The following is a 72089-nucleotide window of genomic DNA, read 5'->3' on the forward strand; positions in this document are numbered from 1 at the left end:
ATCATTTATTCTTTATGACCTCCAATAAATGCTGCCTGTAAGTGCTTAGAAGCTTCTGTCACATCTGTACTGCAATCTTGGCCAATTCCTCACTTGAAAAAGCTTCCAGATCACTGATAATCATTGGTTTTCACGTTACCACTGCTTTCTTCAATTCCCGCAAATATTTTCAATGAGATTTAAATCTAAAGACTGTACAGGCCACTCAAGAACATTCTACGACAAAATTGCTTGATACTTCAAAGAATTCATGCTGTCATTCATACAGTCAAGATTTCCACTTGCTGCAACAGCAATGCATCCCTATAAGAAGACTGGACCACCCCCATGTTTTATGCCCCATAGAGATGTCGTTCTTCTGCTCATAAGCATTGCCTTTTTTGCACCAGACATACCGCTGATCTATGGGTCCAGAAAGTTCCAGTTTGGTTACATCACTCCATTAAACATTATTCCAGAACAGGTCTATCTATATGAAATTTAGCATATTTAATTCAGCCTTTTATGTTCTTCTTGGTCAAGAGTGGCATTCGGCAAAATGTCCCAACATGAAGGTCATGCTTGTCTAGTGTTCTTATACTCTACATTGAAATGTTTTTTCATTTCATTTCATTTCCTTTTATCAGGTCATCAAGTCATGAGGGTTTTTCTCAGTTGCTCTGATCAAACATTTTAATGATATTGTGCTTTTTCTTCAACACCCTCAAATGTTTTCTGGTACAATACATTTTAAGCCTACGAATAAGGCTGCCAGCTGTGTCTCTAGGAACTTTTTGTGTTTTGGAAGTTGTCTTGTAGCCATAGACTTTCTATTGTAATTAAACAATTTGTTCTCTTTAGCTTTTGTGAGAGCTCTTTTGACTTGGCCATATTTGCTACTCAACTTTAACACATGCATGGGTTAAATGTATTTGTGTAGCAGCAAAAGCTAATTCAGTCTTGTTATTGAGTTTCTAAAGGCTTAATTGTGTTTTAGCACAATTTTGCACCATACGATATAAGTAACTTAAAAACAGCAACCTTGAATAGGGGTTGAATAATTATGACATAGCTGTATTACTCAAAAGCATTACATTTATATATTGATTAGGGTTGGGTACCGAACTCTGTACTTTTAATGGCACCGACCGAATTACGTCGGTACTACCGAGTACCGATTCACATTAAATCAATCAGTGCCAAATTTCGGTACCTGAGAACGCATCTGCGCGCAAGAGTAAGACTTATTTAAATACGAATCCTACATGTTCTGCATGTCTCTGTGTGAATGAGTGGCGCAGACGCGCGGTACGAATTTTAGGTACCGGTACTGGTTCATATGTGAATGGTACCCAACCCTAATATTGACATTATCACTTTTAATTTGCCAATAAACTGTTATAGATAAAAAAAATAAAACTCTGTATCTTTAGAAAAGCCTACATTTGCTAATTATTACAGTCTCCGGGGGGTTGAATAATTTTGATTGCAACTGTATGAATTTCAATTCATTGCAATTCTTTATTTAGCTAAAATTCACATATTGAATTGGAATCTAAATGCCATTCTCGGTTTGGTTCTGGTGTACTGACGGTAAGCGAGTCTATCGCTGGATTAGCGGATGAAATATCTGACTGTAACTGCCCGAGCTCACATTGCACTCTGGCTCGTATCAGTACTTAGAGCAATAGAGGACCACGTCAGCCCGGAGAGAAACTTAATCAACAGTAATATATACAGTGCGCCCCGAATCCATTCTCTATATCCAACAAGGTGATTTTCTCTCTCTCTTCCTTTCTTTACGAGAAAGAGAAAATTGCACATCTAATGAAATCCAATTTTATATTTCATTCTGAGGAGCACAATAAACAGAGAACAAGCAGTAAATAAGCTTTTCAAAAAGCTGATTACCAAAGCAATTTATTGCCAAGTCCAAAACCATAGCAGAGCAGAGATGTGTTGGGGGGTGAACAGGGGGGGTTTCTTTTCTCTCTTTTACCTTTTTGCCTGCTGCGTTGTTATTGGCCAGGTGCGAGCGTGTACGCGTAGGTCTCTATGTGTGAGTATATTTATTTATCCGTATGCGCTCAACTTTTCTGGGATTTCTTTGTCTTCTGATGAAAATAAAAAGGGGTTTGTGATTGGGGTCAGCCCTGCATCCATTAGAGCAGCAAATGAAGTGGAATTCAAGGCTCCTCCATTACAGAGGCCTTCTCTCATTGTTCTCGACTGCTTTCCATAGAGCAGAGTCCCTCTCTAACCCAAGGCTGATTGCAATAATGATATTTTCCCACCACAACAGTCCCGACGTTTCCCTGATTGGAATACATAGGCAGCGTGCTCCAATAAATAGGCCTCACCTCTCCCCTGCCCCTTCTGAACAAAAGGTCCTAGCCTGTGCTTTGAGACAAATTGTCTCCCAGTTACAGCTGTATCATATTATTCTGTTGAGCTCATTTACTGGAATAGAAAAATGATAATTTCATTGTATTGTTTGTGTAGTGGGTCCACTGATATGGCCCTGCTATTCATGAGCTTTTCATTATTGGATTTGGATTCTAGACGTCTGGTTGAGCAGATCTTTGTCCTACAGGATTGAAAACGTATTGTCTCTGTACAGCCTCATCAAAGCGACTATGCACCGTCTATGACTTGACTTTAGATACGTGTTTTTTTTTTTTTTTTTTTGCCATGCATTTTGCACAAATGTGTCATCAGCATTCAAAATAGTGCCCATCTAGCTCAAATAGGATACGGACTGAGGATGTCTGAAAGGGGGAGGGTGGCTAATGTTTGAAGAAATAAATTGAGCCGGCATACAACGCAGGAAAAGTGCACCGTGCAGATTATTCACAGTTATATAATGTACTGGGCGAGAAACAGGCGCTTCTCATTTTGGTCACTTATCCCTCATTGTAGAGAGGCTGTATATTGCATTGCTGCTGCAGCAGCTTAGAGGATACATTTCAAAGCAGCAAATAAAAATTGGCTAAACTTCCAAAATTAGCACTTCAAAGTCAAACATGATTTGCAGCGAGGGAGAGGGGGGAGAGAGAGGAGGGAATGTGACTGAAATTTCTTCTGTGTGTATGTGTGTGTGCAGGGGCTAGAGTACAAAACACTCTGTGTAGACCCTAAAACCAATTTCTAGGCAAATTGGTTTAATTTAAGAATGAGATCATAGAATAAGCAAAATGCTGCGGGGGCAAGTGTATGTATTTCTGCATTTATTTTGGATCTCTTGCAGTCTGTCCATTTGGAAGTGTGTAACAGGAATAATTTCACCCAGGGGTGCACAAGCAGGTCAGCTTGCTATACGGCATATGTTATCAAGCTAACATATTATACAATGAAGTATGTAGTCTCAGTCTGACCACTTTTAATAACTTATGTCTTTGATGTAGAACGACTTCCTCTTTTTTGATCACTTTGCTTAAAACTTGACTTAACTGAGCATATCAGGAACTAATGTGTAGTTTGAGTACATACATCTTTATTTTATAGATATTATATGTTGATGAAGAGACAACAGTATGAATATCATATCCTCTGCAACGCCCTATTCAAAACAGAATCCGTTCTCTTTCTGGGGATTGTTTTTCATAATGGTAAAATAATGCTACTGTTAAAACCTGTTACTTGGTGAAGTTTCCTATTATTATTATATCATTTATGGTGAAAATCTATATTTTATTTTGCAAGACAATATGTGCACTTTTACAGTAAAACATTATTTTTATTCTTTGGAAAAAATATAATTTTTATTTATAATTTAGGGCGAAAAACTGTGAAAAGACATTCCCTTATATTGTATTTAAATAATTTTTCTTGATTTTGTTATCAGTTATGTACATTTTGCTTACGTTTTGTAGTTTAATTATAGTTCTCTTTTTGTGTTATCCGGAAAGGCCACTTTCTGCTCTGTTTTACAAGTTTTGTTATTATGGTGATTTGTATATTTATAGGTACAAAGCAGATTTTAGTAGTTGTATATAGTTATAGTGTATAGTAAGTTTATATTAGCCTAGAAATCTAGACGCACCCTAGCGGCAGCAAAATGTATTTTGCAGCCAGGTGGGTCTAGACACTCTCAATAGACCTTCTAGCTGCAAAAACCCAAATTGGGTCAGGCCAATCACAACGCGTATAGAGTAGGCGGGGCGGGCTTAACATAATGACGACAGAGATGTGACGGTTCCCTGGCTTGAAAACAAAGAATGGCTGCTGGCGAACAGTCTTTCGAATCGGCTTTGGCCGCGACTCTGGAGGACTTGGAGTTAAGTTTTTCTTTGAGAAAAGAGCAAAGAACGGCACTTAAGTCATTCTTTAAAAAGGAAGATGTGTTCGTAGTTTTGCCGGTGTTACACCAGATTCTGTGACCGTCATAATATGTGACCGTAGTGGGCGCGGTTGTCACTGCGTGCTCCGTGATCTACGCAAACAGCGTAACTTCTGACTATAAGCCAAAGGTGAAGTATTTACGATACGTTTGTTTAGAAATGCTTTTTTTTGCCTGTCAGATATGGCAAAAGTTGAATCTATCATCTAACGTTAGCTCAGCTGTTGGGAAAACGCTCTGGTTGGTTGTAGCGCTGTCCTATTGCGTGCAGAGGGAATTTGAAAGACAGCCGTTTATCCCGCCCCTCGGATTGAGCGTGTCTATGGTGAGTTTCCAGACCTAACATCTTGATGTAGGTCTGGCTTGCCAGGCTAAGTTTATATAATAGCATCAGTTAACAATACTGTAAAAAATAGAAGCACCGTATTTTTGTACAGTGAATTTCTAGAATCCACAGCTGCCCCTTTTTTTACCATATATTTTATACGATTTTTTTTTTTTACAGTATATGGTTATGTGCACCATGGCAGCTTCATGCCCGAATTCAATAAACACTGCATATAATTATATTTGCTTAAATGACCCGCTTATGCCGAGTTCACACTGCACGATTTTAGCCCTGATTTTCACTCGCCGACAGGTTTTGCGAAATCGCCAACAAATGCCCAAAATCTGAGACAAATCTGTGCTCGTTCACGAGAGTGACAATCACGCAGTGTGCGTTATCAAAGACGCGATCCGAGAGAATCACCCATGCGTTGCCGACACCCGTGAGATATTTGGTATGCCAAATATATCTGGACCTGTTTGCGAAAATCCTGCTGTGTGAAATGTGTTCTGACTGAAAATTACATCGGCGATGACCTACAGCCAATGAGAGAGCTAGATACAGGTTAGCGGAAATATCCAGAATATCATTGTTACACATAAGCTTTACAATTATATCAAAACAAAGCACAAACATTTGCTTGACCAGCCGCAACAGCAGCACATTGCAAAATTATTTATTTACCTCCAACTCTCTTTGAAGAACACACAATCCTTGCTCCCCGCCTCTCCCCAACCATTTCCTCCTCTGTAATCTTTTTTTTTTTCTCCTTTTTTCTGCAAATCAGTGCACAGACATTTTGGATCACAAGCTTCTTGCGGGGTATCATTTTTAATAACAATTCCGGTCTCTTAAGTTATTTCCTTATCACTTATCTTGCGTGTGCTCGGTTGTGAAACGTAGTTTGCGGACCAGACAGACAGAGAGTTGTCTGCGATTTCTTCCTATTGTAAAGTTGTGCAATGTGTAACCCTCTGTCAGCAGTAACTGAATATTACCCCAGATAACCGTGCAGTGTTAAAAGAACAGTGATCTGGCGACTTTGAAAATTGTGCAATGTGAAGACCATGCTGGGTTATACTAGTTAATGCTGGTTTGGACCACCATTCAAAATGCAACGTATTGCTGCAACACATTTTTTTCCTGCCCAGGGAAATGCACTGTAGCACAGACAAGGCACCTGTAGTTTTAATTACACACACCTCACCTTTAAATCACCAGTAAGTACATGTGCAGTCGTGTGTGTGTCTGTGTGTGTGAGGTAATGCTGCAGCTGGGGATGATACTTGTGTCTGTGTGTGTCTCTGTGGTTGTGTATGTGGTCTTTTCCCTCATTATTTTTCTAGAAAATGAGCAATCAGGCATCTTGCACAGAGCCTGATTGTCTCCCCCTGTAAATCAATCCAGGAGCTGCAATTAAAAGGTACTCTTATGTGGCGTAATTGCTGTCTCGCTAATCCTTTATTTGCACACCTGCCGGTGAGTCTGAATTTTTAATGAATTTCTAATTAATGCACATTGTACACTTGATTTATTTGTTAGCAAATGATGTGGCTGGTCTGCTTTCCCTACTGGAGCAGTGCTTCCATGAAAGCCTGCTGTCATCCACAGTATAGGTACTTTCTCCACATTTTGGGTGAAAATATGCACATGTATGTCTGGCCTGAAGTTCAAAACCCATATGTTGTCCATGTGTGGTTATAAACGTCTCGCCGATGCAGGTGGGGAGAAACATTAAAAGTTTATGGTGATTTTGCAATTGTTTGGCCGCCTTTATTCCTTGATTTGATGGCCTGTTATATTCACATGTGCTCAGTGTGTGTGAAGTTTGTGTGCAGTTTTATCACTGTTGCACTGATTACAGAAATTAGTCTCTTTTCGTTTAGTTTGGTGGCTGTGTGTGTTTGAATAATTGTGTGCTTTGTGCTAGTGTTGTGCGAAATATTTTCTTATGGGCTTTGTTTGGCCACACGATACACATATTATAAAAAACAAAGGTGTGTCGTTTGTAGGGGTGCAACGGTTCAAATTACTCGCGGTTCTGTTATTTCATCATGGTTAGGGGCACTGTTTAAGTATGGTTTGGCATGTGCTTTGTTCAGGGGAAAAAAGGACTACTGTCAAATAAAAATAAGGAACGGCACAAATGAATGCAATAGAGCAAAAATAACAAATAAAATACACAGTGCTTTTCAGGTTATTCAGGTATTTAACAGTAACAGTAGCAGGTACAGAAATTTTATAAAGTAATCAAAATGTAAAATAACATTGCATATAATCTGCACTGTATAAATTAAATAAAGATTAATCAGTGTTAAAGTTACAAAAGCTATTCGGTCAAGAGCAGGGAGTGATTTCCTTGTATTTTGTTGTTTGATTAACATTCATTAACATGAATCAAACAGCAGGAATACCAGGCTACTGTCACTTTAAGACAATGCACGGATCCAATACACTGATACGGAACTGCGTGCCGAACCACGGGTGGAGAACGGTTCGGTTTGTTGTTGTTTTTTTACCAAGAACTGTTACTACGCTAGCAGTTTGAGTGTGTATACGTTTGATAATAAGAAATAGTATAATAAAGTCTTATTATAAGTATTGTATTTATTTACTTATTGTAAGGTATTGTACTTGTGCCTATTTAAAAATGTTCCCCCTACGTTGGACAGCATTTATAATAAAAACATTTGAGTTTTGAGTTCATGTTTGTACTTTTAAGTCTGAAGTTTTCAAAGCACTCTGGGAAACGGGGAGAAGTTTTCCGTATGAATAGCATGAAAAGCTCTATTTAGCAAAATTATACCAGAGAGTCTGCTTTAAGTATTGGACATCTGTAAATGAAATTTCAATATGCTGTAAGACCCCAACTGATACCCTTCCCATTTCTTACCCACAATGAATGAAACTAATTGCTTTAAATGGCAGATCCTCTGTGAAGCAGCTCTCCTGTGGTTCAGAGCTCATAGAAACAAGAATTACCACCAACAGATGAAAATCAAAAGTAATGGGACAGAAGATTGTGTCACCTCAGTCGCAAACCTTTAATTGCACTTCTTTTGTTCATGAAAGCCATTCGGAAATGCAGCACTTTTGAGAGAGCAGTTTAACGCTCACAATGCTTTAAAAAGACTGAAAAACCCAAGGTGGCACGGAAAATTTAGCTGTATGTTTTGCGTACAAATACCATGCTGTTATTTTTCTCCAGACAACAGTTCATTATGAGTTGTTTCGTGTCAGACATGAACTCAAAAGGTATTTGATCAAGACTTGAATCACCAATACTAAGGATAAGTATTTATACAAGTAAACTGAAAAATTGTTAAAGACTCAAACTCAGAATCAGACACTCAGCATGACCAGACTTGACAGATGTGTTGTGGTACTAACAACAACAACAACTTGGGAGTTTTTTAATTAATTTCCTTTATTCGAAATAAGACCGTATTTAATTCATCTGAAAACAACTTGTCTTAGTCCATCAGCAATTAAAATATGCTGTTTTAATATGCCATTCTGTATATAAAATTGTCATCATTTATTATTTCTTTGTAGTTGTCTGATAAATGTTTTTGAAGCTTTAGCCATTTTAAGAGTGTTCAATAATTACATTTGTTGATACATGGGCCAGCCTCTTCAAACTTTGGCGTTAGGATCAGAAAACAAACTCAGCTATGAACATTTAAGAATCTTTTTAATTCACACTGGTAATAAAATTGCATTACAGTTTCATAAAATAAATGTTCCAGTTTATATATACAGAAAACCGACTGTACATACCCTCAGAGAAGCATTAGAAGAACAAGTGATAGAGAGAGAGAGAAATAGTTAGAGACCAAAACAGAAAAACATCACAAAAACCATACAGGCATTACAGTGCTCAACTAAGCAGGCACAACTGTACATCAAAACGTGTAACTGCTCAGTGTTGGGGACAGGAAGGGCCAAAAAGTAGTACATTTACAATAGAGTCCTCAGGGACCAATAGGGCTTTTACTGTAAAAAGTATTGCAGGCAAGCAGACAGATGCTCTTCTCTCTGAGTGCAGCAGAACATCCATCGCACAGAAGCTTGTGTTTGTGTGTGTGTTTGTGGACCGAGAGCTGCCGCTGCCATCGTTTGATTGGCTATTGAACTTGTGTCTCAAAGCTCCCGTTGAGCTGCCCCTCCTCATAGTCCATCTGACACAGAATCATGTTGTTTTTTAGGAAAAACTTGTCGCCCACACAAAACCTGCAGAAAAAACAAACAAACAGGTTAACATACAAATCTATTTGGCTTATTCACATCAAGTCCACAACAGAGGCAGCAACAGATTTTCAAATCAGCTTTAAGTCTGAAATATTGTACTATGTTGAACTTTTTGTTTTGTTTTTGTGCAGCTAGGTTGTTCTTGTTGTTTCATTTATAATAGGGATAACAAATGATCAGGACATAAGGCCGATTCAGCATCAGACTCAATAGTTGTGATTTTTTTTGGTCAGATTTGAACAGACTTTGACACTGAAACACTACGGTTTAGTTGGACAACATTCAGAATCAAAGAATTGTTTGAAATGGCAGGAATTTACTGTAATTCAATTATTGTATTGGAATTATTGTAGTTAATGGGTAATGGATTCTTGGAAATGAATCTAAGTGAACTTTTCATTTTGTTCTACATTTAAAATTTGAATGCAATTTTATAGACACTATCCATCAAAAGTTTGGGGTCGGTAAGATTCCTTAATGTTTTGAAAGAAGTCTCATGCTTACCAAGGATGCATTTATTTGATCAAACAATTTAAATGAACTGTTTTCTATTTTAATAGGCTATATGTAATATATGTGCATGGGCTATTCAGCATTGAATATATACAAATCAATTTACTTTTTTTAAATATAGGTAATAGTGCATCAGAGTAAATGAACATGCAGTGGACCGTCTTCGTCATCACTGGCATCAGGAATGCTACGGTTTCTGTGGCAGCCTCAAAGTCTCCTGTGATGTCGCAATAAGGTGTAGCTTTAACTAAATGTTTTCAAAACCAACAGCATTTTTCAAAGCAGGACAGGACTGGCATCCAATGAAAGCATGCCACCATTTCTTTTCATTGGCAAAAGAAACCCCCCAAAAAGCTGCACCAGTTTCCAAGGAAACCCCACCGCTGAGCTTCCCCCCCCCTTATTTTGGGGCTCCTTGCCAAAGTATAAATTGTTAGCCTCTAAAAACTTCCCATGAAATTTCATGCCAATTAAAGAGAAAAACATTCCATGTGTGCACTGCATTTTTACATTAACAAGTTTGCATATGAAAGCCATGAATATTGTATGTACAATAGAGCGGCCATGATGAAAGCCAATGATGTTTTCTCTTATCAATCAGTGCCACACCAATGTTCTGCGTTGCCAAAGGAATAGAGCGGGGGAATAGAACTGAGTTCCTCGTGTGCCATCCTTCAGCGGTGATGCTTCACTCACCAAACTTTACTACACACATGGTTCTTATCAAATATGCCACTTGACTTTTTATTCCTCTTTCCTATCATATGCTTTATTTTGTTTTATAGATGTATTCAACATCTAGATCCTTAAGAGGAGGTGTAGTCAGTTACAAAATAGCGACATCTGTTCTGAAATGAAGTTTGACCTTGTTTGTATTTACTGTAGTATTCAATGAGTGTAGCGTGCATGGAGCGGGTTTTGAGAATGACACAAAAGTCTTTTTTAGAAGTAGGTCACACACTAGAGCATTTAAGACACTGTCACACTCCTTTGCTCCCCAGGAATGTTTGGAAGGATGATCCTTAAAAAGTTCATTCGTCCGGCCGCTTAATTCCCTCGGCGAGACACATAGTGGTGACGTGCTCGGCTTGGCTGTGTATTGAGTAAGAGCTTTCTGGCTGACTGTGTTCAATAAGGCATTCACAGTTTGATCAGGCTTGGTATTTGGTCTGCTAACGGTATCTCCACTGAAGCGCTGGTTAATTTCACTCAACTCAAGCTTATAATCCTGCTTCTGGTCACAAATATAAGCCAGGACAAAAAAAAAAAAACTTAGGTTTGAGACTAAAATGCAGAGTAAAACGGGGTACGGGCCAATCGGAATGTGTAAAGTCACAATGCTAGAAGTCATTAAGTGATTTTTGTGTCAGCTAATAAGTTCTTCTGCATTTCTAGATAGAAAGAAAGAAAGACAATCTTGCAGGCTTGTTGTAATCTTTTTCTCCTTACCTCTGGTTACAAAGCTGACAGGCAAAACAGTCCAAATGGTAAACATTATCTCTGGCCCTCATAACCATTTCAAAGGCTGGGATCAGTTTACTGCAGGCTGCACAGTTCCCCGTTGTACCAAAGAGCCTGTGAGAGAAAACACAAAAAGCAGATTTACTCACTTATACCTTTCTTAGCCTTTACGAAATCATGCAACAAACCAAAAAAGGCAAGAAAACAACTAAAGAAGTTGGAGAAAAAAACTAAAAAACATTGGACATCTAATGCGATACGTGAATCCAGCTTGGCACACATTAGGTATTTTTTGTTAATGAGGGTACAAACCTAGATGTTAATTCTTAGCTAATGATCTAATTAAAATGATCACATGGTTCTAATCCCCTTCTTCAAAGAGATTTTGCCTAGCACACTGCAAAAGCAATGAAAACAGGTCTGAGACGAGCAATTGAACTGCTCTTTTAAATCCAGAGTAACTAATGAGACTTTGCTCAGACCAAAGCCAGCTGGATTTTACACAAGAGGCTAAATACTATAATATAGTCAAGTTCAAAAGATTCCCCTCACAAGGATACTGCCTCTATCCTCCTCTCATTCTCCCCATTTCTCTGTGACCAGCTAAAAACAGAGAGTGAGAGAGAGTCAGTATGGTGCGTAACCTTGGAGAGGTAAGTAGATGCTCGCTGTAGCACAGAAAGTGACACAAAACTCACATTTCTCCGCTGTTTGTTTAAGCTTATTAGATGGGATGCAAACCACCAAGGTCACAAACAGAACAAGGCATCGAGGCAGATCGCTTTCCTCCACTACATCCGCCGTAGGATTTACATTTTCATTTTCAAAGCCCTTGCTCCAATGTTTAATTTGGAGATTCAGAGTCAGAGATATAGATATACGTTCTGCAGAACAGGGATGCTATGCACACAAGAAGAGCAAATGGAGAAGAACAGGGAGAGGGAAAAAGGGAAAAATAAGGCAGGATCAGGATGAGGCAGTATGCTAAACACTCTTCTAAAGTTAAGGACTTGGTTGAAAAGATAAGGAAACAGAACAAAGTTGCTGCGAGTCCATATTAGTCTCTCTCGACTGCTTGCCCTGCGTTACCGCTAGCATCTATCCAGCAGACCCTGCTGTTAATTAGAGCAACAGACCCGAGCGGAGAGGATTCTTATGGTGGGAGAGGGCATGTTGTTATATCAGATAGGTGAGGTGTTAAAAAGAGCCATTGTTAGATCGGGTTACTGCTCCAGTAAAATGTGTTTATGTGGAACTCTGACACTCTGAGGAGGTTGTGCAACCCCAGCGAGGTGTTGCCTCACAAAAGAGTTTAGCTTATTAAAATAATGGTTCAACTGCAGCTCTGTTCCAAGGTCAGTGCAGAAACTAACTAATAATTGCATATACACATTTTATACTTCACATTTTACAGTTACACTTTACATTAGTGTCTGTTACACACTACACATAGAATTATATTTGTAATCACAGTAAGTGTATTTACTGTACAAGTTGCTAAAAAATAATTGCTTAGTTCCATGTTATCTGTATTTCTAATGTATCACTGTAAGAAAACTGATGTATTTCAAATTATTATTTTTTTTTGGTATGGCTGGGTATCGATACAAATGTCTCGGTTCGATTTTGATTCACAAACTCTTGATTTCATTTAGATTCTGATCCGTTTAGGAATATTTAAGTTCAAATATGCATTTTGCTGACATACAACAGAATGCCACTTGGCTAATGTAAATAATTCAAAGCTTTATTCAAATAAAACTAGTCAAATTGAAAACTTGTCTTTCTGAACTGTTCATTTAAAGAACCAGCTCAGAAGAGTCATTGTACTACTTATATACACTATAATACAATGATGAGCACACTATAATGGTCGTGCTCAGGGTTTGAAATTAACACCCGCCAACCCGTCAAATGCGGGTAAATATCAACTGTGGCGGGTAACGCTGTCAATTCACTAGCCAATTTGGCGGGTTACTTTGCTGGGGAAGTTCGTGTAAGCCAAATCTGCGCAGATTTAGCGCAAATACTCAACTCGTGAGTCATCATGTTATATTAAATACAGCGTATTGTGCAGAATCTGCTCATATCTGGCGCAAATTTTATTTAAAAAATACAAATAATATCACATTATAAGCTGCGACATAGTTAATCTGGTTTATTTATTTTTTATTTTTGGCTAGTAGAAATTCTGAATGTCTGGTAACTTAAAGGGATGATTCGGAGTAATTTCAACCTAGGGTCCTTTGCACCATGACCTCCAGCCAAACACCCCCCCAGAAGCCTTTTTTTCCTTGGTCGAACATTATTAAAGTTAGAGCTTATTTAGAGATATCAGCCGAATGGCTTAGTGCAGGCACTAATGGATCCAAGGATGTATCTCGTAAATTACCCCACTAATAATGCCCAGAATGGTACCAAACTTCTACAGTAGTACAAATAGGTTCTGTACTCATAAAACGAGGCATTGGAAAGTTTGTAAGTACATCAGGAGTTTATTTAAATAACACTTGCCTGATGGCTCATGCTACCGCTAACCCGGACGTCGAGGTCACTTCCGTGATTTGGGAAAAGCCTGTACCATTTGGGATTTGGGAAAAGCCCGGTACTCCGAACCATCCCTTTAATTTAGTAGCAAAATTGGCCGGTGAGTGAAAAAGTTAATTTCAAACCCTGGTCGTGCTGTATGTTTTTGATTCATTTAAAGAACTTGCTCATTAGAGTCATTTGTTCATGAATCAGGCTGCGAACTGGACGACACTGCATGTTGTACGTTTGTTTTTGTGTGCAGCTTATGAGGACATCTCAATAGACAGACTTTTCTTGCCATTATTGTGCTGTATTTATTGCATCACATTCAACTCAGGTGAAATATTTATTTTGCTGTGGTGCTGATGATTAATTATTAAAAATAAAGATTGTGATTAATTGGAAAATCTATATTTTTACACGTCTCTATGTATTGGTATTTCATGCTTTTGACAAAGATAGATCCGTCCAAGAATTGTCTTTTCATGAGGGCCTTTGGCAGCATATTAAAGAGACTATGCCAAATCATTTGCCACAAAATTTGACAGGACAACCCTTAACGGTAAGAATGCCAGTTGTAGTTGGCTGAGATCTACCAGTCATTCTTCGATCTTGGCAAGTTCTCAGATGGCGGGCCACATAATCCTAACGTTTGCAGACACACATACATGTTCAGAGGCAGAAAGAAGGATTAAGGTGTCTGTCTGAAGGGCCGTGTTCTCTAAAAGGGAATAGTACAGATTGTGGTCGAACACATTTCAAATGTCATGCCTTAATGCAGCAAGCAACTGGAGTTGAGAGTTCAATGTTGTGTTATCCTGGTTTGCTACTAAAAAGGTGGTCGGAGTCCCTGGGGAACCTAAACAATTTCTTATGGCTCACGTCCATCATGTTGCACAGTAGAGGGTGTTACAGATCACATCACAAGACCCATTTTCCCTTCTTTTCTAAATCAGGTCACAGAAAGCACAGGGATGGCAGTTTGAGAGGGTTGTTACTGACTTGTGAAAATTCAGGGACCTCTTGATGGTTTAAGAGCACAGCAGTCTTCTTAAAAGAGAAGGGACTCCTCATACTCACACACACACACACACACACACACACACACACACACACACACACATCCAGTGACAGATAACCAGGGTTCTGCAAAGAAATCTGCGGTGGTTTAATTGTAGGTTTTCACAGCACTATGATGGCCCGGCTCAAAATGGAGACTTTACTGGTGGTTAATTTAAGTGGATTAGGAGGTTACGGAAACTCATTTGGAAGGTCACCAGCAAACTTTGAAATACAATGGCTTGGATTTTCAGGCAATATAATTCAAGATAAAGTGAAACCATTTTATCAGCAAGGCCATTTAATGTGTTATTCCAAGCAAAATGTACTCAAGAACTTTCAGGCCTAAAACGTCCATTGTGCATAATGTTTGCTTAATGAATTGCCATTTACAACCAAACTTTTAAACTCTTTTCTTGAAAAGAAAGCAGTCTATTCAATAACAGATACTGGTGATAAGATTAATGAGCACTCAACTCAATGTAGTATTCCTTTAATGTAAGCATAGCCTTGGCAAACTAGAAATCTTAGAAAAAAACTATAAAGTCCCCAGCATGCCAAATCCACTGAATAAGGGGAAAAATTCTTAAGACAATAAAGGAAAGGAGAACAGAGCTTTTCCCTTCATAATCTTGTTTGTGTTTAACTAAACTTTAGTATTAAAGCTGAAAGCCTTTGCTCATTGTTCTCTATGATTCCCTGTGGCTCTGTGTAGACAGGTGTTTCTCTTCTGGTGTTTCTTCATAACTCCTCTGAAGCCGGCATCAGCTTCCTTCCCTTTAAAGTCTCTCTGTGATTAGACTTCAGCTGTTCTAGTGCTTTACTTGCGTTCAAAGAGATGGTGGTTCAATACTGTATGTGAATTTGCACAAGTTCTGAATACAGTGGGGTTCAAAAGTCAGAGATTTTCCCTTAATTTTTTTTTTTTTTTTTTTAATGCCTGGACCTAAACCAAATGTTTATTATATTCTAATTGTTCTGCCTATCCGTTTGTTCCACAGTATATGTTATTTTATATATATTTATATTTATATATATATATATATATTTATATATATATATATTTATATATATATATATATATATATATATATATATATATATATATATATATATATATATATATATATATATATATATATATATATATATATATATATATATAAATAAATAAGATATATACTGTAGAACATATAATACTGTAGAATATATAACATTTTAAATCGTACTAATACTAACAGTAACTGTTCTCTTAAATTGTAATGCTGATAATATCATTCGTGATTGAAACCGATGCATTTTCACTACTGATCTCAGACTATTGGACCCCACTCTAGTTTTTCTTTTACAGACAGGGGTGACTGTATTGTGTTTTTAGGCATAGTAGTTAATCTTCAAAGTAAGATACGGTTGACATTGGGATTGTGTTTCCACTCAAACAATATGACTGATGTCTCTTTTTTTTACCTCATTGGAAGAGCCGTGCTTGCTCAGTAGACTATTTTAACATCAAAATGCACTGAATGATTGCTGAGACTTATCTCTGCCCTTTAATCATACTCGCATGCTGCGCCATCATTAGGAGGGGGTGTAATCTACTTTATATTTCAATTAAAAGCTCCCTTCTTTGATTAGTAAATGACTGATGTGTCCCCCGTAATACAATGCGATGTTTCAGACATAAAAAATTATTTCAGGTCTTGGTGTGAGCACAGTCAAACACAGAGGCACTCTCACTCTCTGGTCATGAGGTCAAAAGATTGTTGACCCCAGCAAAACAGATTAATCTATTTCTGTGCACAGTAATGAAAGAGTATGGCCTGAAAGCTTATGAATCCGGCGTTTACTTGCTTCCTGCGTAAGGATGGTCAAAAGCAATTGCTTGAGCTAGTTTGTGCAGTGGTGGGGCTGTGTGTGTTTTCATGGGGTGGGGGTTCATTATGGCTCTACAGTACTCCTGAAGGACAAAACGCAGAAGGAGCGCTGCTCATAATTAATGTGCGTATGGCAGGGCTCCAAAAAACCCAGCCGAAAATAAAAGAAATGCGTTTGATCCACCCGCCTGTCTTTAATGAAGTACCTCCCTGTATGGGAGACAAATTCTGGGTGAGATTTCAGCTTCATTACTGAAGGCGAGCAGACTGATTCTCCAGCAGTGCGCTGGAGGTGAAGTTTAGGTGGGACGCCCTGCGTGGAGTCTCAATCACTCGCATTCAAAGCGAACGCACCAATGCTGCCTCACTCGGTCTGCAAGGAGAGGGATACTTCTTAATTTGTTCCTTAATAGAATTCATATCCAGCATCTCCAGGCATTAAGTAGCACACATTTGTCACAGGCTGAAGAGCAGACGAGTGGGCTAGATTTCATTAGGACATCAGAGCCAGTACAGCGGCAACAGGAAGCTTGTTTTTGTGCTGTTTCTCCCTTCTCCACCTTACTTTTATTCCACCAAACAAAAAAGTAATTGCCAAACATTTTTGTATTAATTTAGATTTTTTAAACTATTCATTTCATCATTACCTCACATGCTGCAGTTTACCTATTGGGAACTTTGTCAGGTTACTCTTATAGTATCGTAACAGTTGTGACTGAATGTGAAAAATGAGTAATGGCCAATGTTAATTTTTAAACAGTTTTTTGTTTTATTAATAGTTTTTGGACAAAATACATTGCTTTTGGTTTCACTTTTATTGCATTTAGTTTCCATCTTATTGTAGTGAAATATGAATCCAAATATTCAAAGATTGTATACAGTATATTAATTTAAGGATGTTTCAACATTTAACAAAATCATGTACAAATCTTGGTTTTTTTTTTATTGTCAGTGTTTTAGGTGTGTTTTTGACATTTTTCTGGTGCATTACAGAAAAGCATATTAACAATACGAGTTGCATGCTAGTCAGAATTTGTATGTAAAATAGTTATGTTCACTTGAGTATTCATGGCATTTTGTGCATTTTGTGTATATCTGATTAATCTCATATATACAGTACTGTGCAAAAGTCCTAGGCATGTTAATTAAAACAAAAGCCGTTTTAAACGCAAAGGGTCGTTACACCATATATTGATTTGAATATTAACATGACTAAGACTTTTGCACAGTACTGTATATTTTGTTTTTGGGTGAGTTAACCAACTCGGTAGCAAAGCGCTTCAGTGTACCAGCGTTTCTTCACTGTTGAGCCTGTGGCTCAGTCATTATTCTACATTATTATTTGTAAAAAAATGTAAAGAAAAATATTGTTAGCGATTTAAAAAAAAAAAAAAAAAATTTATACTTGACATTTTTTTTAACCCCGTTGACTTTCTTTGAAAAGCAAGAGACAAAATATCTTTTGTGTTCTACAGAAAAAAATTAAGTTGTACCGGTTTGGAACTACATGAGGGTGTGTAAATGATGACATCATTTTTATATTTGGGTGAACTCTCTCTTTAACACTGGTAATGACGACAATGCTGAACTGCATGTCTTACTAAGAAGAGCCTCACCAGTGGGGGCTCTTTGGGGAGAGCAGCTTGGGGATAAATGACTAGATCTGGTTGGGAGACCCCAGGGACTGGGATTTAACGCCCAGGAAATAATCATGTTTAATTTAGCAAGCAGATGGCTCAGAGATAGGAGGCAAAACAGATCCTTAGACCTGCGGTTCTGCCACTCAGATGCCTGGGGTGAGCAGAAAGTCCATACATGCACTGATACACAGCAGTATATCACTTAACTTAGAAAATGGGCGGCACGTCACATTCATGTAAACATGCGAAACCTCACCCAGCTGAACATAAACAGTCACTACAAGATGCCACTCCAAGCTATTTGCTCACTTGCACAACTGGGATTTAATTGGAACACACAGAGTCTGGGTCGGTACACTCCGATGAAGAATGAACAAGCACTTAATCTTCTGTAACAGCTTCAAAGAAAGCATCATTTACAAGCAAAAAATATTGTCTCTAACCCCACAAGTTAGCAGATAAACGTAACAGGAGAGAGAGAGACAGAGGACAGGGCCAGGAATGAGACGGGCAGGGTGGCAATCATCGTCTGTTAGATGAGGGTGTACTTTTCTGAATGTCATGCAGCCTGAGGTGTAACAAGCCCTTTCTGCTTTGGCAGAACTTTGACTGGAGCGTGTTCTTACCTCAGGTAGTCCCTGCGACAGAGGATGAGATTGGCTTTGGTGTAGAGGGTGGAGCCCACCTCCCCCAGGCGGCAGTCGCAGCAGGCACATTTCAGGCAGTCTTCGTGCCAGTATTTGTCCAGGGCCTTGAGCAGGTAGCGGTCTTTAATCTTGCGGTTGCAGCCGGCGCATCCCTTCTGTTTTCCTTTGGGCTGGACGGAGAGCATCGGCACACCTGTGGCGATAGGGAGACAAACACAGAGTGTTGTGATTTACTGCCTGCTAAACCAGTGACTTTTCATGTTCCGCACTCTTTGATAAGGGTGGCGACACTACCGCAGCTCGGGCCGATGTTTTATATGCATTAGCCAGGGACGCTCTTCCGCGTAGATAGGCGCGCGGGTCACTTTGGACTGCATTCATCCATCACTGTCCCAGCTCAAAAGAACAGATGTTATTTTTTGGCAAGTGACATACACCCGTTTAATTGGGGCTTGAATGCATCTCTATGTTGGGATGCCCCAGGACCATCTCTATTTAGATAGCTGACAGAGGTATTTATGTTGTTTGGAAGATTAGCCATGGCCCTATTTCATCAGTATGAGAACTGTTGGCCATGCTAAAAGCCTCCCATGGGCTTTGTTTGGTATAGATCAACATTAACCTTTTAGAGCACTGTTGACCGCAAGAAGGCTGCTCTCAGCTTCCAATGAGATACGGTATGGCCTAAGTGCCTTCCAAAGACGCGCGCACACACACGCGCCACAGCCCAATCTCCTTTTACACTCACAACCAGTGAAGAGTAACCAAACAGGCTAAATCGCCGTGCTGTCATGTAGCCTCCCCCTTTAAGCATGCCTTTTAGCCTCCTAAAGGACAAATAAAGTCCATTTAATAACTGCACTAAACACTAATAGTCTATCTGCGGTCTGACATTTGTGTGTGGACTAAAAGCCGCCCCCGGGCCAGAGCTGGTAACACTGGCACTCGGCACCCCTCTGCCAGCACTAACAGGTCTGCCACAGCTGAAAGCGCAGGACAACAGCTCTTAAGACACTCTCTCCCACACTGAGCTATTGATCCGTCTAATAGAACACGCAGCTAAACCGGCACTCTCCCTCTCTCTATACCTCTCTTTTGCTCTCTGCTTTCAAAACACATTTCTCTCAGAAATCCCAGTGTGATGCCCTCTTTGACACCCCCCTCCCTCCACCTCCCACCTCCCACCTCCATGCCTCCTCCACCACCATTCGGTGTATTGTGCCCTGGACGGTCAAACCATTAAAAGCTCCCAATCCTATATGGAGACAGACCAATCTGGACAGAGGGCTTTTGATTCAAGTATTAGCCATTTTACAGTTTTACAGTACAGAAAAAGTGTAAAAACATTCTCTGTAAATATTTAAAGAATTTGTGTTATTAAATTTTATGTGGGAGGAATTAAAGGAACAATCAAAATTATGTCATCTACTTGTTGTTGTTTCAAGTCAGTATGACTGTTTCTTCTATGGTGCACAAAAAAATGATTTTTTGGCCCTACCATAAAAAGTCAGTTGGGCACCAACTCAATGTTATTTTGGTCCCCTTTAACTTCCATTGCATAGACAACAACTTTTGCATTCTACAAAAGTAAGTACGTTTTGGAAAGGCATGAGCGTAAATGACAGAATTTATTGTGTTGTTGGTTGGACTACCCGTTTAAATTCATATTTTCCCTGTATCTCCATGTTTATATAAAGCTTGTGCTTAGCTGATTGTTAGTGCATTGTAGATGTCTGTTAAGAGTATCCTGATGGCAGAGGTCACAGGCAGCAGCTCTAGTTCAGCTTTAATGTCCAGTAATGGCTCTACTGTACATGATCAACAAATGTACGCCAGTGGGCATGAACTCCATTATCCGTTACCCTGCATGCAACTATCAGCATATTAATGTTTTTTTTTTTTTTTTTTAGGGGGGTTACATGGCAGGGTTCTTAAAAAGATACGCACACGAATATCGGCCAAAAAGCTCACAAGATTTATTTTCCAATGGAAAAAAGTGCAAGAGTTCAACCCTTCATCAGTGCAATGCATTACTTATTTTATTTTAAAATGTGTATTCTGTGTCGGAATGTCTTTTTTTGTTTTCGGTCTGTGTGATCTCGTCCACTGCCAATTTACCCAATATTATTTCGACCCCCTGGGTTGCCAGTTGGTGGAAAACACAGCGTATTACAGCCATCGAAGCCAGCAAACAAACTAGGTCAGAGATCGCAGATTCTACCCGACCTAAAAAGCCTCAGCAAGTCGGCATCCATCTAATTAAATCACGGATAAATCAACTCATCAACTTACAAGTGTGTATATCTCGCCTTCCATTGTCAATTGCGCTCGCTCCTGTTGCTTGTCCTCAATCTGGAAACCTGCATGAGCGTTGAGTCTGAGGAGGAGGGGCAGGGGAAACAACCCTCTCCAATATTTTGAATTTGAACTGCTGTACCCATTTCAAACCGCTAGCTGTCAATCTTACACACTGCACCTTTAACTTTTCTAGTAAAAAATTACACAATTCATTTGATTCTACTTCCTTATATTTAAATTTGAATTACAATTCTGCATCCTGTTTGCTACCTCCTCCACCAGGGACTAAATTAGAATTTAAACTGCATTCTCAATTCAATTCTGAATAGCCACAACTCTAGTACCAGCTCATTCTCACACTTTCCCTCTGTGATGCACTTGTTCATTTATTGGATTCAGATTTTTTCAATGATTCTGGACTGTCCACACATCAGTGGTGCTATGAATATAATATAATATAATTAGCATTTCCTCGGTTATAAAATGAGGTAAAAATGTAAGAGCACTCAGGAAAGACTGAAAGAGAGCTTGTTAGTTAAATTTATGACTTGGATGTGAATAAGAGCTCTGATGGTATTCAACCATCTTATTTCTTTATCAGAACTGGAAAAAGAGGCAAGCTAATTGGTCTAGCGCCACTGATGAGAGCCATCAAGTAGCGGTGTGATTTCCCCCTCCAGCTTCCTCCCCCATCCCTCCTCCGGCCCCAATACGGGCCCCTTGAAGCCGCCACATTAGGATCACAAAACTCGCTATAAATACCAATGTTCGGTATAAATGAAGGTAAAAAGCCTTTAAATTGAAGCCACACTAGCTGAGGGCGGTCGTTTTCTACCTGCATTTCATGGCTTGTTAGAGGTGCACTCTGCAGGTATGCCAACAGTGCTCTCCTGTCAGCCTTCTACGGAACTAGAAACAGTCTTAATGAGGAGAGGAAAAAGTGTGTCTGTGTTTGTACGTGAGTGTGCGAACGAGACGGAAACGAGCTTGGGAATCAGGCTCCTTCAGTTCCCCAAGGGATGGCACAAAAATCTTTAATTTGCCTTTTATGACAGCTAATTAGTTATTCTATTCAAAATCTTTGCTTTAAATAAGAGAACTAATTATACACAAAGGTCGTTTCCCCCACCTCTGGAGAACCACACATAATTGGTTTAGGCCACAACCCCCCCACCACCCCCCCCACACACACTTTCCAGTTTCCACCCACCTTTTAACAACACGCATGCAAGAAAAAGTTAACCATAAAGAACCCTTTCTGTAGTAAACCATATACGAGAAACCTTGGAGCATCCCCGTTCTGTAATTACCTGGATGAATTCAGGTAACTGAATGACATGTCACATAGTGACAAGTTTCCTAACCTAGATTTAAGGAGGCTAACGCTTCCTGTCTCACTAGGCTAAAGCATTCTCCAGGATGAGTTAGTTGATGTGAATAGCTCTGTATTTTGTCTGAGCTAATCATCTTGTTTCTGCCATCTCTGAGAAACCTCTTGTAGTTTTCCAAAAAAGAGCCAGCTGAGATATGCTTTTAGAAGCCCTATATAGCCTCAGCACATTTTAAACCTAAAACGCAGAGTAAATGACTGAATAAAAGTACATAATGTTGACTCTTACATCAGCAAACTGGTATTTTGGGGTTTATACAGAAGAGTGCACCTGTCATCATTCTTTGAACAGCTTGGAATCTTGGTAGTTGCCCCTTCCCCCATTTCTGTCCTGCAGAACAAAAAAGGGGAACATTATAAATGGAGACGCAAACTGAGGAGGCAGCTCCCACTTAATCCAATCCATTTAACCGATACAAGTGCTGCTGACCTTCCTATGTCATTCCATGTCACAAAAAGCATATCCTGCTATCTGCCACTTGATTCATATCCTAACAGTAGATGCGTTTTTTCCTTCAAGAGGCAGCGTTTGCCTTGTCAAACATTTCTCCCAAACAAATAAAAGGTAGGGAAGAAAATCATTCGCTATTAGTAATTGGTGTGCACCCTGTCATCTGCCTCTCTTCCGCCCATACACCCTTAAAGACCTTATCTCGTTCGAATATGTACGGATGCTTTTTTGCATTTGAAACTGTCAGACCATGTACTTTCCATTATAAAGATAGGATCCGGTTTCTATGTAGGCCTTCATTTCAAGTTCCATTTTTGTGGAGATCAAAAAAAAAAAAAAAATTCAAATCAATGTGGTACCCTTTTGATGTATTTAAAGCAAGCGGGAAAAAAAGTCAAGGAATCGTTTTAAAGCATTACATCACAATTATCATATCTATGGGGGAGGGGGAAGAATTTGTTTGTCTTTGTAGTCTAAGTCTTTTTCCTTTATTGTGGCTTCTAATGAGCACACAGTGGAAGCCAGTGATGATGCAAAGTTTACTGTATGCAGGGTCACTGTTAATAGATCTGATCAATTAGCTGGACACCTCAGTGTGAGGCCCCCATGGGGGCAGGTGAAGGGGACCACCAGGGTATTAGTCTTGAGATCAGTGACATCAGGAAGAGAGTGACTGATTGGGCCGTGCTTTTGCCATCTGTATTGCCACTCTAAAAAGCATGCTATAATATGCTCTTAAAGAGATATTTCATCCAAAAATAATTATGTAATTTACTCACTCTATAAACTTATATGAAGAAATTTCAAACATTGCTTTCCATGCAATTACACTGGATGGGGACTGAAATTTTCAAGCTTGAAAGTGGACAAAAAGAGCCACAAGTATCATGAAGGTGGTCCATATGACTTGCAGGTTTGGATGATTTGTTCAGAATCAGATTTCTGACTTCAGACTTTAGTTTTTAAACTAAAAACTTACTGCAAAGCTAGAGCTCAGACTACCTTTATGAAACATTCTATTTTGAAGTTTGAAAGTTTCCATCCTCATTCATCATAACTGCATGAAATAAGACCAGCCTAGTATTTGAATCTTTTTTTTTTTTTGTATTCCTTGGGAAAAGAAATTCATACAGGTTTGGAACGACATTTGTAAATAATTAATTTCTTAAATTTTTTGGGGGAGATGTCCATTGCCGCATCAAATTCAGACACACCAATAATATGCATGTATGTATTTTAGACTAAAGCCACTCTTACTAAAGTATGAACATGGCTTTGAGCTGTATGAGGGTCTGCATATGCATATGGATCCCACAATGCCCTTAAACGAACCTCAACGGCATAAACCATGCCCATGACCTCAAAACATTTGAGAAAGGGACCAATTTAGAGGGACAAAGTGCTGAACTACAGATGTATGAGGGATTACAGGCAGTCATCTGTTGCAAAGCTGTTGGCATGATTTTTCATGTATGACATGGAGTAATGCATGCATGGAGCAGAATGGTTCTCCAAAATATTTAACACTAGCAGTGAATGAAAAGTGTCTGAACTGTTTTCATTGACAGGAGAGTTTGCATACGGTACAAAGAGTTTTAGTGAAATGATACAACAAATTCTTTAAATACAGGTCTGATTCCAAAAGCGATGTAAGATTAGAGACTCTCTGAAAAGAGGCAGTAGAATGTGTTGGAGAGGAGTGTATGGTGGTTGAGACAGATTGGACCAGAAGGCCACAGTGTGACAAATGAAAGCTGATCAAGCCATGGGAGGTTGTAGTCTTTGATTGAGCTGAACCATTTGCCAGAAGGGAGTCTTGGTGGTGACAGGGAAGGGAGAGGTCTGTGATGATATTAACTGCATGTCTCCAAGGCATGTGATGAAGATGATCTCTGTGGACTTGATAAGCACTTGCAGCTTACCTGAGAGTGCGCAGATGCAGTCCTGAATTAGACATTACCTTATTGAATGGATGGTGTTGATATTTTGGGAATTAAAAGGCACCCAGTAGGGATGGGCAGACTACATTTTTAAAAAAAAAAAATCAACTAGTCGCTGGGAGATTTTGGCCTCACCTGATCAGACATGTTCCTTAACACACATTTACATACGACATGCTCTTGCATTAAAAAAAGAGACTGTGCTCAACATACAGCATTAGAAAATAATGCAAGAGGAAGGAAAATAAAAGCAATTCTGCCATCATTTACTCTCCTTCATGTTGTTCCAAACCAGAATGCATTGTTTCTCTTGTGGAACACAGAAGATATTAAGTCTTGTTTTTTTGTCAATACTATAAAAGTCAATGGGGTCCAATGTTGTTTTTGACCCCATTTCTTTTTTTGCAGAAGTCATACAGGTTTTAACTGGCATGGGCTAGTAAATAATGACAATTAAAACTGAGTCAACTAGCCTATCCCTTTAATGTTTTAAAAAGTTGGACTGATTTAAATATTATATTTGGACTATTTAGTTAAAGGTGTATGACTATTAAATAATGAATTATTAATTTCTGACTGGTTTACCAAAAGCTAAAGCACAGCATGCTAATTCTTTTAATAAATACATTGCCAGATCACAATGCCAAATACTCATGAAAGGTAGCTATTTAAAGTTAAGAGACTATATAAAAACTACTAGAACTTTATCGTAAACCAAAGCTTTGTGTTAGCTCCAGTTGTGCATAGGAGCTGGTTCTGTCCACATGTAAGCTTTATAAACGCTGCAGCCATGGCAATCTGGTCTAGAATTTGGATTTATATGATATTTGTATTTTTGTAATTGAATTTTTGCCATGAAAATAGCCTTAGATGCTGACATGGCATTAAATAAAACAATCTATCTACCTAGAATTTGCCAGACAGCCACCAAGGAGGTTAATGGGGAACTAAGGCAGATGTCCTGCCATTGTCTGCATGAATCAGTTCCTTTCATTCAGTCCATATCATTACTGTAATTGAGCCTGTAGACAGTCATTCTCCTTTACTGCCAAGACAAAACACATCTGGTAATAATGTCAGGTAGAATATGCCAGTTAAAACACAGACAAATAAATAAGAGATTGATGCTAGTTGATAAGCCCAGTGCAGAATGATCTGGTACATTGATTCATGTGTTTGGTGGACATGATGCAGCACATAATTGGAGAAAAGAATATACTCAGCTGTAGCTTGTGGGCAAATGGAGGTAAAGCAGTTGTGGATGCAATTACATCTTTTCAAGAGTGCTCGGAGCATGAAATCAGGCCTATATTTGCTATATTTGCTTGCTATGATTATGATATAATGAACACACCATAAAAGTGTAGACGGAGTAAATTTGACAAAGATGAAGGAAGAAAGAAGAAAAAAAGTGAGAGATCAGCACTGGCAAGACCAGTATGGTTGGAACGAGGGTACCGTTCATTAATATAATGCACTTTTGCAAACTTTAGCAGCCGGCTGCTGCTAATAAGCCCTAATGAAACGGAGCAGCGCTGCTCCCTCGCAGTGACCCTGGCACTGCCCGGGATAAGGGAGGGTTTTGTCTCTGGGAATAATTGCTCTTTTCACATGTTACAAGTGTCCTGACCCCTGCGGTCGTCAGGCACTTTCCCCGAGAATAATTACTTCTGATCCGGCCCAAATGAGGCAGCCGCATTAGGCCTGCAATAACACTGGCCCGGCTTTAAGCACAGCAGCGTGGGGAGTCTCCGGGATACCTCCAAGCCCTGGCGGTCATTTCCATCATGTCAGAGATGTATTTCTTACACTTGCAGTCACCTCTAGGATCCAAAGCCTTTTCTCTCTCTCTCTTTTCTCTAGGATGAGGAGATTGAGAGGCTTATTAAACACATTGTTTGCTCTTGGTGCCCTGCTAAAGCTTTGGCTAACAGATGCGATTCCAATTAACGGATAACTTCATTTACTCTCTCTAAGTGTGTGTTCGTTATTTATTTTTTGCTTTACACTTTTCTTTCTCCTATTAATTTTAATTTATTCACATGGGGTTAATTAAAAGAAATGTATCAGGGAGATATGCAACAGCTATCTAATTAAATTCATTACTGCTTATTTTGGAGACGTGCGAGAACTGGCAGTGTTTTTGCAAGAGGCAAGTTGTTCCAACACTTTGGTGCTCGCTCGCTAGCATGGTGAGAAAACAGCTCTGGAAGGTGAGCTGTCGACAGAATCAGAAAAGCTTGCGCAAAAGGAGTGGGAGAGCACACCCGACTCAGGGGTTAAAAGAGTTTCTGAGGAACATTCAGTCGCTCAATAGAGAAAGAATAGGGAGGTGTGTGACCTCACATTTAGACAATCAAACGTCACCCGTCTGGAAGTTGTTCTCTACAGTAGGCCTGGAGTGCGCGTTTGTTTTGGGTCTTCATTTAGACGGTTCTCGGAGACTGCAGCCTACCCATTTACTCCACCAGAAGGCATAAACTGTCAATATCCCCAGCTGATGAGTGAATTCACACACACACACACACACATACATATATAATGTATATATGTATATGTATATGTATATGAACTCAATTAATTTTTTCCCCTCTTTTCCCACATATTGCATTTGCATCTGAATAAAGGAATAAATCCATCTATTCTCCCTCTAGGTCTTTTCAGTCTTTGAGAAAAAAAAAAAAAGAGGACAATCTTATCTACTACTTCATGACTCCTGGCAAGAATGTAACCATTAGCACTGTCAGAGCCTCTTTCCGCCATCTGTCGCACAATGATGCCCCAACACTTTTTAGCCAACATTAAAAATGCATTTGGTTAGGCATAAATGCAGGCCTTCTAAAGTTTGTGTCACTCCTAAGGTTAGGGGAGTGATGTATGAAATTCCCCTCTCCCAGCAATTACTACACATTTAGCGTTTCAAAAGATATGCCAGGAGACAGGTGTGCCATTCAGAACCATGCTGCAAGGTTGAAAATAGAAGAAACTGCACGCAGCACAACTCCATTTGGGCCCCGTTTAGAGCTGAATAATGCAAATCCACCACAGGGGGTATTTGTTTGGTGTGTGGGGCCTCTGTGTCACTCGAACACTCTCTCAGATGCCCATCTCCTTATGGGGTAAATAATGAAGCGGGGTTTGGATTGCAACAGTTACATTTCATTTGCAGTCATCGGAGAATGTGAACTTCAGAGCTTCAGGTCTCAATCTTAAAGAACAAAATGTTCATATACTCGTTTTTTATTCTTATCAGTACACAATTACAGTATTTCCAGCCTGTGAGTTTGTGGTTTTACTTGGGTAAACTTTGTTAGGTATCATTCATAATGTTTATCGATGCAATAGTGATAGTTACTAGCAATATTTTAAATATTTTAAATTTATAGTATTCGTATTGCACAAAATTGGATATTTATAGTCACATATTGAATTTCCGCTTATTTTAAGATCTAGATTACATTTCCATATTCTAGCTCCATGTTCAAAATAGCAACCCTCTACACACACCTTGGCAATAGAATCACCATTGGCTAGTACATTTTTTAAGTTTACTCGCCAGACTGATATACTAATATATATATAATATAATAAATGTTATTATAATATATATAAATATTATATAAATAATAATAATAATAATAATAATAATAATGTATATATAAAAAAAACAATCAGTTTGTCTTTTACGTACACTTAACATCAGTCAATCAAGCATTATTATATGCTAATCAAGCACTATTTAATGATCGAACTTCAGTAATTAGAACTAAAACTTGGTAACCATGTATGCATATTTATCATTTTCACTGAACTTAGGACTGGTGGATGTGCTTAAGATATTGTTGGTCATTCAGTTACTGTAAAACAATAGATTATAATAATAGATAATATAAATGATTATTAAAAGATAATACTACTACAGTAGTAGTATTATCTTAATAATTTATGATCTTACTATAATCTATTTTTTTAGTAGTACTAATTATACTACTAATAGCAATATAAAAACACACTAATGATGAGATGCTGGGTTCATGAATATTAATCATGTCGTCTGCGTTCCCTCAAACTGATTTGGTGAAATCAAAACAGGAATTAACGCCAGCCAATGAGATTTGAAAGTTTCCGCCCACTACCGGAGAAACCGACATATCTTCTGCTTGTTCTTAAAAGCTGAATAATTCAAAATGAACTACAACATATAATATTGTTTACATGTAGCGCGTCGATTCTGCGTGGTACATAAGATTCTCTCTCTCTCTCTGTGTGTGTGTGTGTGTGTGTGTGTGTGTGTGTGTGTGTGTGTGACAGTAGAGTTTACAGTACGTCAAATACAGGTACATCCATTGAGCTGAATAGAAATATTACAGATCGCTTAATTGATGGAAAGCTCTCCAGCTCTGGAGAACTCTCAAGCGCTCAGTCAGTGTTCAGCGAGTGAAAATATAAACTTAAACTTATCTCTAACACACATACACTGGTGAGTAAAATCTAAGAATTTATTAGCCAATGGCTAATGAGAGACATTATTTAGTCGCCAGAGTGAAGATTTAGTTGCAATGTAGAGGGATGAATAGTGCCTTTTAAAGGGTTATTTCACCCAAAAATGAAAATTATAGTATAATAAAGGCCTTCTGAAGTGAAGCGATGTGATGCATTTTTGTAAGAAAAATACATATTTTTAACTTTATAAACTATAATCACTGGCTTCCGGTAACGGCCATACTTAAGTCAAGTTCCGGCCAAAGTATGATCTCTGACCTGATGTATGACGTAGGATGAAGGAATAGCGTAAGCTTAGGTGAGAGTAGACTCTTCTCGCGGTTCAAACAAATAGGGCTGGGCAACAAACTCAAGCTCCTCCGTAATTCCCCTTTAAAAATTCTCATTTTAGACTTCTAGTTCATGAACCGTGTTTTGTTTTGCTCTATCCTCTGTGCTTCCGAGTTCGTCAATACATCATGCGTTGGGTCAGAGGTCACTCTTATGCGGGAACTAGACTCACATACGGCCCCATACGGAAAAATCTCCATGTTTTCGGTGCTGACGCGTTCATGGTGGCGCTGCCAATAAAGCAGCTAAGCTGTCACAAGGAACCAGCAAAAGTAATGAATATGTAAAATATAGCAAGGAGACATTTTAATTGTTTATTAATAAACAAGTGTTTTCTGTGTCGGCTGCAAAGATGAAGTTGATCTTCGCAGTAGTGAACGCGCCAGAGAGAAATGCGCATTTCATACGGAGCAGTCTGTTTTCTTTCGTTTTGAATTGTTCTGTTTAAAAGTACACATTTAAAGCTGTCTAAAGATATATTTATCAGGTCTGTGAGGGAAGTAGGGTACCTTATACGCTGAGTTTCGGTTCATTTATGAGACACGCTTCAGTTCACACGCCGGCGCCTCCATGTCGTGATTATCTATTTTCTACTATATTTACTTCTCATTTATTAAATCCTGGCAATTGGTTGATGAAACATTGATTAAAATTAAGATACAATTAATACAAAACGAAATTCACTTTTAAAAAAAGGCTTTGTGCTTTCTGTTTGAGGTCTCTGTGAAAGTTTTAAAGCAGTCTTTTAGTGCCGCTTTCAGAGCGGTCACGTCTGTAACATTGTTTTTTGTAACACGAAAATTTTAATGTTCTGTGGAGAGCCAACCCTTCTTCATCCGGTGGGTATTACTTTTGGTTTGCGCAGTCTAATTCACAGAATTAGCCTACTAAAAAATATTTTGCTACCTAAAAGTTAAAGATTTTTTGTGTCCCGTAACGCATGTGTAGACTAGCCTATTTCCCTCATATTAAATATAAAACGTATATTTTTCAATACCCTATGTATTAAATGCATTTTCTGAGAATTTATATTTCAAGTTTTTACTGCAAATGTCCCGTTTATAACGCTGGAATTGCCCAATATTAAATAATTTATCCTCAATTAGTTTTGTGGTGTAGGTCTACGTATTGTATAATGTTAACTTCAAATAAAGGGGTGTGTCGCGATTCTGCCTTCTCACACCGCGACACAGGTTCGTAGATCTGAGTGTAGCGATTTCGGATTCATATTGCATATTGTTACAGCCCTAATTATTAGAATATGACATTAAGAGAATAAATTGTTATGCAAGTACTTTTACTTTTAATACTTAAAGTACATTTAAAATCAGGTACTTTTTACTTTTTACTTAAGTAGGGTTTTCATTGTGGTACTTCTACTTTTACTAAAGTAAATATGTCTCTGGTTATTTGTACTTTTACTTAAGTACTGAGATTCAGTACTTCCTCCACCACTGATTATAGGTTATAAAGTTATAAATATGGATACTTTTCTTACAAAAACACATCGCTTTGCTTCATAAGGCCTTTATTAACCCGCTGGAGCCGTACGGATTACTTTTATGATGGATGGATGCGTTTTTGTAGATTTTTTATTTTTATTTTTATTTTTTCACATTTAAAAAAAAATATAACTCCAATTATGTTTGGCTGAAAGAAGAAAGTTATATACACCTGAATGGCCTGAGGTTGAGTAAAGTATGGGATAATTTTCACTTTTGTGTGAATTCCATTTAAGAGTGCATGTCAGCTGTATGTAAATGGATTTTTATAAATTTAACATTTAATTTAATATTCAACAATAATATTGATATGCCTGCATTGACACTATTATACAATAACTGAATTGAGCTGGACGATGACATCACGGTTTACTCCAGAGCGGCTATATATAAATTAACTAAATTAATAACTTTAAAACAAAAATTAAACACTGAACTATTTTCTTCTGGAAACAAACTTTTTTGCATTATTTTCCTGTTATCTCTGTAAATTTGCTTTGAAACTATTTGTATTGTAAAAAGCTCTAGATAAATAAATGTGACTTGACTAGATAGGAATACGGTTTGGGTCTAATCATAATTAGCCAAATAATGTTATTGTTATTTATGTTTAATACGGTTATGTTCTCATTTAGAAGAAATGTTTAAATGATGAATAAATGGGTGTAATGTATTCTAACCTTCTCCATAGCAGCATTGAGAGCACAATGATTGAATGGCCACACCATACAAGGTTATTGACGTTGCTAGAGATTTCAAGAGTTAAATCGAATGGCCACTCCATTATAATCTCCAACCATGCACGAGAGACCGCCACGTTTAAGTGTCAAGAAAGGGTAAAATCAGCGGCCGGCAGAAAGGGGGCTGGACAGCATTATTCAGCCTGTGCTCAGTTTCCAATTTCAATTAAAGCCGAGCAGAGTGGCCAAGCGCTTTGGACCACAGCTGCCACTCTAATGGCTCAGAACCCTCACGCTGAGCATCGATTAAATCAACCTCACCAATACTGTGTCCTTCCCCTTTAAGGAACAATACAAACTAACCGGCAATCACTGCCTTTAATTAGGTATTCAAGATGTGATTTATCGAAGGTCGGCCAATGAGTTGTGGAAGTTAGGATCTCATTAAGTGGACTGTGTTTCCATTTGCCAGCCTCCCTCCAGTGCTTTCTCTAACAGCGTCCTCCCTTATATGTTGTGGCTTTTTTTATTAAAAAAGGAATAGATTTTAATATCCATGTAATATTTGGATGGAATGTGTTTACACAGCCAGACAGCCTATATTGGATTTCTCTCTCCCAACTATTTTCTTAAGTACTTTACATGAGGTTTGTTATTATCGGTTTGTGGCATATATATGGAAAGTTTATTGAGCTGCGGGGAGTTTTCATTATGTTGTCCCAATAGAAAAGAAAAACCCTCTAGCATACATGTTTCCTATATTTATAACAGTGACCCAGGCAGCATTACAAATACTGATGAAGTGAATCCCTAGATTTCAACAACACCAAAAAAGGTATAAAGGTATTATGATAACAAATGGTTTGGCTTCTCCTTTAACAGCAAAAAAACTTTGACAGTGCAATAATGATCAAGTGAAAAGCATTAAAATGATCAAAAATGACAATAAAGACTTTCATATATATATATATATATATATATACATATATATACACACACACACACACACACACACACACACACACACTTCAAATATGTTTTTTATAAAACTTTCTTAAAATAATCAAAAAAAAAAAAAAGTCCACAAAAATATTAAGGAGCACAACTATTTAAGACATTGATAATAAACTAAATATATTGGCCACCAAATTAGCATGCTAAAATGATTTCTGAAAGATCATTTGACACTGAGGACTGGAGTAAATAGTTCATAAAAAAAAAAAAAAAAAATTCATCTGTCGTCGCAAGATTTGGGATTAAATTTTACATAAAAAAAAAAATGAAAAAGTTATTTGAAATTGTAATATTATTTCACAAATTAATTATATATTCAGCAAATATACAATAATATATGTTTTATACAGTACATAAAGAGAGAGTGAGAACATATACATACAGTACAATAGTTTCCTTCAGATTCCAGTCCCAGAGAACCTATATCATATCTGCATGATAATGTGTGGTTGTGAGGTGAGTCAAGAGGCTACAATCTCCAAAAACATTACAGCAATAGTTTGACTATATTCCTCACTCCAGGAATGATAAATTGAATCATATATTGAACAGTGTATCATTACTCATTTCAGAATTCTACTCGCTGCACGCCGCTATTCGGTGATCTTCAATAGTGCCATTGCAAAACACAGATGCACATTAGCTATTAGGACTAGAACTTCAATGGCACACTGAGACATGCTTTGTGCGTGCATTCAAACATGTTGTAAACATACATGGTAAATACGTTCTGCACATACAAACCAATTGCACACACACATATACATGCACGCTAAAGCACACAGTAAACATGTACCCATACAGGTGTGCGCACATACCTACATACCCTGTACGTACAAAACACACCACCCTAAAAACACAACGTTATCAGTGTGTGCATGCAGTTCTCCGGTAAACACACTCTTGTGAATATGTATCTAGGGAACATTTCAGGAGGGATTAAAAAAGGCCTTCCAACTAATAGGCATAATGGAAGATCAATGTATAACAAGATGGAAACTCTCATGCATAAACAGACCCCGTTACAATTATGCCACAAGATTCTATTTCTACATTAATCATTCATAACTGCGTAGCACACCCTCATAAACATGCACAATGCTTTCCCTTTCTGTGACTAAATACCTTTCACAATTCATGTCTGGCATCTTCCCTTGTTTTATCATATGTGAGTTGGTTGATATTTACAGAATAAGGAGAGCAAGGCGAGGTGTTTTTTTTTTTTTTTTTTTTACACTCACATACATACATACACGTATACACACACACACACACACACACACACACACACACACATATACATATACACATATATATACACTAATGAACGGCTATGATACCTCAAGCTGCACTTTCTAACTTCATTAGAGCCAAATGTGGATATCAGTGTAGGTATCATTAGGAAAGCTTTTATCAAGTTACAGAATGTGATAAGGTTAATGAGGAGTTTATAAAAGTGTCTCTGGCGGATGGAAAGAGCTGGCAGGGAGGGTGAGACCTTAAGCAAAGTATGCTAGTCATTTATTTCATTAGCATGGCCACCTGTACTTTTTTTTTGAAAGGCTGAACCTTTTAAAACAAGAAGGTCATGCCAAAAAGTAACACTCAAAAGTGCAGCAGCAGAACTTGGTCGTGAAAATTGCATGCATGTGTTGATCTGTAGGTCACTGCGTCGCTCTTTACCTAGTGCTATAGGTCGCAGTCAGTGGTAAAGTAACATTCCTAGAGCTTCACAGGACAACCGGCGCAAAAGATGAGAGATGAAGGGAGGAGGGGGGGAAAATAAACAAATAAATAAATATAGGAATGGAAGAGGGACTGATGAAATGGAGCCAAGTGTGACGACCTGCTGCAAAAGAAGCGGAGTGTGTGTGTGAGGGGAAAGAGAAAGTGATCGCACACAAATGCAATAGACGAAGCAACTCACCCTTGCAGCGAGACGTGCTAGCGAGAGGTGCTGCGACAAGGTGACACGAGGGAATAACATGTGGTCTAAAGACCAAAGGAAAGTAAATTAAAAACCACCTACTGTAAAATCATCAATATGTAGCTGTATATCCCTTTTTCAGCAGAGCATATGTACTATTACTTGGAGCATGTCCACTGGGAGAAGCTACTATTGTTGAGAATTCCAGAGCAGAAACAAATTTGAAATGAAAAAAGGCAAACATTTGTACAGACATTGTAGCAAAAGTGTAACATTATAGTGTTGTTCTATTTTTAAGATGACGTTAAATTTGGACGGGCCCGATTTGAGTAAACATCATACTATATACACAACACTTAGATATTGTTTTCTGCACATCTCTTGCTCATGTTCCTTTTTTTTTTTTTCTGAACACTGCACCTGTCTGCATTCGTCTCAGGACTCAAGGTGAAAGATAAGGTTGCTCTGAGACATTTTAAAAGGTAGCCTAAAAATGACGATTCATCTCGCTGGCAGCATGTCTGAAGATGTTATAAAAGGTTTTTGGTGTTCCCAATCCTTCAGTGATGGACTGTACGTCCTTGGAGCTTTTCAAAAATCCCATGTTTATTGAAATTATTTAAAAACTTGCCAATAACTACATCTTTACACAGGAAAATACTGTAGAAGCAAGACTGGGAAGGATTCATAGAAGCACGCTGCCGTGACAGACTGTATGGATGCAATGTGAGCCTTAGCCGTCTCCCTTGATGTTTGACAGAGTGTTTAGAAATGTAAACGTGCTGGGGTGTAAATTTTAATAAAAGTGTTTGCACGTAGCACAGGAAGGGAAAGTGATTGAGCTTGTAATCGGCTCCGATGAACGCAACCATTTGCATCATAGACAGATGCATCGTAACTTTAACTCTCACTCTCTCTAGAACCTTCGTCTTTATTTAGGTCCCCTTTGAGTTGTGTTGAAATGATGGGAAATGATATACATCTGTAGTCACTGATGTGAGAAAGCACAAGTTTGATTGTGATCAAGTGCCTTGGGACAGAGACAGAAATGAGTTTGGTGAACTGCTCATTTAGTCGATCACATAAGATCTGGATTCGGTCTCTTTTGCTCAGTTTAATTCTCGTCAAAAGGATTGGAATGTTGTCCCAGGTGTTGCAATGAGGGGGGCCCGCCCATAAAATTTGGTCATGTGTCCCCAGGATTTAAGCAACGACCCTGCATGCAATTATGGTCAAATTGTACAACCAGCTATCCAGTTTTGTACCATTGAAAAGGATGCATCATCTTGTGATGTTTAACATTTCAACATCAAAATGTATCGGGGTGTATTCAAATGTATTTGAATGCATGATGTCGGGGACCATCATGCATTCAAAACCATCATCAAAAAAACAAAAAGAGCATGCCAATTCGAGACCACACAGCGATGAGGGATTTCTATATTGAGGACACATCAGTTGCAGATATATTGAACTGTAATTGCATCAGGAGGAAATGTTTATAAAGTAGGAATTTCTTCAGGCTTAAGCAATATGAGTGGTAGGAACACAAGCATTAGGCCCCGAATCCAGGCGCAATATTGCGAGAGACCCAGGGCGAGAGAAACATTGATGTAATTTCAATATTTGAAATTGGCAAGTTTAATTTAGAGTAAGAACAAGCCAATAAGCTGAGAAAATAGCAAATACAAGAGAGAAAATTACCTTGCAGGATGAAAAAAGTGAAAAGACTTAAGGAATGTATAAAAGTAATCTCCAAGTGGAAATTAGAAATCAACCCACAGAAAGGGGAATAACAGAAAATAAATATTACTGTCCACTCTCTAAATCAATATAAAATTGCTACGAGACAGAATTACCATGGTAACTCAAGTAAAGAATGAAGCAATTCTTTTTTTTCTTTTTTTTTTTAAATAAAAACTGGTGCCTGAAGCTCCAAGTTTTATTACAGCGGCAGACAGATCAGGGGTCTAGTATTCATTTGAAACATTGCATTTCAAATACATGCATTAGGAACGAACAGATTTCATTGGTCAGTCGGCACGCATGGCTCGTAAATTAAACGGTGAACGGTAACCAAGAATTTATCATCAGGATGAAGAATAGAACGGTGTTCTTTTCTCTTCACCAGGTTCTAGGGAGCCCAGCGATGCGAATGATCAATCCTGAACAAGTCCACAATGAGGACCCAATTATTCCTCCCAATCCAGATAGTTTTAAATACCTTGAAGGGAAAGAAAATGGCTGAATAGCGTATTTCTCCAGAGAGAATTAAAAGTCAACCGAGAGCTTCTTTTATTTAAAGGTAGTCATGAAAAGGAGTTGTGCTTGTTCTGTACCTTAACACATTTCCCCACTCCCTCCTCAAAGTCATGGTAAGAAAGTACAAGAGCAAGTACTGTATGGTATTGTGTTGTGGCCTGAAAGCAGTACAGCTTTTTTGCAAGGATCAAATACAGTGCAAGGACCACTGATGACAAAGCCTGCAATGCTGAAATGTGAAAGGGTTGATGATTTGGGAAGGCAGTGTAATAGTAGTACAATAGCGAGAGTGTGCAAAACCCCGTCACAAGCCCCACATCGCTCTACTTTCAATCTCCTGCGCTTAGTACATCATTGCATAGAAGTGAATGACCCAATATTTCACACAGAAAAACGTACACATTTTGAAACTTCCTAATAAAGCTTCCTAAGAGTGCAGGGTGAATTTTAGGTCAGAAAACTAAAGCAAGCTTAGAGTATTTTGTATCCTACTTTAATGAGGATGTCGGGGAGAAGGTAACAGGATAATTCTTCTATTGCTGAACTTAGTTATTTCACAGAGTCATATTGAGACCCTTTGGAAGTTCAGCTATGGAAACCAAATACAGAGCTGACACTGACATCTGTAATTTTCAGAATTGTTACAAAACCGCAATCATAAAACATTTTGTTTGAAGAACATTTCTAAATCTGAAATATCATAATGCACCAGCAAGTTCATAAGTACTGAGGATCTGTTGACTTATGTATGGGTGATGTTAACTAACATGAGGGTTGGGCATATGGTTGTATTTTTTTCACAAGGCTCAGTTCAATTCATCTTATTCACTAGCTTCCCTCACTTTGAATCCAGTACAAGATGTAGCGAACTATTAGGGTACTATACCTCAACTGATATATTTAGTTAAGTGTGTGAGAGAGAGAGAGAGAGAGAGAGAAAGAGAAAGAGAAAGAGAAAGAGAGAGAGAGAGAGAGAGAGAGAGAGAGAGAGAGAGAGAGAGAGAGAGAGAGAGAGAGAGAGAGAGAGAGAGAGAGAGAGAGAGAATCCAAGCTGCCTCCCCATCCCTGCCAAAATGCCAGCGCAGTTGTTCGGCTCCAGCAAGCAAAGGGTGAAGCTTTTAGGCAATGAGCAGCAGGTGATCTAAGCTTTTCTGTAAGTCCTAATGCTCCTAAAAGCCACTCTCCCTGCTTCTGTAATTGGGCATCAGTAGTTAATGTAGTATTGACTGCATTACATGCTCCTGTGCATCCTCTCCTACTAATGCCATTTGCATCACCTTGTACATTTACCATATTGCTTAGCCAATAGCTGTTAAAAGCAATCTCAATCATGAATCATATGGGGAACTTTTAGCAAGACAGACATCCAAAGGAGACAATTTACAGTTGAGTTAATCTGGGTACATTAGCGCAACATGGATTGAGCGAGACAGACCAATTTATGTTTCTACGGCAATCCCTTTATTGGTTTTTAGATGGGTTAGTGAAAGGATGGTTGGCTCAAAGAGATATGAAATATCCATTTTCAAACATAAATATGGGCCTGAAATGCAAGCCATTACTTTAGAGGGGAAAGGGCCCCTGGCTAAAACTAAATGTGTGCGTGATGACAATATTCCATGAAAGATGACAGGAAAGGCATTTTTAGGTCAGAGACGCTTTGTAGAGATTTTTTTCCTCTCTCAACACTGTTACAGAAACATATCAAAATACAAAAAAACGGTATTCAGCTTCACCAAAAACTGACAAAAACTTGTCAGCACCACAAGCTCTAAAAGAAAAGTTTATAAACGGTTTCCATAGGAACCAGAGAGCAGCATATACAGAGACGTGCATTGTTCATGTGCCTGTAAAAACACAAAAATGCCTACAAACTAAACACACTGATATAAATTCGGTGATAAAATAGTTCTCGCTTATACTTATCATTAGTAAGGGTTAACGTTAAGGTTCAAATGCTCTCACCTGTGAGCGAGGGCAGCCGCTGCGAATGAAACATCTCCGTAACTTCACAGATTTGCACGAGCGCTAACTGATACTGCGGTGAATAGCGACGTTGGTTCAGCTCTATCTACGTCTTTTAAACAGATAACATCATATTTCATACACGGGGACAGTAGAGAAGTGCACCGCATTCTGCATTCTCTCCCGACTCGAAGTCTTTTAGAGTAGCCTACCGTACGCGCTTCCTCCCTCATGTAAACCTGACGAACGATTGTGTCCGTTTGATGACAAACTAACTGGAGCATGAAAGTGCCGTTCGGAGAGAAAATGGACGCTAAATGCTGCATTTCCTTACTGTCCCGCATTCTTCATAGTCGTAGAGAGCAAATGACTGCACTAATAATCATCCGTGCACTTACCCTCTTCCTTGTCTAACACCATCGTCCTGAGGAGCGAGGAGTCCGGCTCCAGGCGATCCGTTCTCGGCTCCAGCACACTTCTGCGCGCGCCGCTCGCGTCTCTGAGAAGAAATTGCTTTGCAACAACAAAATAATAATCGTCCGTGTTGCTGCCACAAGCTTTAATTATACAGGCTCGTCTGTGTGGTTTTCCGCTGTTCAGAGACGGAAAGCCATGTAGAGTAGCATATGTGTGTCTGTTGTTCTATTCTTTAATGTATTTCGGAGATTATATGCAGCGATGTCCCCCCAGTTGTGTTCGCGTACGCAGCGCGTCAGTAATATCCACGCTTGCAATTAACGATGTCTAAAACTAAAGTGAGACGCCACGGTGCATTCCATGCGAAAATGAAACGACTACACTAACTGAAATCTAATTTAAACACCCGTTTAAATTGAGCTGCCGCGAAGAAGCTCTCGGAGTAGAAACGTGTTCCTCCCAGTTCTCATTTGCTCCGAAACTGTAACTATATTCAAGAAATCCAATTCTGAGGCTGACAACTCCTAACAGCATGCTCGCGCTGCCTTTCTCACCCAATTTATGCGCTCCGCGCGCTCCTGCTACTGAATAAATGCGCGCGCTTCCCAGAGAGCCACGGATTCCCCTGTTAATTAAATCAATTCATTATGCTCAGATCTGATTAGCAGCCCTTCCCCCCTCTTTGAATCAATTATTCAATACACAAACATAATTGCTTGTGCCAGAGGTGTCTAAGTATTAGCTTATTTAACTCCAAGGACACTAATTACCCCTAGGGCAAGGGAACTTTTCTCATTAATTCTGACAAAACACAAAAGCACAGCTAAGGGAAAGTGTGTGTGTGTGTGTTTTCTTGTGTGATTGTGATGTGTGTTCTAAATAGAGAAAAGAAGGTTTGAGCTTTTAAAAACATTTTGTACTATGCTTATGATCTAATTCGTTCATATTCTTCATTATTGTCATTATAATATTTCCACTGCATGTTTATGATCGGCTAGACGACTCACTTTCCATATACAGATAAACAGTCATTTTGAGAGCAACAACACAACAGATGGGCTGTGTTTTGATTAGCGGTGAGATAGGAGACCGCGTTTGGCTCTGGTAATATAATTGTTAGCTGTTACTTTGCTGATAAAAGTGTTACTGTTTCATGGTGGGCAATTTGTGGGGTTTTCACCTGCCCTGCGGAGACTCTTAACCAATCAAGGCAGAGATCCACCCGAGATTAACCATTAGGGGAGATGCAGAGGTTACAAGTGCTCTGTTTGCTAGCAAGTAATCTGGTAAGTACTAGGTTTCCTTTACTTTTATTTTACATCCCTGTCAAAGTAGAGATGAAAAAATGGTGCCTCTTTTAATGTCTTTGAGATCTGGATCTCCCTGAAGGTGATGAATAGACATAAATTATGAAATCGTAATTCAGATCTACTTTGCCCCCAGACATTAATTCGTAGTTTAATTCAAACTATAGGCTGTCGCAACCTTAGCAGATTGGGACATTACCCTGCCCCTAAAATCCATTGTTTGAGCCTTTGCTCTCTGCCTCTCTTGCTTGACATGTCTGACTTTTCATTTCTGCAGTGTGATAGATGGATGACTTTTGACCACAAATGTATGTCGGCTGACCTCTTGCAGAAGTAAATGACACCCAATTATTCCAATCACAAGAAACTGAGGGAACAAGGAAAGCGTGGCCCCTTGTTGTTGAATGCATGGGCTACAAAAGGCCTGCTGACAGTTAAATTGGAAAACAATAACATGGCCGGTCTCCTAAGTGCTGCTATAGTGTTTTAAAAAGCCATATGCTGTTAAGACACTTAAATATGAACACAAATTATGTTCTACATTTAAAGGGTCATTTTCGGACTGACAGTGAGATGTAAGCCTATAGAGTGGTTCATTATTAGAAAACATGAGGTTGTGATATTCTGGCTTCTTATGAAGCCCTCTAGGAATTACTTCGAGTGCAGTGACACGTATCATGCTTCCCTTCTGAGCTGATGGTCAGTGATGGAGCGATCCATTGTTTCTTTATTATTAGGAGGCCTAGAGTGTGTCCGTGTTCTACGGCACACTGCATACGGGGTCAGCTGTGACTGGAAACCATCCTGGAGTGTGGGCCTTGTGTTGCTAAGTTAATTAAAATTCATTTTTGATTGGGAATTAAGCAGGCCCATCTATTTACTGCTGGGGCTCACATACAGCCAGTTCAAAAACACAGCACAGTAATTAACCCTACCTAATCAGATAGCATAGAGCCGAGCTGGGTTCCCATTTATCCTGGGGCAAACAATCAGTGGATGGTGGAGTCAGGGAGAGGTTGAACACGAGCCTCTCCTATATTTCATAATGGTTAAGCTGATAATAAACCAATATCAGACATGGTACTTTTCTCTAACTGCGTTCAGTGGAAAGTCCTGCTTGGAGGAAAGACTCGGAGAGGCTTGTCGTGATGATATCTGGATAAATGAGATAAATGATGCACATAATAGATGGTGCTTGCTTACATTTTCTTAAATGAATTCAAATACCAGTTGAAAGTTGTCCTCATTTTCTTTCATTTGATGGACAGCACTCAAGATTTTTATTTCATGTGTGAGAATGATGCTTTATTGCAGATAATTATCTTATAATTGTAATTGGTTTCCCAGGATGTTTTTTCCTCCTGTCTTTCTGGGCACATCCTCTGCGTTCTGGCAGTGAGTTCAGTTTAATTTTGTGTTGTATAATGGATGCAGTAACTTTTTACTATTACAATGCAATATGTTTAATGTTCCACAGGACCACATCAGGTTGAAGCAGTGGACAATAGTTGTTTGTTTACTCTTCTGACAGTTTATGTAGCCCCTCCTAGTGGTTGCATAATGCATGTTCACTTTTAAGTGAACAAGCAAGAGCCTTTTTTCAGCTCTCCTTCCTGTTACAACAATGTATTACATATAAACTAAGAAACTGCCTGTGACCTTAGAGAGCCTTACCACTTGAATATGCTCCTCAATGTTTGATTGCACGAAACGGCAATTTGCAGTCCACCTACTCATTCCAAATGGGACTAGTCAAAAATAGCTTAGGTGTCATTTGGGGGCAAAGAATCCTCTTCCCAAACATTTAATCCAACTTTAATCCCAGTCATTAAGAATTAGACATGCAGAGCTGTCCGGCCGTGCCTCTAAATTACAATCAAACGGTTACCAATTACACAAATTATTGATGGTAGATTCTCTTTTCAACTGCAAATTAAGGCTATTAAGAAAGGCTCCTTTTTAATGCAAAAGTGACTAATTAACCAACGGATGGGAAATCTGCAGCCCAGATATCAAAAAAAGTGCTCGGCGCACATTGCAGAAACACAAGGGAACCAATTAGTTTAATTATCAAAACAGCTAATTAAAATTGCACAGTTCCTAATTAGTTCTTTGCTTTTGCCTCTAATTGACAGTATGGAGATAAATGGGCTGCCGATGAAAAAAGAGAGAGAGAGAGAGAGAGAGAGAGAGAGAGAGAGAGAAAAGGGGAGAGGAGAAAAACAGGAGAAACTTGTGCAGAATATTTATGCTGACTTTATCTCCGTCTGTGTGGCAGCCCTTGAAAGTGGAAAATTAATGACCTTAATTCCCAAACTGTTTTCCCTCTAACGGTGCTCCCCTCCATGCTCCCGGTACACTCGCCTTTGTATGGGGTTTGCCACCCTGCCAACTACTGGAATAGGGAAAAGGAGGACTTGGGGGTGGGAAAGAGCCACCAATTCTCCTCCTAATGTGACAGCTCCCACCTAACAATAGAGCGAGATGAAAGAGTGGAGCAGATGTAACCACTGGGAGCGTGGCATCATGGGACTGCAACTTTGTCGCACTTTTTTTAAAGGGCTTCTGCCATCTTTTCCGAGCGCTAATTTGTCCCATAAAAAGAGAAGTCTGCTGGGCTGCAGATAAAAGACATTTGATGGAGGAAAATCTGCTTTTATTGAATGTTCAAATGCCAGATGAATAATTGCTCTCCAAAATGTATTTATTTTCAGATTCATTTTCCCATTGAGTGACCAATGAGAGTGCTGTACTTACATTACTGTGTCTTACTGTGTTTTATAGGAAAGGCTTCCTGCTGTTGGTACCTTCTCTTCAAAGGTAGTTGAAGCTAAAAAGCAACGATGGATCCCGCTACACGAAATTGCTTCCCGGGCAATCTTGAATGACAGCCATTTGATTTTGAAGACCGTGTTTAGAGTGTGCCAGACACACCGGTCCTGTGCTCTGGTAAGGCCCAGACCTGGCTGGCTGTAATCCTGCCTATATATATATATATATATATATCCCCTCACATGTCACTGTCGCAACAACCCCCTTCACATTAAGAGATAAGCATCTACTAATCAGTTTACTCAGGGGCCTGTGTTAAAATGTAAATTACATTAATGCTCAAATTATGCATTATCGTAGTCAGTGATGCCTGGCCCATAGCCTGCATAATGTTCCCATCATTTGGATACAATCTTTTTAGGTTTGTTGTTAATGCACACTGATTTGCCCCGGTCTGGTCAGCATCAAGTGTGATACATCAGTCGGCTAGCATGTGGGACATCATAAGAGAGCCACCATTTCTGAATTAGAAAGAGAGGAGCTTTTTAGCAGAGCGGCTCTAAAAGGTTACGATAATAACATGTTGGTTTCTTTTGCCTAGCACTCGTCCATGGAGAAAGACATTTCTGCTCTTTGCATTAATATTTCGGTGCTGGCGGTTGGAAAATTGCATAGGTATTAATTTACTTGTAATCCCAGTGAGTTAAAGTGGATTGCCTGAAGAGCTTTTAGGAACAACATTCGAAATGTGATTTATCTGTCCTCTTCCTGGCCATTTTGAAATTGCACCCTGAAGAGACCCTCGTGTTGCAGAAGCTCTTTTTGCCCTGAGGAACCTTCTGCCCATGACTAACAAAGACACACGTTCTTGGCTAATTGATTGTCTTCTGTTTTATTTATGGAAAGGCAGTAATTAGTGGCCAGCATAATGTACGCCCTTCATTAGCACACGGGTACCACTATGGATTTCACTGCTTTGTTTTAGATGTGCACACCATTAGGAGCAAACAAAAGATGAGAATTTATTAGCTCGGGCTCTTGTAAATATCCCTGAAACGTCTGTGTGCCTTTAAGGGAGAGCGCAAGGCCTGTAAAACTTCTCTCAGCGCTTGCTCAGTGATTCCATTCGCAAAACAGAATATGTTAAGGAAAAAGCGGTATAAATTTAATTTTAATTGTTTTGTACACACGCCAGTGAAAAGGAACTGATTGGACACAGTTCACAGACAGTATATTAATATGTTATTTTCATATGTTAATTGGTTTGCATAATCTTTCCCCGTGCCTGGTTTCAGAGTACCTGGCACCGAGAAGGGGCCTAGAGAGAGAAAAAGGATGACTCCAATTTACATAAAATCAGACTCTCCGAACATTAAATAATAATGCGTCTGCAAACCGAAGGTGTGTTCAGTTAGCAGAAAGCACATTTCTATAATTTATACGCCAGCTGTTTCGATGCTTTCGAGTCCATTTGCCTCCCTGCCTGCATTTAATGAAATCTTGTTACTGGAGAATTGACTGGGTCTGAATTGAGATTTTAATCCCATTGACGTTGTGACATGGAAATGCACACTGGTGGGAACTTTTAATGGAGGATCTTGTAATCAGAAGACACTTGTATTCAGCTCCCTTACAATAATGAATCTCATCAAATGCTCCGGGCCGGGCCGTGTGCGAGGGGCTCAAATTTCAAGGTTTTTGACCATCCCCATTCGAGGCATTCCTCGGGGAGAGTGTGATTACTCAAGTTTAGCAGTTTATTGCCTCATCTTTCAATAGCCACTGAAGCACAAAATTCTCATCTAAGTTACTCGTTTTCTTCTTCCTTTACTTGAAGAGCAGGCCAAAATAGACTGCAGAACAGCTGGTGACATCTACCATGTGGATTGCTATTGTGATGAACGCTTTTGATGTTCAACTTATATTTGCATTATCATCATCAGGCGGTGTAGATATATTTTACATATTTATTATGCAGCTCTCCGAAATACTTGATTCTAATTAGTCAATTGTGGAATTTAGAGGTCAGATATTTATAATTACTGGCAACGCTGTATATCTCTTTTTTCTGTCTGATATACAGCGTTTTCATTGACGACAATGAATATTATATTTTAATATTATAAAGTATATCTGGCTGCTGAAGGCCACAATTCACCTTGTAAATAAACCTTCTAACTACATTGGATCCTTAAACTGTTGGTAAAACCTCATAACTCCACCCCGCCTATATAATGAATATATAATATTATGAATATATTCATTTAAATATTTATTTTATTCATAAAATAAACACCAGCAACAAAAAATATAACGTTAACACGTTTATTCCTCCGCCAAGCAATGTAGTTCCAAAGAGATTGCTAAGCAACACGTGCAGCAACAAAGAATCACAAATGGCAGTTGCGCAGTAATACTAATGTAATGCGGTCACAGGTGTATGTTTGTTGAGTAATTCGGCTAAATCGTCTCAACCAATCAGAATCAAGGACTGGAAATATCCGTTTTATAATTATAATTAAATGCACTGGGTGGCGCTGTGGAGCGTGTTAACAAGTTGATTGTATTTGATCACATAATGTCGTTGTCTGCCTCGCGAAGTTTGGAAAATTATGCAAATGATCTTACAAAATGGAATTACTTTTGATCAAATAAATGAATGAATCTGAGTTATAATATCATCACCACAATGAGAAATGAGAGACAGCTGTCCATCACTGCAGGTAAACACAGCTGTACCCCGAGTGATCCGAGAGGATAATTTATCTGATAGCAAAATTATTTTGAGACATATACTGTCTTTAAATGTAGTTGAGGGAGACAGGTTTAAAAACAGAAAACGCAAAGTACTGTTAGAAACTTCGCTTAGAACACCGTTATCTTTGTGTCTCTGTCAGCGCAGTGCGTTTTCTCACTCGAGCATGTGGATGTTATTGTTTTTCTCAACATAAACGTGAATAATATAAACACGATTTCTTATGCTGCTGACTCGAGTGTATGTGTACGTTCTGTACAATATCTGGCGCAGTCTACTTTATTAGGCGTTTTTGGTACTCGCCGATACCGATACCTGTATTTTTAATTTTCAATTCATTTTTAATTCACTGCATTTGTAATTTTTAAATGTATTGGTAGAGAAACCAAAACTATACCAATCATATTAGTTGTTTATTAAATTTAAACTTAATTTGTTCATCAAATATATATTTCATTGCACAGCACATATTTAGAGCTGCTCCAAAAGGGCTCAAGTGCTGAGGATTGGGTCAGTGGTACAAATGTTTAGACACCACTGAAATATCAATTCTTTATTCCAATTTTGATACAACTACCAGCCTAATTAATGTGAATTTAAAACATTATTAAAGACAAGTAAGCAGTCAGTAATAAAATAAGAACAAATAATCGAATTACAAATAGCACAAATAAATACAACAAAGAAAGGCTACTAATGAAATAAACACTGTTTTTTGAGTTTTTTGAATAAAATAATCAAATGTGAAAAACACTGCATATTCATTACTGTATAAATTAAATATAGATGGATCTTTTTGCAAAGTTGAAAAAGGTAGCATATTTAGTCAAGAGCAGTGAGTAATTTATTTGTCCTTTGTTTGATTTAGCCTACATTAAAACACAGCAGCAGATTTATTAAACTGCTGGCCCTTTAAGACCGAACGCATGGACCCCATTTTAATATACTGTCTACGTTCACTTGAGATCTAACAGACTTTGTTTGATACTCGCCAAGACAGGTGCTTTTACATAGTTTTGTGTGAATTTGTCCGTACAAGCGCAAGATGTGAAAGACTTCAATTCAGTATTCGCACGCTGTCTGAGACGCTGGTTTTCGGGGCGCGCGCTTTGGATATTTGAAGTTCATGGAACTTCTTGACGTGCAAATGTCCTTTAATAATGTAGGGAACCACTCGTTAAACATAAATCAGGTAACAGTTCATGTTTTACTTTAATCCAAATAACACGTGCTGAGTGAATGATCAGCAATCAACAGCATTCAACAGAAGTGCGCTCTCTCTTTCTCTTTCTCTTTCTCTCTCTCTCTCTCTCTCTCTCTCTCTCGTTCGTCAGTAAACGTTAATAATAAGCTACATGCCTCGTTTTACTTTCTTTGCCATTGACATCCGAGTGTCTGTACCACAGCACGCTCAATCCACTGTGCATTTTTCTCTTATCAGCTCGCACACCACAGCTATATTGGTGTTACTATATTCCATTTAATATTCCACTGATAAGATACATTTACTTCATAGACAGCCTTCTTTTTTATCCCCATTATAATTTCTGTTGTCAGTGTTTCTTTGTCTGGACACAAACACTGTACACACGCTGCCTGGTATCGGTTGTTGGTATTGGGGCATTTTTACGAATACGAGTACATGAGCTCAGTATCGGCCGGTATCGGTGCATCCCTACTTGTTGTGTATATTGCCTAATCGTAAGCTTGTCCAGAAATGGTGACAAAAACTTAAAAAAACGTAAAAATAACGTCTTTTCGTTAAACATCATTTAAATATTCGAATATTTTTGAAAAATGCCCATCCCTTACTGTGCGTTCACACTGCCACCGTCTAGAGCGGCAAAATTCACTCTTTTCTGCCGCCCTGCCAGCGACACCGTAGAAAGATTTGTGGATGCTCTAACGCTCTGACGTAGATCGAATGCTTGGTCTTTTTTAAAACTTTATTTAAAGGGGCCACAAAGCAAACAAGCATGTTGATCGTTATTTGTGCAGACTGACCAAGTAGGGTAAAAGTTAACCTCATGGAATCTTTTAAATGTGAAAGTAAGAAATTGATCGATGGAAAGAACTTAACAATTATAGTGACATATTTGCTAACGAAATAAACCAATTAAAAGCCATTTGTGTGGTGTGGCTTTTGTGTTCATGGTTAAGTGCTAATCTAATTTGCATTCCCGCTGAGAAGCAAGCATTCTAGCGCAAATAGTGTTGCGCGCCTTCTTATCAAATTCACATGATCAACCTCTCCTCTATTTTGCTTGGAAACTAATGTGCTCGGAACGAAAGTTTACAGGACTGCGTTCTCTGGAATCCTCTCAAGCGGAGGACTTCTACATTCCGATTGGTTGCCGCCGAACCGCGTCTTAGCTCATTACCATAAAGTTGACCTGACTTCAACTCTCCTCGATGCTCTCGCCGTCCAAGACTCACATTGAAAATGAATGACTTCCGGCCACTTTGACACTCTCGCCGGCGGCGGTGTGAACGCACAGGAACAGTAACTAAGGGGGGTGGGTCTTTGCGAAGGGTCAACTGAGCAATCAGATTTCGTAGAACGACGCTTGTGCCATCATGCATCTCATTTATCTATTTCTGACATGACCTCAGAAGACTTCAGTATTAATATTGTTGCAGTGTTTGTCTTGTTGCTAGGCCGATTGATGTAATATGCTGGTTAATGAAAAATCAGCCAGTCATTATTGCATTATATATTATATTCATATTCTGAGTGATACAGGACTGATTAATGACCAGAGGTTTGTCTCAAGTGATCACAAGCACCATGTCTTGCTCACCCAATATTGTATTGCATAGCTGTTCATTCCACCATGATTCCATTGTTGTCAAAGAAAGTTCTCGCAAGACTTTTTGAGGGCGGTCCATCAGCCTTGCGTTGCTGTGTGGAGATCATGCAGGGACACCGGGGTTGTAGTAGAGGACGGATTTGTCCATGTTCCTCCTGGAGGTCTACTGCAGATCAATCACTGCAGATCTGCTCCCACTGGGACTCTCAGTAACATCCACTGATTGCTTTCTGTGGTGGAGGCTGTTAAGTGGGAGCCGCATGATGGGCTCATGGACAACACTTAACGATCAATCAGCAAGGTCCAGACCTATTTCCAACTGCATACAGAGGCCGTCCTACACACCACACACATTCAGTTGGAGAACCATTCAGGTGGTCAGAAGTGTTTAAGAATCACCAGGAAGAGAGCCCCTATCAGCGGTGGAGTGGGGAGTGGGGAGTGAGGGAGGGTTGTAGTGGACAAGGACGCGCTATTCGTATTCAGTTTGGTGAATGTTTGGTCATTATTTATAATAGGGGAGATTTGAAAGTTGATATTTTGTTTTGAATGGTGTTTGAGAGCATGACCTTCAAAGAGTCAGTGTACGTTTCAGCTGGCACTTGATGAGAAGAGCTTGTCTTTGGGATTGGCAGGCATTCTGTTGTTTCCCTACCAATTTAAATACACCAGACAAACAAAGCTCTGCAAAAAAGCAAAATGCATTTACCCGAGTAGAAATACTTGATGCGTTGCTTGTGCGATAGACTTTACCACAAAACGTAATGAACCTTAACAACCATGTCTTCAAGAACGTTGTTGCATTGTGCAGTATTTCTGCAATTGTTGAAAACAGTCAAATGTGATACGGACAAATCTGTACTATAGGCCTTACTTTAAATGTATCGTAAGTGCCTCCATAGAGCAGATGAAGCTCTAATGGCAAGAGAGCTACTTGAAGTTTTCCCATTGATTAAGGATTCCATTGACTTAATGAACCTTGTGCCTTCTATCAGACAAGCAGCCAATAAGTTCTAATCTCCCAAACAGATGTCAGGCACAGACTAGCTATAAATGAATTGATCTGCTCATCTTCCACAAATGGGAAAATGGCAAAGTATTGATATGACTCCCAGCATGGTGATGGATCAGGGGTGGTGTTAAAACATGATCCATTGACCAGGAAGTGATTGCACAAATCAAGCAGCAGTGCTAATTTTCTAGAAGCCTTCAAAGGGATGTGAGATGAAGCGATGGGAAGATTTTATTTTCTCTCACTGCAAATATAGGTTTATTGAGTAGGGATTGTTATTCTGGATGGGAAAGCGATGCAGATTATGACATGTTTTGTATTCCCCTGATTCTAATTTTTTTCCGAAAAGAATGTCTGTTAGATGATGAAACCTAATAAGCAGTATCAGCAAAAAGATGTGTGAATATTTTTAACATGACTGTTTCTATGTTGCTGAGAGAAAATATATGAGTCTGTCCTTTCTGTGCATTTCTGTGCCCTGAAACCAGACGCGTTTTTGAGTTATTAAGATTATAGTTATTAGACTAGGCTTGCTTGGATTCCTATGAAATCTTGGGAAGATTTATACAACCTCCTGCTGTATTTTCTCTCAGTCACGGCAAGAAGATCAAGTTTTGAATTAGAACAACTGCTTATTTAATAGAAACTGAAACAATCTCTTCCCCGCTAATCTTTCTCGATTTGGTTGTCAGAAATGTTAATCTTTCCTGTGGCCTGCAATAATGAGCCTGCTTTATTGGTCAAAGGCCATAATCATTTGAGCTCTTTCTTTATAAACTCATTTCTGGAGACTGACATTGTGATAGAGGCACGAATAATAAATCATAAACGGGTCCTCCTAGAAGATTGTATTGTAAATGTCAAACCACACAGGAAATTGTAATTAAAGAAAGGAAATTGCCTCAAAGAACCACCTGATTTTGAAACGAGCTAAGCATGGAATTTTGTAAGCATTTAATTATGGTTCAATTTGCCAAGACTGTTATTTTTTTTCTCTCTTTGTTCATCTTTCTCTTTTGGACTTATTATTCTTTCCTCTTCTTCACAGTCACTCAGCGTGAGTTGCTGAAAAGAGGATCAGGAAGAGAGCTTAATTCTCTATGCTTTCATTCACAACCAGAGTGATTATTTCATAAAATATTTTGTTCTGTCATTATCCAGTGCTTGAGAACCAAAGGGAGCACATTTAGCTGCACACTTTCAATATTTAGATGACTTCTTTTTTTTTGTTGCTCTTATCACATAAAGTTATGACATTTTTATTCACAAATTATCAATATTTTTGATTGAAAGCACAGAATGAGAAACAGCAATAAAACTTTTTTTTTTTTATAAAGAACCAGTCTTTATTCATCCGTTATGTGTTGATAAACTATTTCTTTGTTCAGCATTAGCATACTTGATTCTGATTGGTCAGTCACGCCATCTAGTAATCAGTTATTTTAATCAGTCTCCATGGCAGCACTGTATATCAGACCACTCTTCTGTGTAACTGAAAGTGCCGCTACATTTATATCTCTAGTATCACACCGCAAACTCGCTCTTGTTTCATACAAACACAACTGTCACCACTGTCACTCAATTAACAACTGTAGTAAAATATGGCTCCTGGGATTTCAGTATTAATATTACTGTAATATTGTTATTTGTCTTATTGCTATGCTCAATGTTTTATACATTGTGACGGACTGGAAAAATGATAAAATGATAGGCTAGCTATATAATATAAAATTTAATTTGTAATACCTCTTTTATATTTAATGTCCATATATTAATTTATATGGTGATCAGCCATGTAATAAGTAGGATACAGTAATGTACTGTCAGTCCAGTTGGCACTATGAAAACATTGCTTGATTTGTGCAGCATTAATGTCATGACTTTTGGGGCAGGACTATCTGTTGGTCAAAAGTTATTTGCCATTACTTTTGCAATTCCGTTTAGTGCCTCTAGTGGCACAGACATTGCACACTTCACCAACTATAGACTTCAGTCATCTGACATATCAGAAGACCTCATTCGCACATGTTGTGGTGGAGGGAGTGGTGTGACAGATAGCAGTGAGTGTGTCTGAGAGAGAAAGATCTGGTCTTGAAGTGGCTATCTACCCACACTCCTTAGCCCTGTGCAGCGATGTCAACCAGCCCCTCTGCTAGTCAGCCTGAGTGAGAGGAACAACAGAAATTTCAACTGAGAAGATCAATTATAGATAGAAGGAAATGAATGGGAAAAGTAATTTAATAAATTATTGAGTTGATGTCTTATATCATCCACAAAAGCAAATGAAAAATTAGATTGTGTATTTGGATGAAACTGGATTTTTAAAAGGGCTCAGAAAACATATTTAATTAGAAAAAAGAAAAAAAAGATGGTGATTGGTATGGTTACACAAGGAGGAAAATGAATAGGTGGAAGAGAGATAGTGAGACATGTGCCCAAGAGAGAAAGGGAGAGAGAGCGAGAAAGACATGTCATGGACAGGAACACCAGAAAGTGAGACTGCAGTTTAGACAAGTGTGGAGTGAATTTATTTCTTTTTCAACTCCTGAGGCAGGACATTGCAAATGAGTTAGCATTTGCCAGAAATTCTTAGATCACCATGTATTCTGTTTCATATCTCATAGATACAGAAATACAGTGGCTACAAACTTATAAACACCAGCCGTAGCAGAAAAATAGCCTCAGTTAATGTCAACGTGACTTTATGTTTTGTTTTCTACGTACTGTCCCCAGCCCAAACACATGTATCTAAACATAAAAGAGGACACTCTGATTTACCCATCAGCCCCAGGAAAAAGTAAACAGCAAAAGTAATTAAAAGGGAGTAACTTGAAAGTTGAAAGTGGATTTCTCCTCTGTTTGAACCAGCGCATGAGTTATAGTGCAGATGAGGGAGGAGAGGGGAAGTAAGGAAGACTAATTATGCGTTCTTCTGAGTGGCTTCTTTGGGACAAGGCGGTGTAGTACGAGGAATGCAAATTGCGACTGTTTCTAGGTGAGGTGCGCCACAGTCACAATTCGTGTTGGGACCCACAGTGTTCTCAACAAGGCCTTTGTGTTCCCATTCCCAAGAGACCAGCTCAACGAACGGTATTATCAGCATTGCCATGTTGTTTAAGCAGAAAAAAAATGTCACTATTTATAAGATGAAAGGCTATCTTCAGGGAATGAAAGAAAAAAAAAATTCCCAGTTAATTGGTGTTCTGAGATACTTTTCTTGTCGCCAGCTCCCTTTCGGTTTTGATATTAGTGTATTTACTGGATTGCAGTTAGTTTCTGGAGCATTATGTCTCAAGGTGATGTATTTGTCAGTGTTTTGACTCATTCAATGAATGCAAAGTTCAAGTGTCCTATTCAGGCAGAGTTTCAACAATGGAGCATATGCTGATTTCGCATTGACGTCAACTATAAGTTCCTGTTGTTACCGTACTTGCTATAGTGAAAATGACTGATGCTGCAGAACATTTTTTTCTTAAGCTATTTCAACCATTTGATCCAGGCAATCAGGATATTTTCTCTAGAATTGAACTGCATTAGTTCCTAGAACACAGTAATCAGAGGCTCAGTACAAATGCAAGACCAGACCGCTTCTTGGACATGAGAACAATCTTGTAATTGTGAAATGCTACTCAAGTATCAATCAATGATTAAAGAAAAAAAAAAAAAAAAAACATGATGAATAAAAGCAACTCAGAGACCTTAATCAAACAAAGAAGTCGAGTTGAATTCCAAACAGCTCTTCAAAGTGAAGCAGCATTTAGATATAGATTTGCACAAGAACAATCTATAGCGCCGCTTTGTTGTTTTTCTATCACGAGACTCAAAAGGGGAAGAAAATCTATTAACTTCTGATTAAAATGTGCTCAGTCGAGTCAGAAATACTTGTGATTCAAGTGTGAATAGATTGTCGCTGCCATTATATGAGTTTATGCAGGTGTTGGCCACAGTCAGTGCTTGTGTGGGTGTCTTCAGGCGGGCCTGGAGTTGAAATGGTGATAATATAAAAATGCGTGAATCCGCTAATGAGACCCTCTTAATATTCTGCAAATCTAAGCATCATATTATCATAAACGTGCTCACAATTTAGTCAACTCCATTGAGCTGCTGTGCTAAGAAATAAATTGTCCCATTCTTTACGGCTAAATATTTGAAAGCACATGGATCCCTGCCACTGCCGTCAACCTTTTAAAAGCTTGGTGATTGGCACATGAATAGAAAGTGCCTCTTTTGAGCAAACGTACGAGTTCCTGCCAGTGTTGTGAATGGAGCTCTATATTTTACCGTATACCAACAAGATCTCTAATTGCATTCCCGATCAGGCTAATTGAGTTGGATTCCAGTGCAAAGTCACAGTCATAAAGGCTTTCTAAAAAAAAAAGATGCCTATACGGATGTACTTCAGATGGGCGAGTGAGGGGATTGATGCCAACGTCCTTTGTTCTGACATCTGTTAGTGACATCTGATGATTGGTTGGAATGCGGCGTTACTGGATATATTTTTAGCCAGAGCTAAAATTGAGCTGTGTTTCAGGGTCAGCACCACCATTGTGTCCGTCCATTAGAGGTCACATCTTTTGTCATCTGATTGTGTGTGTGAGTGAATAAGGATCATTACATTAGATCATAAGTTGCTGAAATACAGCCGCCTTAACCTTAGAGTAGCTCTCGCTCCTTCACCGCTGTAATTGAATAACTTACCCACACACAAAAAACTCTGCTCATCCTTTTCGCCTTCCATGCAGCAACACAGAAAGGAAAAAAAGTCTGCTCTGTAACTACCTGGGAAAGCAACCCATCAACAGCTGTTAGAGCTGACTTGAAGGTTAAATATTAGGAAGGAATCCAATTTCTCTTGTCTATTCAGCTCAGCGGTGTGTTAGATTGCAGCTGGAGTGTGCTTAGCGAGTATGGGGATATGAAGTGGGCTAATCAATCCCCTCTGCCTCATTCTCAAATTCCTCTCATATCAGGTCCCTGCCCCCCAGGCAGGCCTTCTGCTTTCCGAAAGCCAATTCCACACGAAATAAGAACTGTGACCTGCAGCTAGAGGGTGAAGTTGAGTTTTCCCTTCATGATTAATCTCTTCTTGGGTGGCTTTCAGAAAAAAGAAAAAAAAACAGGGGGAGCGAGAGGGTGGACGTTGGGGGGATATAGTGTAAGAATAAGACAACATGCAAGTTGGTGTTTCTTTTTTTCCTTCTTAAGAACTTTGTATGGCCGAGCAGGCTTATGTAGTCTGGAGCTGCTTGTTTTGACAGGGCCTCATATTGACATTGAGAAAATTAAGTAACAGATGCCACGATTAGACCTGCCCCTACTATTATTGTCGCCTGAACGGGGTAACACTAATGTGCTTTTTAACAGCTCCTATTTTTTTCCCAAGGACTTTACATGGCTTGGTGTGATGAAGTGATATATGTGTTATCAACTAACAGGTCTGTGGCAATCGTGTACAGATGTACAAGGCAAGCCGTGTTACTTAGCAACTCTTTATTTTATTCTCATGGATTTGAACGTAGCCTATATGTCAGTTAATTCATTTTCAAACTATGTTTTTCACATTGATTTTTATTAAAAAATCTCTTTAGATTCTTTAGAATTAGTGTATGGATTATGATAGCTCACAATTAGATAAAAGCAGTTATAAAATCACAAAAAGACATCAAGACAAGCAGAGTGCAGAGTCTTCAGCGTAAGGCAGTATAACCTTAAAGTGCCAATGTAGCATTTTATAGCATATAATGACATCTTTCACTGAAATTGGACCTGTCAAGCACTCATCCATCCAGTTGGATTCTACCTAATGGCCGTTGGTTAGAGTTCAGAAAAAATGGTTAAAGTACCACATACCAGCCTCGAGTGTCTAGAAAGTCTTCAGAAATTATGGCTTTTGTTTAGAGATGGAACTCTGAAGGATGTGTGGTGGTAAGTAGTTGGCACTAGCCAAAAAAGGGGTTACAATTTTGAACCAGGGTCAGGGATTATATTCTGGAAACATACTGTTGTGCATATTTTTTTTTAAGCATCTCTAAACCTTCAGCTTTGCACTTCTCTGAAAGTTCCGACCCGTGATCTCATCCTCTCATTCTGACTGATCTCACATCCCCCAGGGCCCTCAGATAGACCCCAAAAATGTGCTCACCGGGACGCTAAATGGCCTCTGGAACCATGTGCATTTTTAATGTCTTAATGATGATCCCATGCTCAGTGTACAAGTGTTACACATACATCTAGTAAATTTTTTAGCATCTAAAACGCTCACTTTGAAAAACAGCCCATTTGCTCACTACCCCCCACCAAACAAATTGGTGGAGAACAACAAAGTTCAATCTATGTTTGAATATTTCTGTGTTCCTCATCTGCGGCGGGCACTTACAGGAGTGCGTTTTTACATCCTGGATATGGTAGAGGTCCACGAGGGACGAGAGGAAAGTGGATTTCAACCAGATGGGGGAATCGGCTGCATCCAGCTTTGAGCACCTCTGAGTCAGGCTAAACAGTGGGCACAGTCATCCACACACCGGGCCAAATGGAAGAGTGAAGTAGCAAACACCATGGAGCTACTTAGAGGAGGAGGACTGCAGTGCTGTAAACATGTTCCTCTCATTGGTGTGTGGTCTTAGACACTCATTAAAAATGGAGTGGGTGGACTTGTTGGGGAGCCATTTGTACATTTGCTCTCATGTAAAATATTTGTTTATAATATGCAGCATTATGGAATTATCATGTTAGGCGGCCTGGGCCGACTTGATGTCATTTGTGGTCTCTGGAATTTATAGAGTTATTTCCGTAATAAGTGCAAAATGTACAAAGCCTTGAAGGGCAAAGTGCCTTCCTAAGTCTAAGTCTAAGTACCATAAAAATAAAGTGTTAGCAGATATTAAGCAAACAGTCTACTAATACTCTAATAAGAGTTAGTTGACATTTACAGTAGTTGCTCATAGTTGCTATAATGTATAAAGTGGACCATCGAAATAAAGTGCTACCATTTTTTATGTGCTATTCTCAACTTTTCTGCATATTCTTTTTTTTTTTTTCAGTTTCAAATTACTTTCATATAGTAGAGGTGCCCTGGAAAGCCAACAGTTTAGCATTCTAAACATGCATGCTAAATGTAATAACAATTAGCATGCAGTTTCAAATAGCCCAATTATTATTTCCTAATGTCTTAAAATCAATTTTCTAAATGCATGTTATTAATCTTTTTGTGTACGATTCATCCATGCATGTGTATATATATATATACAGTATATTAAGGGTGTAACGGTACACAAAGTCACGGTTCGGTACGGGTTCGGTACAGCAGGGGGGAGAAAACTAAACACAAATTATTTTTTTTATTTTTTTTACTTTTGTACTATTATTATTTACAAATGTGTATATGTGTTTAAATTATTTTTTTATGATACATTTTTTTGAAAGGATTAAAAATCTATCTTATCTAATTCTGTAAACTAAATGGGGAAGCCTTAATTACACATTACTATAATATTAAAGGTTACAGTAAACAACAGAGCCCAAATTATTAAAATCAGTTGCTATATATGTTTAGATATAATAATCACCAAAAAAAAAAAAAAAAACATGTACTAAATTGCACATAAGGCAGGTTTTGCATTAACTTCTAAATCTAATCAATAAAGTTAATTTTCTACTCCAATTCATTTTTGAAATATAATCATTTACACAGTGGTTGCCATAAGTTGTTTTCATGACAAATTTATTTAAACATACATTAAATAATCAAGACATTACTAACAGGTAAAATAAATATATTGAATAGGCTGATAAAGTGCATATACGAAATGCTTCTTTAAAGTTCATTTCTCTAGCGAACTAACCTGCTCTCGACACTTAATGCCTGAGGTAAATGTAATGCTACGTGAGATATTATTCTCAAGCTGTTTTATTGATATCTTTCCGCAGCTGAAACACTGGTTGAGAGATGTAAACATATCGATTGATCGTCTCTTCTTATTCTTCTGCAGTTTTTACTGGTAGCAAACAGAGTTGCATTACCACGCGCCCCCTTCTAGATTGGAGTGTGGATCGCCTGCGAATTAATGTATTCATCGTGTGACTGCATGCACCCAAGGGGGTAATCCAGCACCCGGAAAGCATACCTTCTATGGGGGCATCCATTAGTTAGCAAGCCATCACCTGCTGTTAGCATTCCATTGACTCCCATTCATTTTGGCATCACTTTGACAGCGAATAACTTTACATCTGAGGCGTTTAAAGACTATTTATCCATTGTTTATTTCTAAAGAAACATGACAATGTATAAAATGTTCCATTGCCTTGTATCTTACGTTATGGCCCCGTAGAAGCAGTTTTTGTAAAAATAGGCTAACGATTGCGTCATAACCACGCGACTCTCTGTCGCACAGTAGATAAATTACCGTAGAGACAGGAGGAGGAGCTTGCAGGCAATCGGGGTGACTTGGAGGCATAAAGTCCGATAAAGTCAAGGGAGAAGCCCATAGAGAGTCATAAAGTTGCTCCTGCTCCTAGCTCATGGACAGCTCCTACTCACGCTCTCCGTCTCTGCAAGATTTGGAAGGGAATGATTCAGATTTCTCTTGGCACAGCTACTAGAAGACTTACAACTGTCAGACAGATTGCTCACGTCACATCTACGTCGTCAAGCTCAGTTTGAGGCTGCACAGTACGCTCAGCCATCAGGAAGTGAGAGCTTCTAACTTACTTCACTTTTCTCCGTTGAAGTATATGGTGTCCATTTCTTATACTGTCTATGCATGCACCGAACCATGACGTCCGTACCGTACATAGACGTACCATTACACCCCTAATATATTGACAGTATATATAAATATATACAGTATAGCCTATATAATATATGTATAATTCCTAAAAAAATGCAGTAGACCACTGCAGTAGAACATGTTGTAACATTGTTTTGTTTTTTGTTTTTTTTGGAGCAGTGGCATAGTGATGTTCTGACTCATTGAGATTTTCTGATCACGTTCCCTCCTCTCCTCCCCATCATTCGTGGTTCTCTTTCTGTGTCCTATCAATGAAAGTATAGCAAAAGGCCCATACAAATTTTTTTATTTAGATTTGAAGCGTGATGTCGTAAGACTGACAGGGTCATTGGACCTCTAGAGACCTCCACAGACCTCCACAGACGTCCATGTATGTGCAAACATACAGGATGTGCCTAGTCTAGTCTACAACACACTGCAGCACTCACACAGACCTTATCTCTGACAGCTAGGCCCCTGGAGCTCCACCATATTGATGAATAAAATAGTACCTTTTCCCAATTAGATTTCCCAGTGTTGGCACGAAAATGTACTGGCTGGAGAGGGGGAGTTAAAAGTGGCCTGGATGTTTGACGGTCTGCAAAGACAGCATAAAAGTTCTTCTGGCTCTTAATGACGGGGCTGGGGATGATGATGATGTTGAAGACTGACACTTTGTCAGAGGCTTTTATGGGCGCAGGGTGAAAGTGCACAGAGACGGTTCCGCCATCACTTCTCACCTCATTGTCCTCCGTGAGTAATGTACGGAGGAAGAGGAGGAGGAGTGCGATGAAGATGAAGGCGGAGAGTGGGGAGAGCAGATGCTTCTGTACACAGTGGTGGACGTCTCAGTGCGAGAGCTGAACTGCACTTAGGCCCCATTTGCTTTTAAGGATGTCTGACAGGACGGCAGCCACGTTTCGCTGGGTGAAGGCCTTAATGCACTGTCACCGGCATTCTCCACTCAGCTGTCTTGATTTACCTCCCCCATCTGTCCTAGTCAGGCAAGACAGGACAGAGAGCAGGACTAATGCTCTGGACCGGTTCAGTATGGGTCATTCTTTAGTTTAGTACACAGCCAGCACATTAGCATTCCAAATTCACATTAATCAGACTTTTTACATTGCTGCCATTTTAATTACAGTGATTATTATTTACTCACCCTCATGTTGTTTCCAAAACTGTTTTTAGATTTTTGAGTGACTTTACCGTTCAAAAATTTGGGGTCAGTACGATTTGTTTTTAAAGAAATTAATTAAAAGAAATAAATTAAATTAAACAATTAAATTGATCAAAAGTTACAAAAGATTTCTATTTCAAATAAATGCTGTTCTTTTGAACCTTGTATTCATCAAAGAAAAAGTATCCTAGTTTCCACAAAAATATTAAGCAGCACAATGGTTTACAACATAATAAGAAACGTTTCTTGAGCACCAAATCAGCATATTGTTACACTCAAGACTGGAGAAATAGCTGCTGAAAATTCAGCTTTACTATCACAGGAATAAATTACATTTTAAAATATTAAATTAATATTATATTATAATTATAATGATATTAAAACAGAAAACCGTTATTTTAAAATGTAATCATATTTCACAATATTACAGTTTTATTTATTTATTCATTTATTTAGCCACATTAAGGAAGACTTGGTGAGCAAAAGAGGCTTTTCAAAAATCAGTAGTGATTTCACAGTAGTGTATCCCTTCAAATGTGAAACTGAAAGGGTTAACAAGGCATTTTATAGGTTTATTCGTTATTGAGGTTTAAAGCTGTTTCACTGTCAAAGAAAATGTTTTAGTTTCTTAAATAATCATGACATGTGGCCAAATAATGTACATGCTTTTACATTTTGACTCACATTGAAAGCCTCCTTGTGCTTATTACCATTTAAAACGCATCCTTTCAAAGCAGCAGGCTCGTGACACAACCTTGGTATTTAATAATGATTTTATGAATCAGAAGCTACTCTCACATGAGATAGACAGGAAATGGAGTGGAGGGGGGTGGGGGGGGGGGGGGTTGTTGAGAGGTTTGGTAGAAGTGGAATCATGGGTAATCTGGAGGCTTGAAGGCTGTCTCTCAGCCATTATCTTAGGAAAGTGCGCATGTCCGCTTTGCCACGTTATTCCAAGGTCTCAATTACGCTGTGTTCTCTATGATTTAAGCAGCACTGTTTTCATACCGGCTACATGGTGCACAACAAGCCTCTTAAAGTCCCTAATAAATGTGAAATTGCATGTGATGTGTTTTCCCCCTCTCTCTTCACTCTGTGTGCTTTGATCATGCGGTCCCATGACAGATCCATCAGTCCTCTCTTCATCTCCTGTAGGAATAGGCTGAGCTTAATTGGTGCTACCAGGAATATATCAAAGCAGGAAACCGGATGCTCTCCGAACAGCATCCACCAAGCAACCTCTAAATCTGTATCGCCCCAATGGCCACTTAGCAGCATTCTGCTTTTCAACGCACACAAACATTTTCAAAATGTTATAATGACAGGTGCACAAGAAGACTATGACTTTACTACATCATGACCGAAATCCCCCTCTTTCTAGTATTGGGGGTTGCTCCGACAGCCTGTTGTTCTAATCTTATTTAACAGTCTATGCTTAGCACTCAATGCTGGGCCTCTCAGATTGGAGAGTTTCCAGACAATGCTGGGCTCACCCAAGCTTGGAATTGGTTTTCCGTGGAACGTCTCCCTCCTCCCTTTGGGCACTTTACCAATTTGACCAAATTTGTTCCATCACTGGCTCTAAGTAGCAGGAGTGTTTTTCGGCTTCGTACTGCAGACTGGCACTTGCAATTTGCACATTCTTTGCAGAACATGAACAGCTTTGTTAAGGGCTGAAACCGACCTGGTACAGAGTGGCTTGCTCAGAACTAGGACTAGGTTTATTTCTCTGGCAGTTCCTCATGCTAAACTTAAATTAAGCTTAAAAGTTCCTCAAGATAAGCTCAAAATCCCTCTTGACTTAATCTGCGGATTCGGTTTTGAAGGAGCTGAATCATTCAAGGTTATGCATATGATTTTTTTCCCCCTGTATATATTTATATATTCATATACTCTCAACCTAATCATGTTTAAACTGAAGAAACCTTCAGCATTATTACGAATAATGGAATGACTTTGTCTTGCCTGCCTGTGACTTACTGTATTACAACAGACATGCTCTATTGCCCCTTATGCCACTCTATTAAAATCGCAATGTGCCTTCCTCATTATCACCCACGGGTAGGACATTACATCTTTGTGAAATTTTGTTGTTGTTGTTTTTTTTTTTTACTGTCTAATGCAAGACAAATACTCCATAGCCAAGGCACCTGTCTACTTGATGTATTACAGGCGTACAATAGGCTACTAAAAGTTGATATACTGTAATTGTGCATGATAATTAGAGTTATAAACCCACCTGTAAATGCCCCATTGGGATCTGGGATATTAGCTTGTTCACTGAAACGCACGCCCACTGCTTTTTTAATTTTAGGGATGAGTGTTAGTGGAAATATCATTTAAGGGCCATGATTGCATTGGAGGTGTACATATAGATAAAGACCAGAATGCTTCATAAACCATTACTTTACAATTGGAAGATAAGTGCATGAATTAGGCTAACGCTAATGGAAGAGTGTGTAAACTCAGCAGTAAGTTTAACAGCAGCGAGACTCGAGCTGCAGCCGAGAACAGCTTCAGGCAGCAAAAGCAATTAAGAAAACTTAAAATAATTTGAACTAATTCTTTTCTCGTTATCTGTGGAAAATAATGCATTATGTGTTGATTATGAGCGGGGAGGAAGTCCTTTATCAGGAGTGGGAATACCTTATGCTGAGACTGCTTCTTTCAGGAGGCTGCTTAAGGGGATTGCAGCGCTGGATTTCTATTTGGTCTGACTCTCTTTCTTTCACTCTCTTGCTTTCATTTGCAGGCTTTGCTCTTTTTCTTCTCTAGTTTGTTCGCTCTCATTTCCCCCCACCACCTCACATTCAGAGTTCAAATTCATTAAACACGGTGTCATCACGCGTTAGTCTTCACCTATCCGCGGCAGCCATTTCCTCCCTCACGTTGCTTTTAGAAACAATTTGCTTGTGAATAGCAAGGGCATAACAAAGTGGAATGAATCGGAGTGAAAGCATAGTTTCCTGGAGATGCGTGTTGGCAAATGGAGTTCCGTGCCTCCATGTGACATCTAAACTCTCTGTATCCCTCAAGCGGATGGTGCGCTTGTGTGTGGGGTGTCTGGTTGCAGGGATTGCCAGTAATCTTCAGTGGCTTGCTTATACACACACCACCCCATCTGCTTGTGAAGTTGTGAATGCTGGTGTCGATCCAGAAAATCCAGTTGCCTTTGGATGCTTGAACCACATCAAGACCTTTTGATGAGGGGCAGAAATCCTTTTCAAATGTCATACTTTGGTGATGTTTACCTTTAATAACCCAGATCTAAATATTTCTTTTTAATTTTGAGCGAATCATTTGTTCGTGCTTCGAGCCGTTTTGTTGATATTTCATTCAGGCGGGCGTACACAATGAAACGGGCCTCTTTGGTAGCAGTTTATTTATTTGATTCTCTGTGGAAGCTGCTGCCATCAGCTAGGCCTCGTCTGAACCCGGCGCGGTAATCTCGCCTCAGTCACGTCACTGCGAGGGCTCTGCTCAATTTCAGAGACACTAGTGAGCAGTCATGAGAGGATCCAAACCCCATTTAATGTCCTCTGATGGCTTTTGCCTGTTCGCTATCTCTCGGTGTATCAGAGTGAACTTAATAGGATAATGGAGTAATCCGGTTAGTTTACCTTCACTCTTAGACCATTTATTCAGCCTCTTTGATGCATTTGTTTCAGAGAACACCAGTGGAGATGTTTAACCCGCAGATGCTAGACCGTGGAATGGTTGCGTAACGCATTCAATTTCGGCAGAGCAGCAGGCATGAGCGCGGTGTGTCATGAGTACCAGAGTTCATGTAACCTAATGGAGTGCAAATAGAGTCATTATGCACTGTAATAGGAAGCACTCTCTGCAATATAAGCCGAGCATGTTTTCACCACTTTTCTCAGTTTTTGCTTGCCCTTCCCTTCACTTCCCCCATTATGCAAAATGGAGTTGTAAAAAGCAGCCCAACTAATCTTTTCATGCCTGTATCTTTTATTCTCTTCAGGCATATTCCAAGCTTTTTTGTGTTGTGTTGTTTGTCCGAGAAGGTGAATCCTGAATTTACAGCGGCTGCGTGCCACCTTGCTTCACGTGTTTGGGTTTAATTACATAGAAATAATCAATGGACTAATGATGGCGTAATTTAGAGCTCACATTAATCTACTGTCTGGAGGTGTTAATCAGAGCAGAGCCCAGTCTGGATGTGGGGAATGTAACCAGGGAGAAAGTTATTCATGGAAGACTGTGTCACAGGTCATGATGGAAGAGCAAGGCCAGTGATTGATTCTGAATGTTATGTTTCAGCCCATTGGCAGATTTTTCACACAGGTTTTATTGTGATAAGGGAGTCATTAAATTAAAGTTACATTTGTTGCATATCCACAGGTCATATTTTTGTTCATATTTCAAATGTATTTTTTAGTGTATGCGGTTCACTAAATGAACTTTGAGATATGAAGGATAGCCACAATTCACAATAGCCACTGTCAAAATGGGGAGGCTAATTATAATTTGACATACAGTAGTTAAAGTTCAGTCAAGCTATTGTTTTGAAAATGGAGTTAGCTACAAACAAAATGTAGCTTACTGTAATTTCTAGATATAATAAATGTATGATTTAATCTGAGCTGTATTTTTGTTGTTAGCATGAGGTGTATTGAAGAATGAACCAAGGTGAGGTGTATCACTAGAATGAATTGGACTTTCCAGCAGTAACATTCAAAAATTTGGGGTTGGTAAGATTTTGAAAGAAGTCTCTTAGCCTCACCAAGGCTGCATTTATTTGATTAAAAATACAGTTAAAGCAGTATTATTATTATTATATTATTACATTTAAATAACTGTTTTCTATTTTAAAATATTTAAAATATTTACTCCTGCAATAGCAAAGCTGATTTTTTTTTTTTTTAGCATCATTACTCCAGTCTTCAATATCTCATGATCCTTCAGAAATTATTCTAATATGTTGATTTGGTGAAACATTTCTTATTATTATCACAGTTTAAAATAGTTCTGCTGTTTATTATTTGTATAGATACCGTGATAAAATAAAATTCAGGATTATTTGATGAATAGAAAGTTAAAAATAGCAGCATTTATTTGAAATATAAATCTTTTGTAATTTCATAAATGTCTTTACAATCTAATGCATCCTTGCTGCATAAAAGCATTTTTCTTTTTTTTTTCTTTTTTTTTTTACATCTAACTGACTTCAAACTATTAAACGCTATGGTACTCATGACAGAGAACGGTTTAGGATGAACGGATTTAGTTAAATGACTTTCCAACACTACAACTGAGAGCAAGAGAAAGAGTCGGATTGATAATTCCCTCAGCTCAGATTTATAGTGACCCATACACAAAAGAAATATATTTGAAATATATTTTCAGGATATATTTTGGAATATATGCAAATATTTGAAATTGGCCCAATAAATATATTTCATACTTATATTTAATATATTTTTGTTATATTTCAGAATATATTTCAATGTATTTGGAATATATGCAACATATATTTTTGACACTTTTGGGGACCCATACAGAAAAAAATACATTGAAATATATTCTGAAATATAACAAAAATATATGAAATATAAGTATGAAATATATTTATTGGGCCAATTTCAAATATTTGCATATATTCCAAAATATACTCTGAAAATATATTTCAAATATATATCTTTTGTGTATGGGGATCTTCGATTTATGTAATTCAATGCATTTTAATTGAGTGCAAAGACCAAATATATTATTTCAAAACTTTGTCTCTGTTTTACTGTATTTGTATGAAGTTGAGTGAGGTAAACAAACCAAAGCCTTTGTTCCTTTAAATTATGGACATGATCCCTGTAGGTTGAAATTTAATATTTGAAGGCCATGTCCATGCAGGATTATTGTTTAAGCCAAGCCTATGAGTTTTGCACTTTCAGTGGGACAAATGGGGAAATTGAGGTACACAGATTTTCAATAACCTGTGCAACGTCCCGCAGTGGCTCATGGGAAGGCACACATTCCTCTTCCTTCCTTTTCAGCAGGAAGCCCATGGGGGACCCAGCACATGTTTACAGGTACAAGTACCACGCACGGAAACAAGTACCCTCGATCCCCCTAAACCCCTAACATACACACACATATGCACCAAATGAATTCTGCCCCAGCAGTCCTTTACTGGAAATATCTAGAGGAAAGAGACGCTTAACACAGCCAAACATTACTTAAAAAAATGTCACATATTCAGGACAGCGGAAGATAACTGCATTGCACAAGAGACCTGCACTAATGTCAGCTGAAGGGCATTGGAATAAACAGCCGCTTGTCTTTTCTTGGTTAGGGAACTAGGGATTGGATAGGGTAACTGGGGATAGAGATAGCCAGCCTCTTCCAGCTGTCTCAAAGCTTCAGAGGACTCTCTCAGACCTTCTCTCTCTCTCTCTCTCTCTCTCTCTCTCTCTCCCCCTCACTTTTTGCGCTCAGATTTATTCTTTTTTAGACTCCTTTTATTGTGTACAGAGTTTGACCCTACACATCCTTCTTCTTAGTTTATATAAAGGCCAACATATTTTTTCTTATTAATTTTCCGTTTTAGCTCTGTTACGAGACTCAGTGGTAAGTTTGCCATGGCTTTCATTAAGGCTGAGGTAGGATGAAATATGGATGTGTAGGGAGTGGATTAGAGTGATGGAATGGCTTGAATATTGCTTTCCTGGCGCCTGGGCAATATTGTCTTGGGGGTGTAAGACACTTAGGCCCATAGAAACCTGAGCCATTTTCAAAATACCATCACACTCATTGGCAAGGCAGAAAAGAAGTTTGACTCATCCGCAACTGATGAATATCATCTTGAGACGCAGCAGACTTCAAAGTGTGTTAGAGAGGTTCCATCATCATGATGCATACAGTCTTGGGTTGAGAGAGGGGCTGACTAGAATAAAATGTTTGGGAGAACTTTCAAATGACTCATACAAATCCATTCTAACCATGACGCTCAACCAGCAGACGGTGATGTGCTTTTAATGACATTTTGCTAATGAACAATGTGGCTAAGACAGCAGTGTCATCAAATCATTTGACATTTCTGTTATGTATCATTACCAACACCAATATTGGAAACTAAGCAAAGTCCTTGTCATATATCAAGGGCTTGATACATAACCGACTGGAAAATGCCATGCTAGACTTTCCTTGCTGCATTTGTCAGTAGACAATGCACAGTGTGCTTGATAAAAACAAAAAATAAAGTAATAATATAATGTGTCCTTAAGTATTGAGCTGAATGCAGTATGCCTCGTTCCTAAACAAATCAATGATTCATTCTCTCAACTGATTCGTTCAAAAACAATGACTCGCTCATTGTTTTTTAACAAATCCGTTGAATGGATGCTTAATGAATCACTTACTTGTTGCCTTCTATTTACAAAACGATGTAACTTGCAGAAAGAGTCATTCTGGGAAGAGTCATGTTTGGGAGTTTACGTTTCAAGATTTTTGATGGCCTTTTGTTGAAATTTTATTTTTGTACAATTAATATTCTATGTTAATATTCATATATATATTATATGCTCTGTCTTTGTGTTTCAAAAAGAGAGGATATCAGCAGAGAAAGCAGGCCAGCAATTAAAAACACAACTAAATCACGTTAAAAATTAATTGCCGGCAAAGACATTCTTAGAATTGATGGAATCCTACAAAATGAGGGTGAAATGGTCGTTTTAGTGATGCACAGGAAGTTCCTCTGGAGGGAGGCTTTCTTGTGAGACTGTGGAAAGTGTAACTGAGCAGGGTAATACATTTCAGTGTTTATTGGTGCTACATTCATTTTTTTACCTAATAATAATAAAAATAAAATAAACAAATGAATGCCTCAGTCTGAGGGAAAAGGTTGGCAGGATGCAGAATGTGGGAGTAACTTTTTCAGTAGTGTAACAGTAGGTCCGTTTTTTTTCTCCTGTGAGTAGCAGAATATGATGTTACTTCCCTGTTTTTGTGTCGCATTATATTTTGTGTAATGCACTATAGTCAAGTGAACTTAAGTGTTCTCCTAAAATCTTCAATCTCTCTTATTCAGCATTCAAGATTCACCAATTCTCAGGGGATTTACTTGGGTATAAATTCCTAAAAGGCATTTGTCTTCTTTTCTGTTAGAAATATTTAGTTGGTGAAATGGTGTTGTTGTGTTTTAACATCTATTTTATAGTTTTAATGGCTATATATATTAGCTATATGGTGTGTACAGCCTACCTGGAGTCTGCTCAATTCAGTTCCTTATCGTTTTTTTCCCCCCAAGTAATACTGATCTAAATGTAAAAATAAATGTAGAATAATTAATATTATTATATATTATATAATAATGATAATAATAGTCACTGTTGTGTTCTGTTATAACTATCAGCGTTCCACTCACCAGCTCAATGAACCAAGAGTGGCCGACAGGATGGTCCGCATGTAGGCCTATCCTATGACCAGTCGTGCTTGTCTCAGTGATTAAGACACACAGGTGTAAGTGAGAAAATAAGTGTAAATACTTACGATACTGATGTTGTACCGAGAGTATCGATCCTCACATAAAAATATTGATAACAGATGTTTAAACTAGTAATTTTCTTACTATAAAAATAAACTGACAGCTCTCATTCAAAAAGGGAGAGCTGATATTGACAAAGACAGAAACATCACTATATTACTACACTACACTATATACTTTGTTTAAATTAGTTATGTGTTCGTGATTTAGTTAAATAAAGCTTTTGTGCACAGTCCTGTGAGTTTGATTCTGGTCCCTGCTTGTAGATCAGTGTCCCTTTTATGATACAATTTACAGCATTTCTGTAGCCACGAAAAAATATCCTTTCTGAGAGTTGATAGATGATCAATACTGAGTGTTCTGTGGACAAACAGATAAATTGATTGTAATATTAATTCGGCTACATCAGGTTAATTCTACTAACTGATCCAAATATTTATAATGAATTATAACAAGTTTTGTTTAATTATTCATGTTTACCTTTTGAGCTAATATGTTACACTGGTTTAACTTTTATATTTTAAAAGATATTGTTTCCTTAAATATTTTTAATGTAGTTTACCACATTTTGTTAGCAGCTTGTAGCTTGACAGGCTACAGTTTTAAAATAGTTTTCCCAGTACTGGTATGATGACAGCATTGGCATGAATTAGTGTACCCAGTGGCCCTGTCAGGCTTCTTCCTCCAAAATCCCCAAACTCAGCTCTGACTTTAACCACACAACAGCCAGCACCCAAGCCAAAATATCAGCAGACCGTGTGAAAAGGGCGGGCGACATGGAATGCGGAAACTTTCAGGTAAAATCTGAGTTAGAGTGAGACATGTTAATGCATGTCTGTTCCTGGTTTATGTGGAGGACAAATGCATTTGTGACAGAAAGCCGTAATGATAGAAATGCTGCTCAAACATCCAATAATCACACAATAACATTTGTATCCCCACCCAGCAGTATTAGAACCCTAATCTACTCTCATCCAATGAGACAAACAGCCTACCTGGAGTCTCTCTCTTCATGCCATATGTCACCAGCTCTCTCCAGCAGCCCATCCTCAGTGATGCATGGGCAAATACCTGTCACTAACTGCCTGTTGTAGTAATAGGCTGTTCAACAATCCAGTCGTAATTCATTAAAACATGTAAAGTAGACATCTGGATGAGAGAACCAGCTTGCCCATCACAGCTCATAGTGCGGGAAGATGTATTGCGCGGACTGTCACGATAAGGGCCTATCTGGCAGTGGGACAGTGTGGGAGAGTCAGAGGTTGGCTCTATCTCGGTCCTGGAGAGGCAGAGGCCTCGTCGGCTTCGTCTGCCATCTGCCCGATGGTCCCACGATCTATAAATGAAGTCATCACTCAAGTTCGTCGCCCATAACTGTGCCGAGCCAGTGGAAGTTGACGCGAGTCTGAGCACCCTTTCCCTGACATTAATTACACCGAAAATTAAACAAAATCTATTGCGGTGATTGAGGTGTTTACCGAGAGCAAGCAGCCACAAGGATGACTTTCTATCTATCATTCCACCGATAAGAGGACATAAAACACGAGGTGCTGTGTTGACATATTGAATTACCTCTGAAAATGTGTAGTTTCAGTGCAACATGTGAACTAGCTTTGTGCATCTTATACTGTGTTTATGTATTGCAGTAAGGAAGCAGAATCCACATGTGGCATAAAGCCAGCAGTTACTTGAAAGGATTTTCAATGCTGAATACAAAGCCCAGTGTTTTGCATCTGTGAATACGGAGGAATCCAATAATTGCACTTGTAATAATGATGGTTTTGACATCTGTCACTTTAAAACGTCTCGAGAAAAATTAAGAGAAATGAATAGTGAATGCTCCCTCTCGTATGAAGTAGTGTAATCCTCTTTAAAGGAAGACTTTGCCTTGCAAACCCTTTCTTCTTTAATTGTAACAATGATAATTGCAGTTTTGTGTTGGACGACTTTCAAGGACTTATCTCCTCTATTTTGTATTATTAACTTTGCCGCTTCCACTAAATCCGAAAGTTTTATGCTTTGTTACTTCTATTGTCATTGTTCATTTTCAATTGCCTATATTCGGTTTTTGAAATATAAAGTCATTATGTTCTTCCTTTTCTTGTGTTTCCCTTGAAGCCCTGTCTTTTCTATTATGGCTGAGCTGAAAAGTTTTTTCCACAGATTTTCAACTCTGAAATCACCATGAAACTCCGTGGCTCTATTTACAGACAACCCATTTGGGTCTGCGAGTGTGAAACGGGCCTTTTTTTTTACCCAGTACTCACCTCATTCTATTAAAATGCCTGGCCGGCAAAACGTCAGTGGCAAGCTCCCGTGTCTCAAACCCAAAAGGTTGTGTGAATTTTGCCCCTTGGCCTTGTTATCAAAGTTAAACGGCTAGTTTAACAAATTCCTATGGGCCTGTTTTGAGAGAGCGCTCGTTCACATCCAGGCTCCCTTGTTCATCTACACAGACAATGAGTGATTAGCACACAGTGGTAAGTGCTTTTCCCTGGCTTCAAAGGCCTAGCCGTGTGGCCGGCTTCAGAGGTAGAGGTGGCTTTTAATCTGGGCGCACCACCTGTGAGAAGCGTCAGAAGTTGCGGTTGGCGTGGCAGCAGTAGGACTTCATTATGTCTGAGCCAGGCTTGGCCTGAGTTATCCTGCCTGGCTGTACCGCTCAGGCAACACACACACACACACACACTTCGCTCGGGCCTTTCCCTTTCACGCGGCGCCCGCAATTTGTCACTTTTCACATGAGATGAAGCCTTTTATGAAGTGAAATGAGTTTCCCGAGAAAGAAGTGCCACAAAAGCCCCATGATTAATTTGCTTGTTAGGCTATTGCAGCTGTCACCTGTGTAAGACATCTGGACAGCAGATTGACTAATGCCATAAGTGGGACCGAAACATGGCTCACTCTCTCTTCGCAGTTAGCTTTCCCTGCAGTCAGTCTTTTAGTGGGCTTTTAAAGGGGGACTACTTGCTGTCTAAAATTGGCCTTTTTCTAAGGGGTAATTAATAAGCATTACTTGTGATTGACATGGTAATTAGTTGTATTAATGTGCCGCTAAGAGGGTCTGTACAGGAAGGAGGCCTATGGGTGTGAGGTAGGATGGTCTGACTCAAAGTGACCTCACTTATGTTTAATAGCCTTTTCTAATAATAATCTGGCTTTTACGGGCACGACGAGCATGGTCTAAACAAAAAAGGAAGAGCATACAGTCTGACTGTGGTTAAGATGATGTGAAATCACTTTGAGGGTCTGTTGTCAGATCTCTGATATTGTACAAATCTTTAATCTTCTGCATTGTAGCGCTGCTAGCAGGTGTTTAAAATTTTAAAAAGACTTTCACCAGATTTCTTATACACCTTTATCCTGTTGTAATTCTTTTGTCCATTTTAAGGAGCAAGGAATTGAATAGCGGGGCCTGTATTGTATTGGCTACAATATTGCAGGGTTGGGTCCAAATCATTTCCTGAATTTGAATTGAATTTGATTCAATGTAGATGTCACGATGTCAGTTTGTTTTGATTTCTGTTCTTGTCTGTAGTTGGTTAATCTGTCAATTAGTTTATTAATTCTGTCTTCCTCCTCCCCCTGCCTGTTTGTTTCTATAGTTTCTGATTGATTGTTAGTTCAGTTCAGGTGTGTCTTGTTAATTTGCTCTTCAGTTCTGTCTATTTAAACACTGTGTTCTGTCT

The 72089-nt window shown here is 38.8% G+C and overlaps 1 protein-coding gene across 3 annotated transcripts; it reads right to left on the reverse strand.

Moving 5' to 3' along the window:
* Positions 1-7668: 7668 nt before the first annotated feature.
* lmo1 (LIM domain only 1) lies at positions 7669-40022 on the reverse strand. 3 transcript variants are annotated; one of them, XM_084403715.1, is made up of 4 exons: positions 39281-40022; positions 18600-18813; positions 10860-10985; positions 7669-8879 (listed from the first exon to the last, which is right to left on the reverse strand). In XM_084403715.1, exons 1-4 carry the CDS (start codon positions 39300-39302, stop codon positions 8774-8776), a joined length of 468 nt encoding a protein of 155 aa, XP_084259841.1. In that variant the 5' UTR covers positions 39303-40022; the 3' UTR covers positions 7669-8773. The 3 variants fall into 3 exon arrangements, with proteins under 3 accessions (XP_084259841.1, XP_084259840.1, XP_084259842.1); XM_084403714.1 differs by lacking the exon at positions 39281-40022 and adding an exon at positions 38883-39140; XM_084403716.1 differs by lacking the exon at positions 39281-40022 and adding an exon at positions 22580-22601.
* Positions 40023-72089: the final 32067 nt, after the last annotated feature.

This window comes from Rutilus rutilus (genome assembly GCF_951802725.1).
Source record: "Rutilus rutilus genome assembly, chromosome: 3".
Lineage (NCBI taxonomy): Eukaryota > Metazoa > Chordata > Actinopteri > Cypriniformes > Leuciscidae > Rutilus > Rutilus rutilus.

Excerpts from the sequence above, each read along its gene's own strand:
- lmo1 (XM_084403714.1), bottom strand. The coding sequence starts at position 38,916 with ATGTTTCATTCGCAGCGGCTGCCCTCGCTCACAG. Across the intron at positions 10,986-18,599 it reads TGTCGCAGGGACTACCTGAG|GCTCTTTGGTACAACGGGGA; the intron begins GTAAGAACACGC and ends TTTCTCTCACAG. Across the intron at positions 8,880-10,859 it reads TGTCAGCTTTGTAACCAGAG|GTTTTGTGTGGGCGACAAGT; the intron begins GTAAGGAGAAAA and ends TTTTTTCTGCAG.